General features: G+C 43.5%; 2 long non-coding RNA genes across 2 annotated transcripts; both read left to right on the top strand.

Annotated features, from left to right (window-relative positions):
* The first annotated feature begins 10,414 nt into the window (after positions 1-10,414).
* LOC109266063 (uncharacterized) lies at positions 10,415-41,243 on the top strand. The gene is made up of 4 exons (XR_008421284.1): positions 10,415-10,716; positions 34,276-34,432; positions 38,374-38,467; positions 41,191-41,243. It is a non-coding gene; the product is annotated as an uncharacterized LOC109266063 (long non-coding RNA).
* A 6,725-nt stretch (positions 41,244-47,968) lies between these two features.
* On the top strand, positions 47,969-49,930 carry LOC128776213 (uncharacterized). Its single transcript, XR_008421285.1, has 2 exons — positions 47,969-49,571; positions 49,829-49,930. It is a non-coding gene; the product is annotated as an uncharacterized LOC128776213 (long non-coding RNA).
* The last annotated feature ends 19,293 nt before the right edge of the window (positions 49,931-69,223 follow it).

Below are 69,223 nucleotides of genomic sequence, written 5' to 3'. Positions count from 1 at the left end.
TAATATAGTTTTACATAAACAATATACAATACAACCATAATACCTTAGAGAAGCTTTTAGGGAAGGCAGGTGCCTGAGAACCTGATCCTCTTAAAAGACTATAATTTGTGCTGCCAAAATCTGGAGTCCTCTCCTGGATGGCTCTTGGTGTGTGGTCAACTGAATGAGTTTTCAGATTTATAAGGAAAGATCTGGAGAGAGACATAGACAGGGAAAAGACTCTTCATGATAAAGTGGGAGAGTCAATTTTTTCTGCCAGACGGAGGACAAGCCGGGAAGAGGGACTCTGGGGAGTGACATCCAGAGTGGGCCACAAGATGCAGATAAAGCCACCTCATACAAGTGACAGGAGCAGGTGCAATGATGGAGGGAGAGGATTCAGCAGGTGCTGAAATGTAGAACCAAAGAAACGTATTAGGTGAAACAGAAGCTTGGGGAATAAAGGGAATCAAGGCCATTTTTATTTAAGTATTACAAAATAAACATGACTTCCCAACACTGGCAATGTCATGGTCACCTAGGTAGTCGGGCTTTGTCCATGTCTCTTTTCTCCGCATATGGGAAGTGAGTCCCTTGGCTCATCTGAGGACATCACATCCAACACAGTATGGGACTTGGTTGTTGAAATAATCAATGAACAAGACATGAATAAGGATGGAAGAGATTGGGGAGGGAATTAAGAGGCTGGGAGTGCTGGGGCAGGCCAAACAGGGTTGAGTGATCAAGGAAGAGGATTAGATAAGGACCCGACAAGAAAAAATTCCGTGGGACTCAGATTTCTAGCAGCCATGTTCCCTGAGAGGAGAAGTGGGCCCAAGGACTGAAGAACCAACCAGGTGGGCTGTGAGGCAGACAAGGGGCCCTTTCCCTGGCTGGGGACTCTACTGTCAGATGTTTTTTCTTTTTTTTTTAATTTATTTTTTTTCTTTTCTTTTCTTTTCTTTTTTTTTTTTTTGTGAAATTTATTGTCAAATTGGTTTCCATACAACACCCAGTGCTCATCCCAAAAGGTGCCCTCCTCAATACCCATCACCCACCCTCCCCTCCCTCCCACCCCCCATCAACCCTCAGTTTGTCCTCAGTTTTTAACAGTCTCTTATGCTTTGGCTCTCTCCCATTCTAACCTCTTTTTTTTTCCTTCCCCTCCCCCATGGGTTTCTGTTAAGTTTCTCAGGATCCACATAAGAGTGAAAACATATGGTATCTGTCTTTCTCTGTATGGCTTATTTCACTTAGCATCACACTCTCCAGTTCCATCCACGTTGCTACAAAAGGCCATATTTCATTCTTTCTCATTGCCACGTAGTACTCCATTGTGTATAGAAACCACAATTTCTTTAGTCAGATGTTTTTTCTAAGTGCAGCCACTGACTATTTACTTTTATAAGAAGTGTGGCTTCAGGCGCCTGGGTGGCTCAGTCTTTCAGGCATCCGGACTCTTGATTTTGGCTCAGGTCATGATCTCACGGTTCATGAAATTGAGCCCTGTGTTGGGCTGTGCGTTGACAGTGTGAAGCCTGCTTGGGTTTTTCTCTCTCCCTCTCTCTCTGTCCCTCCCCTGCTCACACGCTTTTTCTCTTTTTCTCTCTCTCAAAATAAATAAATAAATAAACATTAAAACATTAAAAAAAAAAAAAAAAGAAGTGTTCCTTGAGTGACTTTGCTACGTTTGGATAATACTAAGTAAAGCAATGATTTATGGGCAACTGTTGAGAGCAGCCTTAAACCCCAGCCCTGGGCTGGCAAGATAATATTGCTATATTCTCTGGAAGATCTCCTCTTCAGAGTTTATTACCCTTCTCGAGGCTGTAGTCAAATAAAGTTATGTTTGCTTAAACCGGATGTGCTTATCTGAGTTGTCTTCCTTTTAGGAAAAAAAGAATGGATACAGTGACATAAATCTGCAGGGCACCACGGAGATGAAACTGATGGGGCCACATGCCGCGGGAGGGAGTGGGTGATACCCTGGGGGATGGACACACTGGGAGAAAAAGTGAAAGCAAACAGTCACGTTTGTACAGCCCCAGTCCTGGAAGTGGATTTTGATTCCTGTCACACGCAGCTCCAAGGTGCCCCAACAGCCGAGACCCTTCTGTGTTTGCTTATTTGTTTAGCAAAGGGAAATGTCCCCAGTCTAGCAGACTTCACGAACTGTTTGCCTGAAGGGAATCACAATGAGGGAGCGAAACCGGAAGGCAGGAAATAAGGCTCGAACATAGGCTATTCTTTTTGAAAGGGCATTTGTACAATGACCGTATAATGTTCTGTCTGACCAAACAAACCATAGTTTTAAGAAATTATCTGTTTTGTCACTCATATTTCCTCAGTGTCACATAGTAGGCACTCAGTAAATATTGCCTTGATGCATTTGGTTTGTTTTCAGTTCTTGTCTTTCCAAGCGATGCTGCCTGTGAACACGGCTACCTACGGGCTCTGCGTGTCTCTGATCACGTCCTCCGGATAAATTCTTAGGAATGAAATCACTGGTTTAGAGCCATGCTTCTCAAGGTGCACACGAATCATCTGGGGGTCTTGTTACAATGCAGGATCCGATTCTATGTGTCTGGGGTGGAACCTGAGAGCCTGCATTTTTAAGAAGCTTCGGGTCCTGCTGACGCTGCTGGTTCAGGGACCACACTTTGTCACTTGAAGCCCTAGATAAGCAGGTGGGGCCGCTCACTTCCAGGGGGTGGGTTTGAGTGGACCAGGCCCTGGGTATCGGGAGAAAAGAGGCAACTAACCCTAGGTCTCTAAAGTCAGTCCCTAGACTGTCCAGGTGAATGTGTGCCCTTCCCTCATGAAATATGAGAACGAGTAAAGAAGTATCGGTGGTGAGTTTTGTGAACTGTTGGGAATCAAGTAGACACTCTGAGAACCCAGAAAATCACTAACGAGCTAATAAATAGGCAGCTGGCAACCTGCCAATTCTTAGGAGCATCCATCCAGGCCCCACGCAGGAACAGGTGATTGCGGGGTCAGCTCAGGCTAGCTTTGCTGGGGACAGTCACACTGCCATCTGCCGAACCCTGCCTCGGGCTGAGAGCAAACTGCTCCCTCCTCCTTGCCTCCCCTGTGGGGTCTTGAGGGACAACTTGCCGCAATTCAGCCCTCGGTCAGCAGGAACCCTTTCCCCCGAAGAAACTTGCCCCAAGATACCCATCGTCCTTCTGTCTGGGTTTACTCCTTCTTATGTTTATTTCCGGGACTGTTCTCTTCAAAGTGGCGCTCAGGGGGCCAGCCAGAGAAGGGCGGGAAGTGCGGTGGGTAGTGTGACCCCAAGAACTTCCACCGCAGATTTACAAACGGAGTGTGAGCTCCGGCTTGTGATGTGGTCGACCTCCAGGGATAGTTCGGAAAAGCTGCCATGGTTTTATCAGTTCTTATTAACGGTTTCATTTGGAGAGATTTGCCCCTGAGGTGATTTTGTGAGATGCAATCTAAAACCGAAACAAAGAAATGATTCACCAAAAGCATCATTTAGCCTGCAAGGGGAGAGGAATCATTCCTTCCATAAAGGCCTTTGCTAAGAACTAAACGCCGTGAAAACCCTGAAAACATATTTCAAATACTGCAGTTATTCTCAGGCAATCTGCTATGTCCTGTGTTTCTGCTAGTTCGATCACATGAGAGGAAATTTCTTTTCCAGCTGGGAGTTTCAGAGAACCTGACCAGTGCCAGGACACCACCTGGGCCCCAAAAGAGTGCTGGAAAGGTCTCGCAAACATGGGACCTGCTTTCACTCGGCCAAGGAGACAAACCAGAGGCATACAGAATGTCCTGGTACCCAAGCCCTGAAAGTGCGCATCACAAGACCGAGTGAACGTAGACTAGCCTGATATGTACAGATGTCCGATTTCCCAGCGGAAGCGGCCTCCCCCTGTCTGTAGTTCTGGGACCCTTGTCTCTCGTGTGGATCACTCTCATGACTCTGTTGCTTCTGATCTTACAAAAAGTTTTTTGTGAACTTGTCTTAACTCCCTATCTCATAAGCTTCTTGGAGAATGTTAGGTCTGGCTTGACTTGGTAGCCTTCGTGCATAATAGACTCTCTGTCTTTTTTTTTTTTAATGTTTATTTTTGAGAGAGATAGAGCATGAGCAGGGGAGGGACAGAGAGAGAGGGAGACACTTAATCTGAAGCAGGTTCCAGGCTCCTAGCTTTCAGCACAGAGCCTGATGTGGGGCTCAAACCCACGAACCGGGAGCTCATGACCTGAGCCAAAGTCAGATGCTTAACCAACTGAGCCACCCAGACGCCCCTAGACTCTCAGTCTCTTATGAACGAATGATGAGTAGAGGATCAGGTAGAGACAAATCAAGAAGGTTTCCTGGAGGAAATGACTTTCCTCCTTGTTTCTGAAGAAAGTGGTTTTGCTGAAAATATCTCCTTGATTTTCCTTTTCTCTGTTTTGTAGGCTTTCTATACCCTGTTCTTATTTTATTTTTTCATTTCATTTTTTTAAGTTTATTTATTTTTGACAGAAAGAAAGCAAGCAGGGCAGGGGCAGAGAGAGAGGAAGAGACAGAATCCCAAGCAAGCTCCATGCTGCCAGCACAGAGCCTGATGTGGGGCTTGAACCCACAAACCACGAGATCATGACCTGAGCCGAAATCAAGAGTCAACCCTTGACCAGTTGAGTCACCCAGGCGCCCCCTGTTCTTATTTTATTTTTATTTATTTATTTTTTTTAATTAAAAAAAATTTTTTTTAATGTTTATTTATTTTTGAGACAGAGAGAGACAGAGCATGAACGGGGGAGGGTCAGAGAGAGAGGGAGACACAGAATCCGAAGCAGGTTCCAGGCTCTGAGCTGTCAGCACAGAGCCCGACGTGGGGCTCGAACCCACGGACCGTGAGATCATGACCTGAGCCGAAGTCGGACGCTTAACCGACTGAGCCACCAAGGTGCCCCCCCCCCCTGTTCTTATTTTAAATGTGACTGATTCTCCAGGTCCTGCCATGTGTGTCTCTGTATGAGTATCATCCATCTATATCTATATTCTTTTCTTTCATCACCGTAACTCTCATCTACATTTATATGGTGGCTCCCTTCCTCCCAAACTCCCATCAGACCTCCCTGTGGAGCGTGGTTATTCCCGTTCACGTAACTGTGCTCGTGGACAAAGACGCCTGCAGATTCCTCCCATTTCCCTTTGTCACTTGGGATCTCAGGATATGATTTCACTGACAGCCTGACTCTTTCTGTAATTCCTTTGCTGAACTGTCGATTCACAATTTCCTCACAGCCTTTTGCTGAGTGTAACTCAAATCATCTGTGACGTTGACCCAATGACAGGAAGCTCACACCTCAGGGGCATATGTCCCCTGGCATCAGAGTGGGCAGACGGTGTCCATCCTCCTTGTTTGTGAGAACATTTCAGAGCCCAATTCAAGCGCTGTCACCTTTGCCTGGATCTGACTCATGAACTAATTAGTCACATTTGCGGCTAAAGAAGAACTAGCTGTGGGAACAACTTGATTTATTTTCTCTTTCAACAATCTTTTGAACCTGACCGTGTATGGCGCAAGAGGTCTGCTCCTGTATCAGCAGCTTGACTGAAATATTTATTGAGCACTTCCCACAGACAGAGGAGTATGAGGGCTAAGAATTACAACGAAGGGAAAAGAGGCAGGGGCTTTAAACTTACTTCCCGGGCTTGACAGGCAGGTCTCTGGGGAGCAGGAGACACCTGTTAACTTCTGATCCCAGGATGGGGCCAGGTCAGCCCTGCTCTCTTCTATGCTTCTGGCTATTTCTGGACAGACTAGAGCTCAATGGGGTCTCTGGGGACAGAACCAGAGGCAGGAGCAGAAGCCCAAGCCTTCTAGACAATCCTACGATAAAGGAACCGGCAGGGAAACAGAAGGAGAAGAGCAGATTTTATGGTTGTATTTAGCTCACATTTTATCATGCAAATAACAGTGTGACCATTAGGTGAGGGCAGTGGTCAAGGATCAGCCCAGTACCTGGCCCTGCCCAATAGTACTTGGAGAGAAACACCAAGCACTAAGCAAAAAGCACTCAGGGTCCCACCGTCCCAACTCAATAGCCAGATGAGGCTTTCAATACTGTTCCTCCTTATGAGGGAGCAACCTTCTTTTTTCTTTTCTCTCTGCATCTTCTCTTCACCACGAAGCCATCTCAATTCGAGGGCTCTCTGGTGCTGGGGCAGGAGCCTGGGGCGTGTCCGTGTGCAATGTGTGCATAGTGTGATCGTTGCCTAACTTCAAGGGCTCTGTCGACAAATGATTTGCTTCTCAACAGTGCCTCTTACACCTACTTAAAAAAAAAGCTTCTGGAAATACAAATGAGAGCAGAGACCTCTGAAAGTTCCCTTGTCTAACTTCCTTCCATTTAAGAGACTAGTTGTGTGTGTGTGTGTGTGCACACATGCACATGTGCGTGAGTGTGTGCACGTGAGGGAGAGATGAACACTGAGTTGGTCTTTTGGGATGTTTATGACTTGATTGTCACCAAAACTAATGGTCAAGCTAAGCGCCCCAAGAGGGGCCTCTATCCTTGCAAACCAAAGCCAGAGCATTTATCATGTTTCCTCCCCCTGTCCAGCTCCCACCCTCTGCCCCCACCACCTCTCTCACCACAGCAGAGAGGCTCCTGCTGAAGGAGGCAGATGCCGGCAGAGCTAGGACACAACTGAGACGGCTGTACCAGCTTCTCTCCCCATGTGTGAACATCTCTTCAACAACGGGGTTCTAACTCATCGTGCTCTTTGAAAACTGCCGGGTGCCTGCAGGATCTCGCTGTGAGCGGAGTCCCGGAGTCTCGAACTACTGGGATCTAAAGAGGAAGCAGCAGGGGAGCGGAGAGCCCAGGGAAGATGGGTTTTCAGATGCCCGTGGAGGCTGGCTGGGACTCGGAGATCTGTGTGCGACAGGGCTGTGCACCCTGATGCCGGGGCCGTGCTGCCTGCCCTCGGGGTTCAGGAAGGTCTGGCAGGAAAGTCGAAAAGCTAAGTCTATAGTGTCGCTCTTCAACTCAACTCATGGAGTAACGTTTGGTAGGCAGGGGAAGCAGGAAAGCAGGAGCAATTCCTTCCCAGACATTTTCTAATCAATAAAGCAGGTGAATCTAAGTCCTATAAATATGTACTTCCCACCAAGGGAGAAAAAATACAGCCCTTCAATATTTTGGTTTTCCTTGAATTAGCCTTTATGCAAAGCAGTTGCTCCCCTCTGCCATGAGAACCTATTCACCCCAGAGTCTGCTTTCTAATGAACCTTCCAGAGGCCCTAGATTTGAATTTCAAAGAGCTTTCTGAAGGGTCCAGAGCTGTATCATTACATGTAGAAACATTCAGAAAAGAAAAGAGCATGGGGATAATTATTTTTCTCATCATCTCTACAAAAAAGTCCTTTTCTCAGCCTTATTGAGATATAATTGACAAATAAAAATTGTATACTTTAAGCTGTACTGTGTGATGTTTTGATACACACATACTTGTGAAATGTTTACCACATTCAAACTAATACATCCATCACCTCCCATAGTTACCTTTGTGTGTGTGTGTGTGTGTGTGTGTGTGTGTGTGTGAAACATTTAAGATCTACTAGCTTAGTAAACGTCAAGCATATAATATAGTATTGTTAACTGTCTGTGCAAATAACTTCTAAAATCTCCTGTGGTTCAGGGTCACGGCCAAGGTTGGATAGGGAATGAGTAGGAATGAAGGCTTAGATTACCTCATAAGAGCACCGTGCTCATTAAACTCCTGCTTTCAGAGTCAAAGAAGGAAGGTGTGGGGGTGGGGAGGCCGTCTGGGACTCAGAAGGAAGGGGGAGGAGAAAGTCAGTGACTCACGCATTTACCTACACCTTCATGGTCAGACCTTATAACTGGGCTGCTTGAATGAGCCCGGGGGATGTGCCGGGCTCCATGAGGTTTAAAGGTGCGGAGACTCAGTCTTTTCCACCTGATCTCAGAATCTGGCCGAGGAGCAGAGTGAGGACACCAACTCTTGGAATACACGGAATGCTGTGTTATAATGGAAGTTTCTAAAGTGCTCTGGGAAACCAGAGGAAGACGAGAGCAACAGTATCTGGGGCCAGTGGGAAGGTTTCATGGAGGAAGCAGCAGCAGGAGGAAGAGGCACAGCCAGGAGGAAGGCGGGTTTTTGCAGGAGGTGGTCACCCAAGCCTGCTCTCTCCTCTGAGAGGGTGAACTCAGGGATGCCAAGAGGCACAGAACTCTTCTGGAATTTACCAGAGGCCTGAAATAAACTCAGGATACTACTGGCATTTGGAGACTGCCATGAACTATAAATAGAGAGTAGAGAAGATGTTCCGAATATTTTCTGAATGTGGAGGAAACTCATAGATGTTCCCAGAATTGAGGCTGTCCCACGAGAGCTGGGGCAGGGTAGGATCCATTGAATGACAGCCTTCCTTTCACAGGGAGCCTAAGGAGCTTGAGAGCCCCAGAAGACTTGCTCAGAGCTTAGCGCTCAATGCTCTGCATCCACGTGACTGTGGGGCGAACAGAGACCACACTGGGGGCAGAAGCCGCTCTGGGATGCCAATCAGCCGGTGCAGCTCACTGGCTTCTCAACAGCTTAAAAATAATGCTTCATTATGACTTATACTCTTTGTATAGGAAAACCCAAAGAAAACAATTTTGGGGGGCTTTCTGCATTTTCCAGAAAAAGAAATCTTAGGGTGAAAGAAGCAGATGAGGTTTCTGACCCTATTTTCTCCCTGGCCTCAGTTTCCTCATCCATACCAGGAGGAGGCGGGGCCGGTGGAGCACAAACTCTCTTTCCTGCTGAGACATTTTCTTAGTCTGAGCGATAAGCAGACCAGCAGCTGTTTGCAATTACTCAGCCAGGCAGTCAGAGGATGTTCTCTCCCCACCATGTTTCTGCATCTGCCAAACTGAATTCTTTTTTGGGCAACATCTGTTCTTATTTCCCATGTGATGTTGTCCCAGTTGACCACAAAAATAATTACATACTTATTCTGAAGTAATCAGTTCATTGAAATCCCTTTCAACAAGATAGCAGATTTCACTGGGAGAAGTGACATGTCAGGAACAGAGTTCCATCTGGGGGCCGCAAATCAGGGACCTTACCGGTGCCCTTGTCTTTGGGGATGGTGGGGAGAGGCAGAGATGACTGCCGTTTGGAGTCGTGTTAGACCTAAAATATCAGCCTCTTTTCCCTCTCTTGGAGCTGAGCTGTGGGAGGGCTGCTCACAGACGGTGAGCCAACTCTTATATAAAGTTCATGGCAACATAGGTAAAGGAGCAGAGGACTTTCTTACAGCCAAGAGTAACACAATTACATATATTCTATTTCCTTTGATATCTACCTAAAAGGTCTCAAGTAAGCCAGTAGTAAAAAAATAAAAATAAAATAAAATAAAATGAAATGTGCCTGAGACAAACTCATCTCTTGATCCCTTGAACATAGTATGAATAAAGGTTTTGGGTCAAAGGGTGATAATAGGAAAATAAGATTCACAGTCATTTTAAGGAAGTGAGTGAAGGTTTGTAGAGCAGAAAATAACACTGGAAAGGCAGACCAGGTGTTAGATCTTTGACGACCTTATGTGACACGTTGAGCCTCTGTACTACATTTTATGGAAAATCATTGGAAGGATCTGAACATTTGGTTTAATTGGATTTCACATCTTCCTTATCTCAGCCTGCCCCCCTTTGAGGGGACGGAACACAATGTATCATCTATCCCTGGCATATATTGTTCTGAGCTCTACATACTTCCCTTTCCTTCCTCAAATGATGGGTCTTGCATGAATGTTTTCCAGGAAACTGAAAGTTTTCTGGGTTTTGGGGGGGGGGGACTGCTAAACCTTTTAAAGTCAGTAATTATGGAACTTGTCTGTATTCATTTATTCAGTGAACTATATATTAAACACCTGCTATATGTCAGATGATATTCTAGTTTGTAGTGACACAATGAGTAAATCATAGTTCCAGACCTCAAGGATCTTAACTGTGGAGGGAGATGCTAAAAGGTATATTTCTTATAATGTAGTAAATGAGACAGAAATAAGCACCAGGAACGGGGCACCTGGGCGGGTCAATTTGTTAAGTATCCGACTTCAACTCAGGTCATGATCTCATGGTTTACCAGGTGGAGCCCCACTTCAGGCTCTATGCTGACAGCTCAGAGCCTGGAGCCTGCTTCCTATTCTGTGTCTTCCTCTCTGTCTCTGCCCCTTCCCTTCCCTGCTCCTACTCTCTCTTTCTCTCAAAAATAAATAAAAAACATTAAAAAAAAAAAAAAAGAGAGAAAGAAGCATCAGGATCTGTGGGATTATAGAGGTTCAAGGGAAAGGCTTCTTAGAGAAGATGAAACAGGCCTGTGGGTTAATGGATAGCCAAGAGTTAAGTAAACAGGTCAAGAGGGGTGCAGGAGCATTTCAGGTAGAGGGATCAGTTTGGTGTGTACAGTTTGGTGTTATGAGAACAGAATGCTCCAGAGAGAGGGGAGCAAAAGTCAAACTGCTATAGCTGGGAACTGAGGAACCAGAGGAAATGGAGGCAGAGAGGGAATAGCTTATTTTAATGACCATGCTGCTTCTAGAAAGACATAAAACAGGATAATCTCCAATCCTTCTGCAAATATCCAGAAATTCTGGACAAAATACACCAAAGATTCTTCTGAATGACTGAGGAGCTTTGAGAAAAAGAGAGGACATTCTCTGGTTCTAGAAACAGAAGGAACTGAAAATCAGACTGGTAAGCTCTTGCTTTAGTCCTTGGGTTAGGGAAGAGCACAGAACAGGTGGGCAGTCTGTGTAGTCTAGGAACTTGTATTTTAAGGCCCACAAGGCAACAGGCCATGTGACCATAAGCTGATAAAGAAAGACCTGGAGCTGAACCAACCCTCTCCTATAATCCACATGCTCAAGAGGCTATCTACCTCAGTGAAAGGGGACTAGGAAAATTTGTGCTCTGACACAGAAAGATAACAGATAGCTTGTTTGTCTTTGGTTGGAAAAAAGAGATCCCCTTCCCCCTTCCTCCAAATTCATAATCGCAGGGCTGTGCTTCATCAGAGTTTTGGGTAGTAAGTTGATACTACTCATATGGTCCAGCAGAAGCCAAACCAAACATTTTTCATAAAAATGGTTTCCAGGTTAAGGATACAGTGAGGACTCTTTGCAGGAATGAATGCAAAATTCTTCTGAAGGGGACATGTTCTCCCACACAGGACATAAAGGTTTGTATAGCAGAGACAACAAAAATCAGGTTAGACCCCTACGAGCTTTCTTTAGATAATTGAATGACAATATATTAAGGATAATATAAAATAAATGTATTTAAGTGATTAAATACAAAGTGATTAAATACAAAGAAGAGTTTAAAGTCATAACGACAATATGTGAAAATATTGGCAGATTTGAAAGACTCACAAAGAACTTTTAGAAAAAAAAGTCATTGGAAAAATTTAGCGAGTAAATAGCAATAGTATTCAACACCACTGAACAGAGAAAGAGTCAAGTGGAAGATACACCTGAAGAGATTTCCAAGGATGCAGCACAGAGATAAAGAGAGAAATATGTAAGCGATGTTAAGAATCATGGAGGATATGGGGCGCCTGGGTGGCTCAGTCGGTTAAGCGTCCGACTTCAGCTCAGGTCACGATCTTGCGGTCCGCGAGTTCGAGCCCCGCGTCGGGCTCTGGGCTGATCGCTCAGAGCCTGGAGCCTGCTTCCGATTCTGTGTCTCCCTCTCTCTCTGCCCCTCCCCCGTTCATGTCTGTCTCTCTCTGTCTCAAAAATAAATAAACATTAAAAAAAAAAAAAAAAAATTAAAAAAAAAAAAAAAAAGAATCATGGAGGATAGAATGAGAACATACAAACTATGTCTATCAAGAGTTGTCACAGGAAAAATAGAGTAAAAGGATAAGCAATATTAGAAGAGCTAATGACTTTGAAGTTCCTTGAACTGACAAAAGATACAGGTTCAAGGAGCACAATCATTCCTGAAGGAAAAGACATACAATGCCACTTCTGGACAAATGATTTTTGAAGATTTAGGATTTCAAAGACAAGAAAAGATTCAAAGAAACCAGAGAAAAAGACAGATTTCTTAAAAAGCAATAAAATTGGAATTTTCATAGACTTCACAACAATATAAACCAAAAGATAATGGAATGATATTTTCAAAATCTGAGAGTATCAGCCTAGAATTCTCTTTCTAATTAAATTCTCCTTTAAGAGTGAGGATGAAATAGAGACATTTTTAAGTTCAAAAGTTGGAGGACTTACTACTTTTAGGGAATGAAATGCTGAAGAATGTACTTTAAGAAGGCAATGCATTTAAGTTGTATGTAAGTGATGAATCATGGGAATCTACCCCCAAAACCGAGAGCACACTATATACCCTGTATGTTAGCCAACTTGACAATAAATTATGTTAAAAAATAAAAATTAAAAAAAAAAAGAGAAGACAATGCAACCCAAAAGAAAACAGTAAAATCATGAAGTAATTGTGAGCGCAGAACCTGGTAACATGCAGGTAAATTTAAACGAGTATTGACGAATGAAAGTGACAAATTCAGGTGCTAAAAACAAAAACAAAAAACTACCAATTATGTCAGCATGGAAGATGAGAACAGAGTAATTAGAGTTAAACTGTTTTAAAGTGTTCATATTTTGGAGAGAAAGGAAGAGAGGTTGATTATTTTAAACTTCGTTAGGTCAGCTGCGTGTATTAAAAATTTAAGAGTTACTACTGAAAGAATGTGAATAGAATGTTTAAGTTTCAAACTGGTAGAGAGAGAAAAAACAATATAAGGAAAATATAGTTAATCAAATAGAAGGCAGGAAAGAAGAAGAAATAAGCCATGAAAGAGCAGGGTATATAGAACATAAATTAAGGTGATAGAAATAAATCAAATATATGTGATCTGAACTGTTGTGCATGAATTAAAAAAGATAGATTATTAGGAGAGTGAGGGGTAAAATCCAGCTATAGCCTAATTCTGTGACACACATCTAAAACATAATTAATTACACAGAGCAAAAATGAAGAGATGGGAAATAGCTGTCAAGCAAATGCAAGAGAAAAGAATATATGGCCATATAAATATTGGATGAAACCAAGTTAAAGGCAAAAACTTCACTGTTAATAACAAATAAGTTACAGCATAATGCTAAAGTAACAGTTCAGTGGGAAGATATACAAATTCTTAAATGGGTACAAAAAATGGTGTGAAAAGATACCATCTACACCAGCGTTTATTTATATGGTCTCAAAATACAGAAAGCAAAAATGGACAGAATTATAAGGAGAAATCCACAACCATGGTGAAATATATCATAGTAAACTTTTCTCGGTAACTTATCAAGTAGACCGCAGATGCAATATTTTAACAACATAATTAGCAAGATTGATATAACACACATATACGGAACTCTGTGTACCCAGCATTTAAGAGCCAATGAGAATTCAGCTTTACCCATTCTGAAGAGAACAAAGCCTCAGAGAGCGTGTACAGTGGAGAGAACTTAGAGCAGGAGTGAAGAGGACAACTCTTTCGCCAGTGTGGCCCCGAACCTCAGGACTGACATGTGAGAGAAGACTGCTTTATTCTTTAAGCCACCGTATTCTTTGGGGTGTCTATTACAACAGTTTGGCATTCTACCCTAATCAACGAAAGTTCTATCAGATATTCTTTTTTAATTTTAAAATAATTTTAGATTTATAGAGAAGGTAAATAACAGCACCAAGTTTCCACATGCCCTTCGCTCAGGTTCTCCTAATATTAACGGTTTTACATATCTGTAATACAATTATGGAAACTAGGAAATTAACATTGGTACAATACTATAAATGAATCTGGAGACCTTATAAGAAATTCTCCCATTTGTCCCCTAATATCCTTTTTCTGCTCCAGATTCAATCCCAGATTGCATTAACTGTCTTCTTTTTTTTCAAATTTTAATTCCAGCATAGTTAACATTCAGTGTTAAATTAGTTTCCCATGTACAGTATAGTGACTTAACACTTTATGTTACTAGGCACTCATCATCTCATCATGATAAGTGTACTCTTAATTCCCCTTCATGTATTTCGCCCATTCAATTCATCCCCTTCACCCACACCCCAACTCAGTTAGCATTATATTGTGACATATTTGTTATTAACAATGAGGTTTTGGCCTTTAACTTGGCTTCATCTAGTCTTTAAATGGCCATGTATTCTTTTCTCTTGCATTTGCTTGGCACCTATTTCTCATCTCTTCACTTTTGTGCTGTGTAATTAATTATGTTTTAGATGTGTGTCATGGAGTTAGGCTTTAGCTGGATTTTACCCCACACTCCCCTAATAATCTTTCTTCTCCACATTTTAGGTATATGGTGTCATACTATATATACTTTTATTTTGTGAATCCCTTCATCGGGTTTTAATTTTACTGCTTTTGTGCTTCCTATTTTTCTTACTCCTATTTATGGTCTTTCCTTTCTACTCATACTCCCCTTGACCATTTCTTGTAGGGTTGGCTTTGTGGCCATGGATTCCTTTAACTTTTGTTTGTGTGGGAAACTCTTTATCTCTCCTATTCTGAATGATAGTCCTGCTGGATAAAGTATTGTTGGCTGCGGGTTTTTTTCTTTTAGTCCTTTGAATATATCATGTCACTCCCTTCTAGCCTGCAAAGTTTCTGCTAAAAAACCGGCTGCTAGCCTTATGGGGGTTTCCTGTGTGTGTAACTATTTTCTTTCCTCTTTCTACTTTTAAAATTCTCTCTTTATCACTGCTTTTTGCCATTTTAATTACTATGTGTCTTGGTGTGGACCTCCTGGTGTTGATTTTTTGGGGGACTCTCTGTGCCTCCTGGACCTGAATTTCTGTTTCCTTTCCCAGTTTTGGGAAGTTTTCCACTATTATTTCTTCAAATAATATTTCTGTCTTTTCTATTTCTGGGATCCCTATAATGCAAGTGTTATTATGCTTGATGGTATTACTGAGTTCCCTAAGTTTTTGTTTTTTTGTTTTTTCTCTTCTTTCTCCTGTTCAGCTTGATTGCTTTCTCTACTCTGTCCTCCAGGTCACTGATCTGTTCTTCAGCTTCTTCTGGTCTACTATTGATTTCATCTAGTATATTTTTAATTTCAGTTATTGAGTTCTTCATCTGTGATTGGTTATTTTTTTATGTTTTTTAATCTCTTTGTTGAGGGTCCCACTGAGGTCCCCCAGTCTTTTCTAAAGTCCAGTGAATCTTTATGACCATTAATTTAAATTATCTATCATTACTTTCAATTCTTACCTCTATTTTGTTTAGCTCTCTTGCTGTGATTTTGTCCTAGTCTTTCATTTTGGACACACTACTCTGTCTCCTCATTTTGTCTAACTCTCTATACCTGTTTCTATATGTTAGGAAAGTCAGCTATGTCTCCTACTCCTGAAAGCAGTGGCCTTACGAAGAAGAGTTTCTGTAGTGCCCTGCAAAGCAGTGTCTGTCCCCTGTTCACTGGAACCTGGCACTTCAGGGGTGTCTCTTATGTGTGTTGTGTGTGCTCTGCTGTTGTGGCTGAGTCACTTTTGCCTTTGGTCCAATCATCTGCAATGGCTCTTTTGCCTGTTGTAGGCAAGGTTTGGTCCCTGTGTTGTTAGTGGGCCAGCTGGGGACCACTTTGGGCTTGAGTTGAGTCATATCGGGCCTTTGCCAGAGATGCGGTAGCACCAAACTGTGGGGCACGTTCCCTGCGTTGTCCCCAGAGAAGCTTTTGTTGGTGGGCAAGGCCTGCAGTCAGACCAGATGTCCGCTCCCAGTCCCCTGCTGGAACTACAGTACTACTGGTGTGTGTAGTTACCTTCCACTCTCCCTGGACAGTCACTGAGGAGTGGTGTTGGCCTCTCTCAGGGCTTCTTATACACTGTCAGGTTTGTAGCATCGTTTTGGATGAGGTCTGGAGGGGACAGGTGCACAGGAGAATGGGGGGCAGGACACTTGGTACTAGCAAGGTCCTGCAGCTGCCTGGGAAAACTCTTGCCCGAGGTTAGGCAGGTTGGAGGGGGGTGATCTGCAGAAGCGCGTTGGAGGCGGGGCTGTGGTATAAGCAAGTTGGGTAGAGAGTGTTGGTGCTGGTTCCCACAGTGTCTGTGTGTCTACACTTGGGGGTGAGAGGGGGGTAATGGCACCCACCAGCTCCTTTGATCTTGGAGAAGTCTCCCAGTGATCCCTGCCTCTCCAGCACATGCTCTGAGATTAGTAAACAAATCTCTGTCTCTAATAGCCTAGATGTTTTTCAAGCTCCTTCTTCTATGCTGTATCTCAGAAGGGTTGTTTATTGTGCTGTCTGTTTAAGGTTGGGGACCTAGTTAACTCTTACCTTCCACCTCTCCCAGAGCTGAGCCTGATGGTTTTTAAAGTTCCAGGTGTTAAGTCCTGAAGATTTGTAAGAACTCATGAGGTTAAACCCCTCTGGCTTTCAAAGCCAAATGTTACGGGGATTCATTTTCCCCCTGTGGGTTTTCCATGGCTAGAGTGCCTACTCCTCTCCCCTCTCCACACCCGCCATGTCCCTCCCTCCCATGGATAATCCAGAGGGGCCATTTAGCTCCCAACCATGGCTCTACCCCTCCTGCCCTCCATGATGTGGCCTCCTCTTTACATTCAGCTGTGGAGAGTCCACTCTGCCGGTTGTTTTCTGGGTTGTTTACACTGATGTGGGTGTTATCTAGTTGTATTTGTGGGATGAGATGAGATTAGGGTGCTCCTCCTTTCCCATCTTACCTGGAAGTCTTTTGTCTTTTCCTATTTTTGACAATTTCTCAGCCTTCCTTTGTCTTTCATGACCTTGACTCTTTTGAAGAATACTGGCCAATTTTTTAGAATGCTCTTCAATTTGAAATTTTTACATCTTCCTCATGACTAGATTGAGTTTATGATTTTTTGACAAGAATACTACAGAAATGATACTGTATCATTTCTTAATGCATCATATCAGGAGGCGCACATTGTTGACAAGTCTTTTTCCTGTTGATGTTGACTTAGTCACTTGTTTAAGGTCACATCTGCCAAATTTCCCACTGCCAGGTCACTATTTTCCTCTTGTGATGAATAAATATCTTATGGGGAGATGCATTAAGACCATGTAAATATACTGTTTCTCATCATACTTTTAGCCAGAAATTTTAGCATCTGTAGATAATTTTTGTTTTTACAGGAGGGGTCTTCTTTTGGGCTGGCATCTACACAGGGTGAACCCATGTTCCTCAGCCAAAGGGTGAAGGAACTAGCTGCTCCTCCTGGTGGGCTGGGCAAGTGGCCAGAGCAGGCAGCACAGACTCTCAGACTGCAGGACCTGACATGAGTAAGAGGCCATGGTCTGGGTGGCCAAAACACGAGGGGAAGTATGGCCAGTGAGGAGTGATAAGCTGCTTGAGGACCAAGTTTGTCCCCTTCATCATGGTTGTAACCCAGGCTTAACACGATGGCTGGACATGGTAATGCTTGTTATGGGCTGAATTGTATCCTCCCTTCAAATTCAAATGTTGAAGCCTTAATCTCAAGAATGGGGCCTGGCATTTTGCACATCTGACAAGCTCCCAAGAGAAGCAGCAGGTCCAAGGACCACCCTGGGTAGCAAAACTTTGGAATGCCTTAGAGTCCGAGAGTCCTGAGGCTTGCTTTTAAATTGAAAGATCTTTAGTAATTTCAGAGGAAGATGGGGAAACTTATTCGAGTTCAATTCAGCAACTACTTTGAGCACTTTGTAGATGCGAAGCCTGTGGAGTAGCCCCAGGAGGGCCAGTGACAGCTCCTCAAGGAGGAAGGGAGACCATGCAAGACAGTCTGTCCTGACTGCCAGGCCCCCTATAGTCTGAGGAAAGCCAGTTTTATTCCACTGCAGGTATAAAAGATGAGGCTTGCCCATCAGTCATGTAGGGCCGCTAGGGAGACAACTTTTTCATCAAAGCTTAAGAAAAATAAGATTAGTTTTTGAAAAGAGTGGGAGGCAGCTGAGAGTTATTTGTTGATGTCAGTGGCCTTGGAAATTCTAAATGAGATTCTCTTTCATTTTGCTGCCCTTGGGTCGGGCTCCTTCTGTGGAGGCATCATCTTCTTCCTGCGACCTGCCTGTGAAGGCACCTGACTCAGGCTCTCTAGCGGTGGTCAAAGTCAAGCGTGCCTCCCCAGGCCCCAACCCCGTGTCATTTTAATATACTTTTCCCTCCACCCAACAATCAAGCCTCCTTCAGGAGCTGCGGTAAGGGACAATTTCTGCGCTCACAAAAATCAGTAACCTAGTTTTTACATGGCTCTTCGTCCAAAGCTCTAGGAAAACACTTTGCGATGGAAATTTGGCTGCGAGTCATTGTTGAGAATTACAAAATGGTGGGATTACTATTATTATTTATTAATCAACCTATAAATAGCCTCAAAAAAAAAAAAATCCAGGTGACTCAGCCTGAGAGGAATGAAACTGAGCTCCGTTTGCCTTCTTTAGTGAAACCTACCCCCAGACCAGGAGGCTGGAATGGTGTGGGCCAAACCTGGGAGAGGGTCTGTTGGACATCCTGTGGGGCAGAGGGCCTTGTGGGAGGTGGTGGGGAAGCTAGGATTTCTGTAAGGAATTATTTACAGAGGGTGTTGGGCCCATTGAGTTTTTCTTTGCTTCTTTTGATAGGAAGAACCCACACCCATGACTTTTTACCTTTCTCCTGTTTTCCCCATGGCAGGATGTCATTTTCACAGGAGTAGAGCAAGTAGAAGGGTGGTTTCTCATCTCACTCATGCCAGAAGCCCCCACAGGGGTCCTAGCACTGGAAATCCGAATGTTTGCCATCCGCCTCTGCCCCGTGGCTCTTTTAAAAAGCAGTTCCGAAACAGTCCGTTGGTCCTGGGCGTGTGCCAGGCTGCTCTCCCTCGGAAGCTGAGGGCCTCTAGGAGGGCCCCGCTGGCACCTCAGGGCATGGAGCAGAGAAGCGTTTACTGTTTCTGCTCTATTTTGTTCTCCAGCTTTATTGGGATACAACTGGCGTGGAACGTTATGTAAATTTAAGGCATATAGTTTGTTGATTTGATAGGCTTATATATTATTGCAAAATGATTAATTACCACCCTAGCATTAGCTAACACCTCCATCACTTTACATAATTACCACTTCTTTTTTGTGGTGAGAACATTTAAAATCCATTCTCTTAGTAACTTCAATTATATAATACAGTTTTATTAGCTATAATCCCCATGTTGTATTTTAGATCCCCAGAACTTGTTAATCTTATAACTGCAAGTCTGTACCCTTTGACCAACATCTCCCCATTTCCTCCATCCTCCAGCCCCAGTATAACCACCGTTATACTCTGTTTCTCTCTGGGTTTGGCTTTTTTAGATTCCACATATAGGTGATATCATATAGTATTTGTCTTTCTCTGTCTGACTTGCTTCACTTAGCACAATGCCTTTTGGTTCACCCAAGTTGTCACAAATGGCAGGGTTTCCTTCTTTCTCATGGCCGAATAATATTTCTCTGTGTATATATTTTGGAATATTAGTCAGCCATAAGAAGGAAGGCAACTCTGCCCTTTGTGACAACTTGGATGAACCTGAGGGCGTTGTATATATTATATATAGAGAGAGAATCTTTAAAAAAAAATTTTTTTAATGTTTATTTATCTTTGAGAGACAGAGAGCAAGTGGGGGAGGGGAAGAGAGGGAGACACAGAATCCGAAGCAGGCTCCAAGCTGTCAGCACAGAGCCTGATGCGGCGCTTGAACTCATGAATTTTGAGATCATTGCCTAAGCCAATGTCAGATGCTTAACCGACTGAGCCACCCAGGGACACCGAGCATCTTTTTTATCCACTCATCTGTTGAGGATTAATGGTTGTTTCCATATCTTGGCTGTTGTGAATAGTGCTGCAATGAACATAAATGTGCAGATACTTCTTGGAGATCCTGTTTTCATTTCCTTTGGGTATATACCCAAAGTGGGATTGCTGGATCATATGCTAGTTCTGTTTTTAATTTTTTGAAGAACCTTCATATTATGTTTCCTAGTGGCTATACCAGATTGCATTTCCACCACAGTGCACGAGGGTTCCCTTTTCTCCACATGCTCCTCAGCACTTATCAATCTTGCCTTTTTTTTTTTTTTAACTCTTTCTTTTTGATGGTAGCCATTCTAATAGGAGTGAGGTGGTATCTCATTGTGGTTTTGATTTGCATTTCCCTGATGATTAGGAATGTAGAGTATCTTTTCATGTGTTTAGTGGCCATCTGTGTAACTCCTTTGGAAAAATGTTCAGATCCTCTGCCCACTTTTTTTTTTTTTACGTTTATTTATTTTTGAGACAGAGAGAGACAGAGCATGAACAGGGGAGGGTCAGAGAGAGAGGAAGACACAGAATCTGAAACAGGCTCCAGGCTCTGAGCTGTCAGCACAGAGCCCGACGCGGGGCTTGAACTCACGAACCATGAGATCATGACCTGAGCCGAAGTCGGACGCTTAACCGACTGAGCCACCCAGGCGCCCCGCTCTGCTCACTTTTTAATTGGATTATTTTTTGGTGTTAAGTTGTAGGAGTTCTTTATATATTTTGGATATTACCCCCTATCAGATATATCATTTGCAAAATCTTCTCCCATTCAGTAGGTAGCCTGTTTGTTTTGCTGATAGTTTCTCTCACTGTGCAAAAGTTTTTTAGTTTGATGTAGCCCCAATTTAATTTGCAATGTACACATGCTTTTAACTCTAGTTTTTGAAAAAATTATAGACGTTTTTTCTTTCTACAATACACCAAACCATTCATGACAAAGTAAATTGATAATGGTGAGGGCAGACTAACTATAAGTTATAATTATAAATCAAGAATGGTAGGGGTGCCTGGGTGGCGCAGTCAGTGGGGCATCTGACTGTTGATTTCGGCTCAGGTCATGATCCAGGGTCATGGGATCAGCCCTGCATTGGGCTCTGGACTGAGCATGGAGCCTGCTTAGGATTCTCTCTTTCTCTACTCACTCTCTCACTCTCTCTCTGTCTGTCTCCCTCTGTCCCTCTCCCCCACTCACATGCTTTCTCTCTCTCTAAAAAAAAATTAAATTAAAAAAGGAATAGTAGCAACGCTAACCAACTGAAGACAACCCTCACCATACACTAATAGTAGAGAATTCATTTAGAAAATTTTGGAAATTACAAATATTTACCCATGCACTTTTGTTGCCACACACTGGGTGGCTGCCAGACTTCCTAGGAGAATATTGAATGAATGGCCCCAGTAAATTCTGATCACATGTTAATTTTGGTTTATGAATTCCATTTTTCAGTTTCTATCCATAACTCATTTAATAGATGACTACTGAGTAGCCCTAATTACTACTGAGCCACCTAATTTTGTGGTTGAGTGATAGTCTGAGGGACAGCCTATGAAGTATGGAGGATAGGGTTTTCATGTTTGGAGCCCATTAAGACTCACCAGGTGGTTTATAAGGGGATGCGCTGGAAAAAAAAAATATTGCTCTGGGGAAAGAAATGGGATGGTGGAGAGAGGTCATATCAGAGTATCCAGGAGGCACGTGTAGTTTGGAAACAAAGGTGTGTTTTATTTCATTGCTTTGCTTTGCTTTTAGTCATGATATTTAATTTCTTTTGAATTTAAAATGATATATTAAAGTAGTGTATGAGATTGTGTATCCAAATGGGAAATGTATTAGAAAGCTGTCAGATCACTGAGCATGTAAAATTGGTGTAAGTAGAGTAGCAAATTCTTCCCCAAATTTATTTATTGATAGAGTCTGGTTAAATGGCAATGGATGCCTTTACTCAAGTCTCTTGCCTCAGATCCATTGCCGGAGACTACCAAGCCCCCTACCTCTCCTTGCCCTCCAGTGACCCCTCGAGCCTCTATCCTACCACTCTTCTTGTTACCCTCTCCCCTCTGGCCATACTGGCATTCTGATTGCTCCTCAATCAACAAGACAGGCTCCTGCCTTAGGGCCTTTACACTGGCTGCTCTCTCAGCCTGCAATGTTCTTCCCTCAGATACCATCACTGCTCACGCCCTGATTTAAGCTCTAGTCCTTTTGCCAAACTCATTTTCACAAGGAGGTCTATCATGACCATTCTCTTTGCTCTGCAAACTTCCCTGTACTCCTTTCCTCTAACTCCTGAATGCCCTTATCCTGTTCTGTTCTTTTTGTTTTTTCTTTTTAATAGCACTTATTTCCTTCTGACACATTGTGTAACTTATGTAATTATTGGTTTGTGATATTTATTAAGTCATGAATCTATTGAGTGAGATTTGGAAACCCAGGTCTCTAATATTTGGAAGGTCTATTTTGTCACTGTTTTGCAATCCGAGGAAGACAATTTTGAACAGTTGTAGACTTTTCTGATTGGACATGAGTAACATGCCCTCATTATTTTTTGAACTGCTTACCAAACATAACTTTTAAAGACTTCTCCATTAGCATTGTTTATGGTCAGTTCTAATCCAGTTGGCTTTTAAGCTTGCACACTTGCTTACTCTTATCACTTGTCCTGGTCTGTAGAGGATGCTGTTTACCACCCACATGCCCCCTTCAGGGTCGAGACCCCCATTCTCCTAGCTTCTGGGAGTGTCACCTGCTGATGGCTCTCTGGGACTTGCCTTCAATGTAAAGGGAGCATCTCACCCAAAGTTATACCTCTCTCTGAACATCCCACATCCACTGACTGGTTGGGGTGGGGTACGAAGGCCTAACCTCCTTGACTCAGTTCTGAAGGGCCAGAGCTGAGGCTTTCATCACAACTGCATCAAGTGCCTAATCTGACTTTCCTTTCAGTTGTTCTTCCAACATTCTCCACTAAACTTCCTGCACGAAAATCCTCATCTCAGAGTCATTTCATAAGCAACTCAACCCAAGACAATTAGAACTAGAAGTGAGACTTTACAGCTGGATTACCTACAGGGTGGCTGGCAGTGAGGGGCCCATCACTGGTGTTAAAGCGTTTGGAGAGTTCCTGGCAGGTTGTCAAGGGAGAATTGTTGAAACTTTCACTTGCAAATTGGGATAGGATACCGGAATGTTGATAGAAGGGAATGCACTGGTGGGAGCAGCATCGTGGGCATTTGAGAGGTCCTGGGGAAGTAGTGACTATAAGGCCAATGAAATTGGGTAACTTTTATTAGGTGCTATCAATTAAAGAAAGACAAAGGCTGAGGGAAACTAATCACTGGTTTAATGTGTTGTGGCAAAGCTAGACAGCTTTCTTACAGCAGATAGAGATACTCTTATCTCCTGCAACTGGAAGGTAGAAAAAGCTATATATCAGGCCCAGGCATTAATTATAAGGGTTTTGGAACTTTATATAAAGTTGAATTTGGAATCTGGAAATTCTGGCACATCAGGGTCAAGGTCCAGGTTAGGAATGAGTGAGACCCTCAAACTTGGAAGAGGACATCTGGGTTGATGCCCTTCAGATTCTTCAACCCCTAGATATCTCTGAACCTACTGGTCCTACAGAAGTACTCCACTCCTCTCTGTTAAAGACTATAATCCCACCCCCCAGCTTTTATTTAAAGAAAATGAAAAGGCCTCTGTCTTACGATACAACATGTACCTCCCTTGGGATCTATTCCTACCCCTCTACCAGGCCAAATACTCAGTTGCATCCTAATCTGGCTGCACAACTATTGGTTCTGTTTAGGGAGGAAAGGTACTGATGGAAGGAGCTGTAGGTCTTAGCTAACATGCACTGGCAGAAGCCAAGGGATTCTATCTGAGGGTAATGGATCAAGGGTGGCAGACCAAAACTTGGGAATGAAGAATTTATTGATGGGCATGATAAAGTTGGAACAGTATGCAAGAGGGTAGAAAGCTTACCAGCCCACTGTAGTCCACAGGAATGCATAGAGGACACCCAAAGAGGTAAGGAACACACTGGGGACAGCTGCCAGCCAGGCTGATGGGTGATTCTGTTAGAAACCTGGGATCTTTGATAGCAATGGGGATTATAAAATCTTGAATAATAGACTCCAGGTGGCGCAATGTTCTTTATGAGCAAAAGAGTGAAATCTCTGCCTTGGGGTTATGGTGCGTAGAGAGCCATGAAATGAGTAATGGAACATGGTGTCCTGGAGCAAGATAGGTGGGCTTCCAACAAGAGTATTGTTCCGTTGAAGCAAGTAAAAGAAATCAAGTATACGTTATCAGGAGGCTGAAGTCACCTGCCTTAATAAAAAGTCATAATTCTTTGCCCCATTTCCTCATCTGAACCAGTTTTCAGGACGATGACCCATTCACAAAGGAGAGGCAGATCCTCAGGAGGAAGAGTCCTGCAACACTACAGTAAATGTATATGGTAATGAGTTTCCCAGTCCTTCCCCATAGGAACCTCTGGCCATTTACTTGGGTAATTATACACCGGGATAAGGGGAATAACTGGGCATTTCAAGGACTGTTGGATGTAGGGTCCCAGTAATTGTAATCCAGTAATCTAGCAACTGAAGCATCATCATGGCCACCTTGTTAGAGCAGGGACATATGGAGGCCAAATAGTAAATGGAGTCCTGGCCAGGATTTATTTCACAGTAGTTCCACTAGGCCCAAGGACCTACCTTGTGGTCATTTTTCTGATTCTTGAATACATATTTGAACTGGACATACTTGGTAGTTGGAACAATTCCCACATCTGAGTTTAGGAGCATGTGGAAACCTCTGAATATGCATCCTTGCCTCAAAGGTAGTAAAACAAAAATCATATTGTATCCTGGGGAAAATGGTATAGATCAGTGACATTCTTAAAGATTTATGGATGCATGGGTTGTTGTGCCTTTCACATGCACATTTAGTTCTCTAGTTTGCCTCCTATAGAACCACATGGATCCTAGGAGTGGATTCGTATCAATTCAGTGACGGAGAAGATCTAATTGCAGCTGCCCTGCTGGTATCATTACTAGAGTAGATTAATATGGCCTCTGGCTCATGGCATATGGCCATTCGCCTGGCAAATGTGTTGTTTTCTATTCCTATTAGGAAAGAGTGCTAGAAGCAGTCTGGGTTCATGTGGGACAAACAACAGTATACATTTAGTATTTCTCTAGCTTTTATGTTAACTCATGGCCTCTGCCTTATTATAGTCAAAGAGGCCCCAGACCATCTGGAAATTCTGTAAAACATTATTTTGTTCTACTAGACTGATGACATTATGTTAATTGAACTGATGACCAAGAAGTGGCAAGTATGTTGGAGGCCTTGTTAGGACACATGCCCTCCAGATGGTGAGAGATAAACCCAATCGGAGGGCCACCTTGCCAATGTAGCTTTAAAGGCTGTGTGGCCTGAGGCCTGTTGGGATCTCTTTCCAAAATAAAGAACACATTATCTCTGTTTGTTCCCTCTCCTAGTAAAAATGTAGCACAGTGTTGGATTGGCCTTTTGGGTTTTTGGAGACAGCACATTCCATACTTGGACATAATGCTTGGGCCCATTTGCTGAAGGACATGGAAAGTTTTCAGCTTTGAGTGGGGTCCGGAGCAGAAAGGACTCTACAGCAGGTCCAAACGGAGCTATAGGCTTGGCAGACCTTGCCCAATTTTGATAGTAAGTGAATGAAGGCAGCTGCCATTACCTGAGAAGGCTTGGTGATCAGGGATTCAGACAGGTTCTGGTTCACTCCATCAGGTAAGTCATAAGAAGAGCAGACATACTAGTATCCAGTGAGGGAAATGTAGCATGATTGGTAGAAGAAGGAGAAGATGAATATCATTTGGAGCCCGAGATCAGCTGCAGCAGCCGGGGCAATAGTTTGTGCTATTACATTCAGACTCCTAAAGGAGATATACCTGGAAGGGGTAAACTGACTACACAAATCAAATGTACCCAAGCAGTGCAAGGATTGGACAAAAGTGGATGCTGTGGAGTGTGTCCCAGAACTTCCTTCAGGACAGAAGAAGGGGTCAACTTTATAGCTGCTAGGCATGATGGCTGATAGCTAAGCCCCTCCTTGGGAAAAGTGCACATTTAATGACTGGTCCAAGTGCTGGGTCAAAAGCTAGGCCACCTGGCCTTAATTTGAGATATCTATGAAAGGCTATCCCAGCTTCAGAGCCCTCCACAGCATCAGATGGGGTCTCTTGCAACTGAATTACTGTCTAACTTCTTCCCCTACCCAAGTCTGCATCCTCATTCCCAATGGGTATTGTCTCCACAATAACTCCCTGATATGCTTTTTATACACACGTATATTTCTCAGGTTCCATTTTCTACGTAATATAACTCACAACACTAGGAGATCCAATCTGTCATTATATTAGGTGTTAGATTTGAGGCATTTGGAGATCTGGTGATAAATGGAGTCCTGGTCCAAGTCCATGTCTAGCTGGTCTAGAGTTCACTGCCTAACTGGTCATTTCTCTGGTTCCTGAGTCTTCTAAATGGTTATATTAGCAAACAGAGCCTTCAAATTTCTCTCTTATCTGTGGTTCTCTGACCCATAGGAAAGGCCAAGTGTAGAAGTCTGAGATTGCCACACCTTCCCAATTTGCCCATCTGCAGCCCAGATAATGACTCAGAAGCAAAATCTCATCCTGCTGACTTGGCAGAAATTAGTGCCATCCTTAGAGATGTATAGGGATGGTTGTCCAGATCATCTCTTTGTTTAATTCATCTCTCTCTGACAATGGACTGCAGTAAATTTAATCAAGTGGTATCTCCAATCATAGTTGTTGTGTGTATATTGTATCTTTACTTGAAAAAAACCAGTGCAGCTTCTGGCACTTAGTATGTAGCTACTGGTATGGGAAATGCATGTTTTTCAATTCATAGCAAGAGGAGATGCTGAAGCAGTTTGCATTTACTTGGAATAGATAACAATGTACATTCATGGTCATGCCGCTGACCTGTATCTTACATTCTTTATTATAATACAGTCCAAAGGTGCCTTGATTATCTAAACATTCTTCAGAGCATCAGATCGGTCCACTATTTTGCCAATATTATGTTGATTTAGATCTGGAAGAGTAGATGGCAAATACTTTGGGTGTTCTGTTAGGACACATGTGCATCATAAGGTGGGAAATAAACCCCCAAAAATTCCAAGACCCTGGAATACTGGTAAAATTTGTGAGCTCCAGTTGTCTGGAAACATATATGATGCTTTATAGTGTTGTTATGGTAGACCAGAATGTTCTACAGTGTTTCTGGCAAGCTCTGATAAGAGAGTTGAAGAACAGAATCCTTGGCTTCTAAAGTGAGACCATGCCATCTGCAGCAGAGAGCTATTCACTATTTGAAAAGTAGCTCTTGGTATGCTACTGGGCCTTGGTAGGGCCTGAACATTTAACATGGGAAAGGACAGCAAGTGATTGGAGGTTTCCATCATGTCCTGGGTATTTTTGGACTTGCCAAATCAGGCTTGATTCAATTCATCATACATGGGAATATTACATGTGGGATCTGAGTACATCTGGAAAACACAAATAAGTTTTCAGAATGAATGGTCCAGTTTCTTGTGCACCTATCTCTCTTGCACCAATGCCTCCCCTACGGATTTACTGATGCTTCCCTATGACCAGATGATCAACAGAGAAAAATCTTGGGTCTTGTTCATAAATGGGTCAGCTCGATATGTGGTTACTTTTGATATGCTGCTGTATTACAGCTCCACTCACAGATGCCTCTGAAAGACAGTGGCAGGGGAATGGGGAAATCTTCCCAGTGAGCAGAGCTTAGAACATCACACCTGGCATTCAACTTTATAAGGGGGGGGGGGTGCAGTAGTCTGAGGTAAATACATACTTGGATCAATGAGCAGTGGTGAATGATTTAGCTTTTTGGTTAGGGGCTTAGGATAAGAACGATTGGAAGCTCAGAGACAAGGAGATCTAGAGAAGTGTGGATACTTCTAAGGGAGGGTGAGGATCTTTGTGTTCACCTCAATGACCAATTCAAGAAGCATCCTCCATACAGGAAGCCCAGAACAGCTGAGTGCATAGGATGATTCATCCAGTGGAAATAAACCAGCATCTCTCCTTGGTCACCTCCATTCTTGCATTATGGTGCTGTGAACATAGTATTCATGGGGGTGAAAACTGAGTTTATGCATAGGTCCAAGAGCATGGACATCATCACAAGGCTGATCCCCCTACTGTCACTGCTGAATGACAGAGCTGTCAGCAGCTGAGGCTGATATGGAATCACCTACAAGGAGACCAACCAGCCAACAACTGCAGGTTCATTGCATTAGAACTCTTCCATCCTGGAAGGAATACTGAGACATCCCTACTGGAATTATTACATATTCCAGGTATGTGTTTTCCTTTCTTGCCTTTAGTGCTACTGCCAGAACCACTGGTTCTCAGTCTTTCTGATTTATTCTATCACTTCGGACCAGTGAAGGAAAGTGAAAATGGGCACATGGCCTTGAGATCCACTGGTTCTATTGTGCTTCACACCATTCAGTAGTGACTGGCCTAACAGAACACTGGGAGGGTCTCTTAAATGTACAGATCAGTTGCTAGCTTGGAGTTGGCACCAGAGAGGTTGATACACTGTCCTTCAAGATAGAATAAAAACATTAAGCTAATGACTGTGATATTTTTCTCATACTTAGACGAGATGGGTCTAAGAACACAGTGGTTAAGTAGGAATGGCCCTTTTCACCATTACTTTCAGCAACCTACTTGGGGGAATTTGTGCTTCCAGCCCCTGTAACCATAGGCTCAGGTGGATTAGAGGTCCTGGTCCAAGGGGAGGGATGTTCTTCCAGTGGATGCAATAAGGGGTCTACTAAATCTAAGGTTATGGCTGCTACTTGTTCACTTCGGGTTCCTCATGTAAATAGACCAGTAGGCAAAGAAAGAAATTGCTATATTGACAGGGGTAGTGACCCTGCTTATCTTGAAGACAGTTGCTGCTCCATAACAGGAGCAGGAAAGATATGTCTGGAAATCCCTGGGTTGTTTTTTGGTGTTTTCATTGCCAAATAATAATTATAAATAGGCAATTGAAGCAGCCATAGCCTGATAAGAGCATGATGGCCAAGGACTTAGATATACTAGAAAGAAAGAGCTGGGTTACCTTGTTAGGTAAACAACGTAACTGGGCACACTGGCTGGGTGAGCAACTTAGACCAGTGAGCTGCCTGAAGATGAGGAGAATCTAGAATGGATTGTAGACATGGAGATGATTAAATATCAATTGCAGCCTTGGAACCAACAGTAGCAGAAGGGGCTATCGCTTCCTGTTGTAAGCTGTTTAGGAAGTTGTGGCCAGTCACCACCTTGAAGAAACATAGACCAGACAGCGTGAACTTAAGAAGCAGTACGACTGGATCTCAGTGGTGCAAGGCCAAGTGGTACCACAGACTGTCAGAGCCTTGCTCACATATCTGGACCTTGCCATTTCAGTAGTGTTCTGCAGGATGACTTTTAACTCTCAGTATCTGCTTGACACCACAGAGCTTTTTATTTTTTATTTTATTTTATTCTATTATTTTATTTTATTTATTTTTACTTTTTTACAATCTTTTTTTTAAATATGAAATTTATTGTCAAATTGGTTTCCATACAACACCCAGTGCTCATCCCAAAAGGTGCCCTCCTCAATACCCATCACCCACCCTCCCCTCCCTCCCACCCCCCATCAACCCTCAGTTTATTCTCAGTTTTTAAGAGTCTCTTATGTTTTGGCTCCCTCCCTCTCTAACCTCTTTTTTTTTTTTCCTTCCCCTCCCCCATGGTCTTCTGTTAAGTTTCTCAGGATCCACATAAGAGTGAAAACATATGGTATCTGTCTTTCTCTGAATGACTTATTTCACTTAGCATAACACTCTCCAGTTCCATCCACGTTGCTACAAAAGGCCATATTTCATTCTTTCTCACTGCCACGTAGTATTCCATTATGTATATAAGCCACAATTTCTTTATCCATTCATCAGTTGATGGACATTTAGGCTCTTTCCATAATTTGGCTGTTGTTGAGAGTGTGGCTATAAACATTGGGGTTCAAGTGCCCCTATGCATCAGTACTCCTGTATCCCTTGGGTAAATTCCTAGCAGTGCTATTGCTGGGTCATAGGGTAGATCTATTTTTAATTTTCTGAGGAACCTCCACACTGTTTTCCAGAGAGGCTGCACCAGTTTGCATTCCCACCAACAGTGCAAGAGGGTTCCCGTTTCTCCACGTCCTCATCAGCATCTATAATCTCCTGATTTGTTCATTTCAGCCACTCTGGCCGGCATGAGGTGATATCTGAGTGAAGTTTTGATTTGCATTTCCCTGATGAGGAGCGACGTTGAGCATCTTTTCATGTGCCTGTTGGTCATCTGGATGTCTTCTTTAGAGAAGTGTCTATTCATGTTTTCTGCCCATTTCTTCACTGGATTATTTGTTTTTTGGGTGTATTTTATTTTTCAAGTGCAGAAGGCTGCCTGCTTGCCCAGCAAACCAAAGGCCTGGAGAATTATCAGCCCCCACCCTGGGAGCTGCCTTCAGCAATGACAGACAGGAGTTGGTGTATAACAGCTTTGAGACAACTATTTTGCAGTTTCTTAGCCTTTTTGTGTGGGATAAACTGGCTGCCCACTGTTTCAGGTGGTTCAATATGCACACTTTATAAGCAACTTTCTCTGCCTCACTTCCCTACTTCTCTGTGATTGCTTGTAACTTCTACATAAACTACTTCTGCTCAAATCCTGTGGCAGGGTCTGCCTCTGGGAGAATTCAAGCTAAGATGGCTTCAGTTACTGTTTCTACCTTTACTTTCCTTTTGCACGGATCTCTTATACCTCTCATTTGGGCTCCTGTGTCTCCATTTGGACTGTTTCCAGGGGCAACTCATCGGCAGATCTTTCCTAACTGAAGGCAATCCAGTCCATGTCGTCTTTAGGCTCTAGGGCAAGTGGGCAAACATCATCCGGGGATAACTAAGAAGACAAACCTCAAGCAACTAAGGCAGCTTCACCAAAGCCGTGTGGCATTAGTAGTAGAACTGGGAATAGAACGGTTTTCTAAATAAGTTGTGTCTTATCACAGAGAAGAGGGCTGATGAAAGTCTCGCCAGCCTGGGAGCACATATGTTAATCTTCGGCCTTCATCTTGCCAGCAGGAACTTCACATCCCTAAAGAATGTGCCAATGATTTCTGAGTGCTCCAAGCTGGCATTCCAGAATGTGCTCAGAAATCACCTCTCAGGTTCTTTTTCTCCCTCTCAGGCTCCTGAGGTCACTGTCCACAGCCCTGGACAATGTGTTCCTGATGAGAATGCCAATGTCTTTGCCCAGGGCGTTGTCTCGCAATGCTCTGGCTTCCCTGGTTGATGCATACAGCTCAGGAATCTTCCACAACTCTTGGCCAGCCATCGCGATGATGTCCCTGGTCAGCATATCCATGTCTTCCCCAAAGGGCTGTCTCTGAGGCCCTCAGAGCTGCCATTCCCAGGATGCAGGACCGGTCAGACCCAAATACGGAGCACAGAGCCTCTTCCAGGCCTCCGGAGCTGCGTTGTTGGCACCTGGGGTTTTCATCTTCTCTCTCTTGAGAGCATCTCCTCCAGCTTCTGACCCTCGTGCCCAGATTCCCTGACAACCTTGATCCAACAAAAACAGACACATCCTCCCATGAACAAACAGCAGTTTTCCTGCACAAAGACGCCTCCATCCATTCTTAAAAGGTAAAAATGAAACAAAATCTCTCCAAAGGCAACTAAATACATAGAATAGAAAGTGTACTTCACATACAGACAATACTTTTCATGATCACACAGAGCATTCCAGACACAGCAGTGTCTCGAAAGCCTCTTGATTCTCCAATTATGGTCCCAGTTTCATGTTTACATGCCCAATGGTCCTTTGAATGGGTTTCCTGGAACAAACGAGCTTCCGAAGGTATACCCAAGTCTTCCTCTCTTTACACCCCAAATTCCTTTGAATTGACAGCCCTCCTCACCCCACATGGGCTTCCTTCATTCCTGTCATGTTTTCAGAGGTCTTAGGACCAAGTTCATGGGACCAGTGGTATCTTCAAAGTCTTCCCTTTAGTGGTGACAGTGGAAAGTCCTGTAGCCTTCCTGGACATACATGAGCACGAATGCTGACCCACCAGAGCCACGGGTCTGAAGCCCTTTTTATCACACTCATGCCAACTCATAGTCAGTTTTTAAGCTCAGTCTCAGGTTAGCCTCTGGGCGCAGACTACTGACAAATGGTCTTTCTGGCTCCAAGTGCAAGACTGTTGCCTGGTGCCCCTTAGAAAGGAGGGTGAGATTTTGAGAATGGCAGGGCCACTCCTTGGGGGGCCCCGTGGAGGCTGGCTCCGGATAGCTCTCGCCAACCATTCAATGGGAAAACGACCGTCACAAACTCTCCTGTTGCCAGACTTGATGCCCCCTAGAAAGTGGCTGGACCATGTGAGGACAGCTAGGTGAAAGTCCTCACTTTCAAAGTGAGTTTGAAAGCCTTTCTGGAGTCCCTCTCTCAATCCAGACCCAGCTGATAGAAGCGAGTCTTGGGAAAGCTGACTCATCCTGCTTTGCTCAATTTGCTCTGCTCAACTTTGCTCTGCCTCCTACTCAGTCATAAATTGCTGCACAGGCTGTGCTGGATAAATTGACATTAAGAGTTATTAAAGGAACGAGTCGAGAGTTTAGAAAATATGCATCCACGGCAGGCGTCGGCGGTCTTCTGGAAGAGCCAGGGCAGGGCAGAGTGACTTAGTGAGCCATGGAGCCAGGGCCTCGAAGCTCCAACAGTGGGAAGAAATTCCAGGGCTCCGGGAGGCCCAGCACAGCCCCTCAGGGAGGCAGCCATAAAGGAACCCAGTGATGAATCAATGTAGCCTTGTCTATGATACCGGGTTTTATGGTCTGTGGGTTTATGTAATTATTTGGGTTTTGCACAGAGATTTGTGTATTTAAGCCTTGCTTTAAAAATCATTGTTTTTATTTTTGGCAGTCTGATGGTAATGAATCTCAGTGGGAGCAGGGTCCCTCCTATCTGTGCGTGGGCCGTTGTAACTCCCCGTCTGTGGTGTTCCCCTGGATCTCCCCCACACCAGAAGGGGCTGGTGAAATTGGATCACACCCAGCCTGGTGCTTCTCTTGCACACGATTCTCAAACTCTTGTGTTGCCACCGAAGTGTTTGTGCTTGGCTCGTCTCCCCTACCAGACGGTGAGCTCCTGGTGTAGGTCTGGCCTTCCCACCATGCTGTGGAGACAGTAGGTGCACACTGTTCGCACGAGTGACCGTGGAGCTGCCTCAAGGGCCGACCGCCGGCATCGGGAGGAAGACGCTTACTTGTGCCTTGTCATTTCCTGTACAAGGGAGCAGATAGGTTTGTTAGAATTTAGCGTAAAATCGGCTGAGACCCGTCTGTGACTTAAGCGGCCAGGCCATAGCGCCCCGGTTCTGCAGAAGGCTTACTTGGGTGTTATCCCAGAAAACTGTGGTTGCCAGAGGAGTGACCTCTGGATAGCAGCAGTTAACGTTTAATTACATGTTTGCTGTATGCCGCAGAATGTTCTGCAGGCTGTATGTACATTAACTCATCTAATCCTTACAGCAACTGGTTGAGCTAAGGTCTCTTATTATGCCTGTATTACGGATGAGGAAACTGCGACACATAATAGGCCTTAAGTACCTAACCAAGTACTTAAGCTAGCAAGTTATGAAGCTGGGATTTAAACTCAGACATTCTGGCTCCAGGCACTGTGCTCTCAGGCAGGACGCTACGGGACTGTTTAGCAACTTTTGAACACGTACCCCCATCCCCACGCGCCACAACAACTCCCACACCCTTCCACCCCTTCGCCTACTCTCTCACACATGCACCCACACACCCACTCACCCATCCGTCAAAAATTTAAGTCCCCTTTGGAATAAACAGCTTATATATAATGGCTATGTTTTTAAGAAATCTGTTAAATCTGCTCTGCCCCTCTTCCCAAGCCCCTGTTTTTGCTGTCAGGCTTGGTAGAAGAAACCCACAGTGAATAAAACCTCTGTCTGGGATTTTAAAAGCAATAGTGAACAATAGAAATGACGACAGTAATTTGGAGTCCACGGAGTTTATTCTGGAAAAATCAAGATAGGGACTCACCGAAAATTACATGATTTGCGATATGTATTAAAAATTCTCAGTTGCTTTGTTATGTGGCATTCATATCGGGCAATATTCAGGGAAATTTCCATGTTTTCATTATGTTCCAAATGTTGATTTGTATCTTTATGTTCGATTCCTCCAAAAGCTCTAAAGGAGGTTATTGTCCGTTAGTGTTTAAGAGAGTATCTGCCTCTCCTACTCGTGAAGCTGTCTGAGTGATTTGAATATGTGCTTTTGATCTAACTGTTATCATCACTAGCTGACTGGTGTGGGAAAAGGGACGGCCTGGATCCAGATCTGGTAACACTGGACGACTACTGACCTCTTTGGGACTCAGTTTTCTCCTCTGTACAGTGAAGGGAATGAATGATAGGACTGCCAAAATCTGCCTCAGTTCTAATAGCCCATGATTGTGAGTATTTTAAGCCACATTTCTGGATGGCTAACCTTTATGCACATTTTTCTTACATGTGTAACAAAACTTCATCCTTGGCACTGGGTTTTTGGCACAACAGCACCTTCAGACAAGCCTTCTTATCTTGGAAAATAACATTCAGAGAAAGAAGCGATTTTTTACTTTAGACAAGTTAAAAAATGCTTTTTTTCTCATCCTCCAAATCATTTTCTCTTCATACCTTTTCCTAACTATTGAGTGGGCAGGGTGTCTGGTCGCCAAATAACCTTTAAACGGAGAGGACCAACTCCTGGCTACCCCCAGAGGCTCATCACAGCAATCACTTTGTAGATTAGCAGGTCTTTTAACAGGGATAAAATGCTGGTTCTGCCTGCTGGTCCGTTGGCAGACGTCCTGGAATTCACTAATGTTGCATTCATATTCTGAATCTGGGTCTTTTGTCCCCCATTACCTCAACACCTTTTTGCTTTTAAAAAAAGAATCCATGTCAGGGAAAGACAAAAACAACTAGGGGTGAAAACAGTAACAGATTAGCGACTCGGAGCAGCAAATGAAAATTGTAGTTTCCTGGTGTATAATACGAAAGCTATGTTTACACTATACTGTAGTCTATTATGTGTGCAATAACATTATGTCTAAAAAACCCCACAATATACGTACCTTAATTAAAACATACTTTATTGCTAAGAAATGCTAACCATCATCTGAGTTTTCAGTGAGTCATAATCTTTGTGCTGCAGGAGGGTCTTGCCTTGACACTGGTCTGCTGACTGATCAGGGTGTCACAGGTGGCTGTGGCAATTTCTTAAAATAAGACAACAATGAAGTCTGCCCCATCAATTGACTCTTCCTTTCACCTGAACACTTTGCAGCTATTGTGGGGTTATTTATTGGCCTCATATCAACATTGTTATGTTTTAGGGTATAAGAAGGCCTGAGGAGATGGAGAGAAATGGAGGAGTGGCTTGTTGGTGGAGCAGTCAGAACATATACAACATTTATCAGTTAAGTTTGCCATCTGATACGGCGGTAGGTCATGGCACCCCAAAATAGTTACCGTAGTAACATCGATGATCACCGATCTTGATCACAGGAAACACAGCTCACCATAACAAATGTAATGACAACGTATCGTGAGAATTACCAAAATGTGACACAGAGACAGGAAGTGAGCAAATGCTGTCGGACAAATGGCACCGATAGACTTTCTCGAGGCAGGGTTGTCACGAACCTTTGATTTATAAAAAACTCCTCTCTGTGAAGTGGAGCACAATAAAACAAGGTATGCCTGGAACATGTGCCAACATCTGTTGAAGACTCTGTGGTTCCAGCTCCTGCCATACTCTCATCTGGAAGTCTGTGACGCGTGCACGCAGTGAGCGCAATTTGCACTTGAACAAGTGGTTAATCTGAAAGGTGACTAGCACCAACCGTTTCCTGATGCAATCTAACTAGCAGCTCTCTTTCAAGGACAGCACACCGGCTGTTTGTCCATAAAACAAAGTTTGCTCGGATACAGTTGGCCAGGGACATCTAGCTCTGTCCAGTTGCAGATGGAGGCGGGACCTTCATTCAGTGCTGCTGTCCTCATGGGGCACTTGTTGTACTGGGCACTTGCACAGTTCTGTGGCCTGCAAGACGCACGAAGCCACCAGATGGTCAGTCAGCATGGCCATTGGGAAGCGTGGGAAATTATGGGATAGGTTTACAAAAACGTATGTGGGAAGAAGAGGTTGAGCTGTCTTGCGGCGGGGAACGTAGGAAGTAGGCTGACTGCTCTTGCATTGTCATTTACTCCGTGGTTACGTGGCAACAACTACTTCTTTATTTTTGCTAAGCACTCCTGCTAGCAAAAGTCTTAAAAAATGGCAGTCTGTGTTTAATGGAAAACGAAGTAATGAAATTCTGCTTCTTAAGTAAGTTGATGGTGAATGTATAACTTGCCCTAAAATGTTTGGCAATATTCCCCACCCACCACCAGGCCCACCGTGATATTACTGACCATGTGAAAACCAGAAGATACAAACCTCATGAAGAAGCATCAGCATCTGCTTCACAAAGGAGTCGTTATTTTAAGAAGACCGTGCTTAAGGATGACAATTGAATACCCGCAGTGGCAGAAGGTGCTTTGACACATCACTCTGGCAATGATGACTTTTCGTTTAGATCAAAAAATGGTTGTTCTAGGTTAATTTTGCTCATTTTGAATCCCCAATTTTTTTGCTCACATACGAAAAGACATTTGCTAATGTCTTCATGCCATTACCAGAGGAACTTCATCGACAGTGAAGGCTGATTTGTGTTAATGGCACGAGAGCCTTCCAATAGAAGACATTTAATTCCAACAATGTGTGCGTTTTTTCCAAACGCTTCATAGGATCAAAATGAAGCTTGCAGCAGTTCGTTCTGTTGAAGGGAACATTATTGTAAATCCTATTATAAATTCAGAAATAAGGTTAACGTTAGAGATAAAATTTTGATTTTTACGATGGTGGGACCAAGTATTGTAAAAACAAGGCTTTTTAGTGAGTTAGGAAGCTTAAGGAACATAAACGTACTTGTGGTTGATTGTGATGCACATATAATTTATAATTCTGTCCAACCAAGCTGCAATATTTTACTGCTCAAAACAGAAACTGTAATTGTCAAAATTTACAAATATTTACACATTATCACAGTTGTTATAACTGAGTGACAAAATTTTTGTGATGAAGTATTTTTTTGTATTTATCAAAACATAATGAATTTGATGAATACGAAGCATATTTTAGATGGTAGAACATGCTTTCTCTCCTTGCTGCCAACTATGAGCTGTAGTTTAGGTACGCACGTGCCTTTGAAGAAGGACTTTGTAAATCAACGTAGGGCATTGAACTTTCTATAAAAGATTCTGACAAATTTTGGTTGTATTTTGTTCAAAATCAGTTGGGATTTTTTTTTAAATTAGTACATTCAAAGGAGGAAACGTCAAAACTTCAGATTTGAAGCTTTTGGTGAATTTTAATAATTGAGAAAAGAGCTTGTGAAGAGGAAAACATTAAAATTATCTCTATAAAAGGCGAGGGAAAAGCAGAACAAGTTAAACAATATTAGAACAAACTAAATTTAAATTTTAATTTTGAATTATTATAATTGCACCTCGGAGTACATTAAATTGCAGGAAGAATTTCTTGATAGAACTTTTACTTTATTAAAAACTTATATTCTGTATTGGAACGGAATGAATTCAGAAGGTCTGATGTTGGAACACCTTCATTTGGCAAAGCCTTGAAAATAATAATAGAGACGATGCATTTGGGGGCATTTTGTATTGTAGCAATAATTGTTAAAAAAATAGAGGCAAAAGGCAATTCTTTTAAAAATACTTGGGCTACAGTATTTATACCTTTCAAGATAAAGAACATTAGAGAACGGATGAAGTGCTCTGCCTACCTAAAAGTGGGGTGTTAGTGGAAGTGCTGAGCAAGGGGGAGTCAAATCCATGCGCTTTATGCGTGTCTCTTTGTGTGAGGACATATGCTAGCCCTCTACGGCACTGACTGGTTACTCTAGGCGATGACACCGTACCGCGGGCTCAGTGTTTGGCATCTGCTTTTAGCAAGTTTGGTGCCCAGGGTTTGTGGTAGCTAGGTAAGACTTGTGGAAAGGAACACTGTGTTATGTAGCTTCTATGGAGCAAGCCCTGGGGCAGCTGACTGACCTGCAGAGAATTGGCACTCTTTTTCACCTTTCTAGAATGTCCTCTGCCACGATGTCTCTGGAAGACATGTCCATGGGCCGTAAACATCTTCATGCCCTATAATCACTCTGTAAGATCCATCCACACATCTCTACCCCAGACTTGTCACCGACTCTCCAAGTCTCTGAGCAAGCAACCACACCACTAGCCATTGCTTATGAATCATTGTAGATTTGTCTCCCAGGCCATTTCTCCTTCCACAGGAAGTGACCAGATGTTCCACTTGAAGTTCTGCCTCCCAGGATCATTTCCTTCACGACTGCCTTTCAGGACCATCCCTGAGTGTGATGTGGTAAGGTAGGCATCCACTTCTGGCTGGTGCCAGCATATCACACTGACTCATCTGTAGACAAGGTCTGTGCTTTACCTTCTTCTGATAACTGGACATAATAAACTCACTCAGAGGCCATGGGTGTGGGTTCAGGAAGAGGTGGTAAAGCAGTGGGAACAGGAGCCACGGGAACCAGAGCCAGCTGTTGGTAGTTTGCCTGAACTCTCCAGACCTGCTTGGTCTTGCTCTCATGTATGCCACTTCCAATGTGTAATGGAATGTTGCCATGCATGTCCAATTTGGTAGTTTGGCGGGTTCAATTCATGATGGATACTCAATACATGATGAACAGTCGGCTTGCACAGTCAACTTGGTATCCTTTGGTGATGTGTAAAGCCTCTACCAGAGGCCAGGAGCCAGCCACGGTCTGCTTTTAAGAATGGAGCATAGCTGTCAGCTGAGGAGTGCACTGAGGTTTGCCAGCCACGCTGATGGGCTCCATTAACACTTTCGTCCTTTCGGTCTGTTGATAATGAGAGCTAAGTGGCAGGGACAGCTTGCACCACAGCCTGAACACGCTGAAGAACCCTGTCTTATTTTCTGTTCCACTCAAAACTAGAAGCCTATGAGATCCTTGGTAAGTGAACTATAGCAGAAGTTCATCCAGCAGAAGCAGGATGGTATATATTACTTCAAAGGCAAAAGAGGGCCACCAAGTACCATGTTTCTTTCTTTGTGGTACATGATACAAGGGGAAGTGACTTGGTTCTCACTTTAAAGGGAAATCCCCACACACTCCACTCTACTCCGCTGAATCCCTGGAAACTTCAGTATCGCAGGTCCACATAAACTTTCATGGGACTGTCTCCAACCTCTGGCATGTGGGTGCCTTAATTAGACATAAAGCGTGTTTGATATGACCTGCTCAGAAGACCAATTAGCAAATTATCATCAGTATAACGGATCAGCATGATGTTTTGTGAGCTATTGAGATTATCATGACCCCTCCAGACTACATACATGCATGCATATTAGATAGGTGACAGATGATAGATAATAGATAGATAAATAGATAGATAGATAGATAGATAGAGTCCAGGGACTAAGGGGTGGGCTAAAGGTAAGTATTGGCCCTGACAGCAAAGATACAAAGTGGACCTAAGATGTGTTTGTCATCACCTCATCTGAAGTTTGCCATAATGTATAGTAATTCTTCATGACCCATCTGACCTTTGCTGTAGCCAAAAGTGTGAGTACTTAGGGATGTGGTAAGAATCACCATCCCTTTGTCTCTCACGTCTTTGATGGTAACACTGGCCTTTGTCATCCCCTGGAGATGCTTTGCTTCTGCTTTACTCTCTTGACTGAGAGAGAATCTTAGGGGGGAGAGGATAATTCCTGGGGTTTCTATTTGGTTCTTCCTACCAAAACAGACTTCACTATACAGATTAGGAAGCTAGTGGACGGCTTTTGCTACTTTCTCTGCGTACCTATGTCCATTGTACAGTACATCTTGAATTAGAGATACAGCTGCCAAATGGGTCCACAGTTCCTTTGGCCCTACTGTTGGGTGGGTCCAACTCCTTCTAACTCTGACCTCTATAAGGCCCTACTTGAACTGGTGGTCCACAGTGGAATTTTGGGTTTCTGTATGGTCAGTGGATGTGTAGCTGGGAAACCTGAATGAAGCTTATGGATTGTACCAACATCAGTTTCTTGACTTCAATACTGTGAAGTTGTGTAATATGTTAACAATGGGCAAGGGGGGAGGGTATTTGGAACTTCCCTGTACATTTCTCTGTACCTCCTGTGAACCGACAATTATTTCAAAGCAAAAATTTTTAAATATAGTTGTAGTTGCTTGCTTTGCTGGGCCGTTGAGAGGATCAGAGTAAAAGGCATCTAGTGCAATGTTTAGCACAGGGAGGGTTTTTAATCCATTATATCCACACAGACACAAACATATATACATACCTACATTTATGACATTCCTAGTCTCCTATGAGTGAAATATGGGCACTGAGTTGTTTATCTATCAAATATAATATGTATGCCTCACTTTGTACTCTTATTTCCCTGTTGGCCCAGGGCAACAGGGCCAACCATAGCCTTGGTCCCCAACCAAAGGTGCTATCCGGTCCCCACCCCACAGAACCTGGAACATGTGCGTTACGGTGAGGCAGTGGTGAGGCACCACCTCAGTGGTGGTAGAAGGCAGTGATGGTGGTGTTTAACAGTGGAAAGAGCAGAACTGAGGAACAGAGGGGTCTGACATGAGGATGCTGGGAAGACTCAGGGGGGTGACTGGAGACTTCACCTTTGATTACATGTCAAAGAGCTGTGGCTCTGGCCCACCATGGACAGGTGTGCCATGAAAGATGAGACTGATGTTCATCCTGCTACTAATGCTTGTTTAAGAACCTGGGCACGATGTCTAAGTACATAACTAAAGTTGATCTTGCCGTCATTACCTGATTCATTACAGTGATTTTCTGGTTGTTTTTTTGGATCATTGTAAAACTAGTTTTGAATGAAATATGTATCCTTACTTTTCCCATCTTAATTTTTAAGAACGCGTGTATCCTTCAGTTGCTAGGTAACGTGCCTATAAAGTGTTATCACAGAGGTTCTATCTGAATAATTTCTGTAATCACTTAGGAGATTGCTTTAATAGTATATCATCCTAAATGGTAAGAAATGACTAATTCTAGGCTGTTTGGAGAAAACTGACTGAAGTATTTCCTCAAAGGCAGGAGGTTCATCAGCCAAGGAGCATAAGACGGAGCGCTTGGTATGCGCCTCCCCGTCACAAGTTTATCACTGCGTTTCGTGCCTCCAGATGGAGCACGCGCTCACCAGGAACTTTCTAAAGTTCCAAAGAGCCAAAGGATCCAAAAAGAAAGATTTTTAAAAAGAAGTATTTTGCGCTAGTGGATTGAAAAATCGCTTCTATCACAACCATAGACGAAGCACGATTCAGAAGGAAGGCAGCATTGCTCCAGTTCTCTCAGGGCAGAAACACAAGCAGAGCTGAAGCATGGAAATCTCCTAACCATCCTGAGCAAGGGGAACGCTTGACGAGAGACCCATCAGCGTGGCTGCAGGGGGTCTCCTGTGTTATGTCATCTTCTGCTTTTTACACAAGGGTGCTGGAACAGGTGGCCAGGAGCTCAGACACATGCTCGTCTGACCTGGGGACCAACAAGACAGAATTTGTGATTCTGAACCCCCAAACACAGGCCAGGTTTGTGCGGTTCCCAGGGGCAGACTCTACCCCAGTCCTGACCATCTTCCAGAAGCCACAGTCCAGGGCTGTGTGTATGAGCACCACAGCGCACATTCAGGTGTCCCTTACTTTGAAGAAATTGTGTTCCTTAACATTTCCTTCCCTTCTGTTGACTGATTTCCCTCCTCTATCACCAGACGTTTAGAAAGACTGGTGCTGCTCGCACTGGCTACGCTGTCTGGCCCCACATTTTCTCTTCTTCTCATTGCAATCTGCATCCTTGCTCTCCTCCCCAAGTAATCACCAAGCTGCTCTTCCCGAGGTCTATTGTGACTTCCTAAATGCCAGATCCTTGTCCTATTTTCGGCCGTCCACCTGAAGGACATCCCTGCTGTGTTGGACATGGGACACTGTCTCCCCCTTGCAGCTTGCTCTTCCAAAGGCCTTGGTCCCTGGCTCCTCTCTCTTGGTCTGTCTGTCATCCCATGTCCTCATCCTCCTGTTCCTCTCCCCATTTCTTCTTGGTCCCCTTCGATGACCCTTCTCTTTCCGCCCTGTGACTGTTGGCATCCTAGAGGATTAACCTTTTAGCAATTCGCTCTTTTACTCCTTCCACCTGTCCCCAAATCCTGAGCCGTCTTGTGCATCCTACTTGGTGCCAGGCACTAAGCTAGGGCAGGAAATACAGAGATGAATGAGATCCAATCTTCAACCTCACTGTGCACACTAAATTCTAGAGGCAGCAACAGTGTGTACTGTGGTATAAGTTTGGACCAGAAGAGGTGGGGGAAAAATCAATTCTGCCTGATGGGAAGGAACATGTAGTATAATACACTGGAGTATTTACCATGTTGCCTAATCGTTAGAAGTGAAGGTCTGTCAGGCCTAAGCCAGGGCTTTCCAGAAGAAAGTGTGTGTGTGTGTGTGTGTGTGTGAGATGTTACATGCATGTGCGCCTGGAAGCCTCGAGCAGTTGAGGAGCTGTTCCACTCTAAGAAGGGGACCTTATCTTACTCAGGAAGTGCTTCAAATGTAACTTACTGGAAGATTAGCTGGGGGAGGCTAGCTTTGCCCCAACTTGCAGATGAGTCAGTGTTCCCCCTTTGAACTCTATACTCCAAATTATTTTTGTGTCTCCAAGGGTGATTTCAAAAATACTTAACAAAGACACCAACACAGATCAATCTGGATGAATGACTGAGCATGATTCCAGAAGTGCTTTTTTGTGCCATAAGGGAAATCTTTTAGATCATGGCGGGGGGGGGGGGGGGTGTGATTATGTGTGTGCATGTGTGTGTATGTGTGTGTGCATGCATGTGTAGGGTGTCTGGAGGGAGAGGCTTAGCAGCTGAGTTAGAAAGGAAGGGGACAGAACAATTTCACAACTATCTGAAGGTACTTCAGTATGTTAACATCCTGTATGGTCATACAGAGGCAATCCTGCCTTCCTCCTGAGACTGAAAATTCTCTAAGAACAGATTACACAATCTTATTTTAAGGTCAGCTGACTAGCAACCTTAATTTTCCCTTTGACATGTAACCCAACATATTCACAAGTTCTGGGAATAGGATGTAGATGTTATTAGGGGGTGTGTATTATTTTGCCTACTATATGCACCTATGAGACAAACAAAACAAAACAAAACACACAACGCTCCTAACAGTGTGAATGGCTAGTTAAAATTTGGGAGACATTACCTGCAAAATACTATAAAGTAAATATTATCTGTTTGGAAAATTCTCTTATATGACTTGAAAGTAATCTGGTAGATGCTAACCCTGATGATCAAGACAAAAAAGTTTGAATAAAGTTGTTCTATGAAGAAGAGGTTAGAAAAAGCAGTATCTTAAAAAGTATGTGTATAAGTAATGCACTTAATATTTTAAACAGACATTTGACTATTTTTGCTATATCCTTAAAGGTTATGTGCTTGAGTTGGCCAAAACACTTTTTAAAGATATTTTTCTTAGAAAACAAGATCGTCTGATATTGTGATCACCTTATATTTGAGAATATAGGATAAACATTTCTTTATTAAAGATTTAATATATCCTCATAATAAAAATTTAAATGGTTAGGAAAGTAGATGGTAAAAAATAAAGGGGTGTGTGTCCTGACCGACCCCAGTCCTACCCTCCAGAACTAACTACTATGAATAGTTTCTTGAATATCTTTCCAGAAATGCTCTGCCTTTAGGCCTACATGATCTAGCTCCTGTTTACTTCTTGTAATACTCTTCCCTTTCTCTCTATGCTCCAGCCACTCGGCCTGCTTTTTGTTTTTCCAAAACATCTGGATCATCCCTGAAGCCTCAGGACCTTTGCGCTTTCCATTTATCTTCTTGGAATGTCTTCTCTCATATCTCTGCATGCCCAGCTGTGTCTCATCTTCCAGAGACCAGCTCAAAATCCCTTCCTCAGTGGAGCTTTTCCTGTCCTCACGTACCCTGCTACCACATAATATGGTTTCTCTTGGTCAGTTTGGGTGGTCATAATAAAAATACTATAGACTGAGTGACTTAATATTTTCTTACTCTTCTGGAGGCTGGAAAGTCCAAGATTAAGGTGTTGACCAACTCAGTTCCCCCAGTGAAGTCTCTTTTCCTGGCTTGTAGAACTTTTCATTGTGTCCTGGCCACCTGGCTGGGGGTGGGAAGGTGGAGAAGGAGAAAAAGAAAAGCAAGCACTCTGGGGACTCTTCTTATAATCCCATCGTGAAGGCTCCACCTCATGACTCATTTAAACCTATCACTTTCCAGGCGCACCTGGGTTGCTAGGTTGGTTGAGCATCCAACTTCGGCTCAGGACATAATCTTAAATGATCTCGTGGGTTCGAGCCCCACATCAGGCTCTGTGCTGACAACTGGGAGCCTGGACCCTGCTTTGGATTCTGTGTCTCCCTCTCTCTCTGCCCCTTTCCCCCACTCGCACTCTGTCTCTCCCTCTCAAAAAGTAAAAAAATAAACATCAAAAAAATTTAAACCTATAACTTTCCAAAGCCCCCACCTCCACATACCATCTGCTGGGGATTAAGATGTCAACATAGGAATTTTGGAGAGACACAATTCAGTTCATAGCACCATGCTGGTTTTCAGAGCACACAGAATGCTACGAGCTGAACTTAGCATCTCGTGTTTTGCTGTTCATGGCGCAAGCCCATCTAAAGAACACAAAGCTCCCCCTGAGGACCCTGTCAGTCTTTCTCAATGCTTCCCTCTTTTGAGCCTCCATGAGATGTCCCACAATAGTGCCAGCTTTGAGAAGAAACTAGTGACAGATTTTACTGACGTGTTTGCCAACAAGATTATTTCAGAATCTCTTGACTACGCATAGACTTTGTCTTGCTTTCTCCACAAAAGAATAAAAGGAATTCTGATAAGTACAAGTAGGTGTCGAGAGCTCCTGATTTTGGAGGCACTAAAGCACAGCACTGCTCTTCAGAGCTGTGTTAAACTCCACAGAGTGAAGGCTTTTGCGTGGTTGACATCCTAAGACACTGCTCACCTGCCCAACCATGTGAAAAATGAGTGTTGAGGACTTTTTCCTTGATTGGAAATGCACATGATAATGAAGAGACAGAGGCTCATAGAGGGTAAGTGACCTATTCAAGGTCTCACCACCTGTCACAGAAGGAGCTGGGCTTAGCATCCAGGTCTGGTCCCCATGGAAAGCTTCTTCAGGACAGACTCACTGTCTCTTCTCCCTTTACTCAAATAGCCAGCCAACCTCCATTCAGATGCAGTGCCAGGCAATTGGCATCAGAGGCCACCCCTTGACTCCAAAAGGAAGTGGGACAGAAAAAATTCCAGATGGTTCCCCAGGGTATACATCCACCTGCCGCTGAGTTGCTGGTTGGAGGCAAGCCTGTGTTTGGGGCTTGTGACCAGGTCCCGAAGGACCTTGTTCCCTTGGGTAGCTGTGGACACAAGGTTATGTTAAGAAAAGCTGATCATAATGAAGAGGAAAGGAGTGACTTGAACTAGGCTGGTCAAGCCAGCTGATGGGTGGGGCCCACCGGGAATTCAGGATCTTGCACCTGAGATGCCAAATGAAGCATGAGGCCCTCTCTCAGGGTCTGCCTCAGTGAATTTTCACCATGTCCGCTGAAAACACAGACACGCACAACTAATGTATTCATTAGAAAACAAGCCTTTGTAAATTCACAAGTAAACAAGTGGCAGGCAGCTTGCATTCCGTTATCAGTTTGTTTTTAGGAGAGTAAAACCCGCAAAACGAGCAACAGACATCTTTCTCCTGAGCGTTCTTCTCAGCTCAAGTGCACAGTGAGAAAGGAATGGAGGGTGAGCGTAATCCAAAGCTTCCGGAATGCCTCTCAGCCCTGGGACGGCAGCCTAAGTGCCTTAAGATAAACAGGACTAGGTTTTGAAAAGCCTCCAGTGGCCCTTTGCCGTTAGTACAGTCACATGAAATTCCCGAGACCTCTGGCAGGTTCTATTGTGCCCACACCAGAAAAACCAGAGCAGTTCCAAGTCTGGAGTGAACTGAGCACTGAGGTGACCCTTGTCCTCTGCACATGTGAGGAGGCTGACCCCAGTGCTGCTGGAGCCTCCGATGTAAGTCTGGTATAACACTCTGCTAACTGCTGATTGTACCCCACACCCATCTCCTTTCCGCCGAGGATTTCCACTCTCACCCCGTTGTGAACAATGGGGTGAAAATGTCAACAGAGGTGGTGGGGAGCGTGCTAGTCCCTTTATGCTCTGACATAATTACCCCCCCCCCAAGGGGCGTGCTATATACAACATTTATTTATTCCTCACAGTTCTAGAGGCTGTGAAGTCCAAGTTCACAGAGCTGCCAGATTCAGTGTCTGGTGAGAATGCACTTCCTGTGTCTGTCTTCTGGCTGAGTCCTCACATGGCCGAAGGGATGAAAGAACGCTGTGGGGTCTTTTTATAAGGGCGCTAATCCCATTAGGGCTCTACCCTCATGACCTCTCCAAGGCCCCACCTCCAAATACTATCACATCAGGGATTAGCTTTCAACATAGGAAACATGTTGAAACACGCATTCAATCTATTGCAGAAAGGGGCACAGAAGGAAGCATAAGGGAAGTGAGTGGGTTTTGGGGAGGGGAGCGAATGAAAAGGGCTTTGGCACATGGTGTGGGTTGCTTGTTGAGTTAGGTTGCATAATTCACCCCAACACTTTGCTTTTCCTTGTACCCACACTCTGTGCCTGGTGTCCTTGCGTCTCTTCCCACTAATATATTTCATCATCTCTGACTTTGGGTTTGGCCCAATGACTAGCTTCGGATAATAGAATGGGGCCGAAGTGAAGTGACAATGTCCCCGTTCCCAGCCTCAACCTTAGGAGGCTCTGCGTGACTCCGCTTGCATTCTTCCGCCTCAGCATTGCCATGAGAAGAATTTTCCTCAGTGGCCTGTTGGTCCTAGGAGGAGAGGCATGTGGGGCACAGCCTGGATCAATCCAGCTGTGGCAGAGATCCAGTCATGTGAGCACATTCAGCGGAGATCATCAGAACTATCGGGTGGGTCAGCTCACCTCCAAACACACGAGAAACAGCAAAATATTGCTGTTTTAAGCCCCTGAGTTTTAGAGGAGGACTCGGCAACCAAAAAGAATGACATCTTGCCATTTGCAACAATGTGGATGGAACTAGAGTGTATTACGCTAAGGGAAATAAGTCAGTAAGAGAAAGACAAATATCACATGACTTCACTCATATGTGAAATTTAAGATACAAAACAGATGAACATAAAGGAAGGGAGGCAAAAATAATAGAAAAACAGGGAGGGAGACAAATCAAAAGAGACTCTTAGATACAGAGAACAAACTGAGGGTTGCTTGTGGGGTGTTGGGTGGGGGGAATGGGCTAAAGGGGTGAGGGGTATTAAGGAGGACACTTGTTGGGATGAGCCCTAGGTGTTATGTATAAGGGATGAATCACTAAATTCTATTCCTGAAATCTTTATTACGCTGTATGTTAACTAACTTGGATGTAATTTAAAAAAATAATTTAAAAAAAGTGAACTAATATACCTACCTAGCAACCACAATCCCTTTCTTCTTTGGTGTTGTAGAGTCCCGATTTTGTTAAAGATTATAATGTGCCATTATTGGTTTAAGGCAATCATGTCACTTCTGTTACTGTTTGCTAGATAACTTTCCTTCCCAGACTTCCTTGCAGCTGGTGGTGACCAAGGTGACCTAGTTCTGGCCAAGGAGACATAAAGGGAAATCTTACTTTGGGGGAAGATTTTCCTCTTGATAAAAACAAAGCTCTTTTCTGTCTATCCCTTTCTTTCCTATTTGTGTGATATCTGGAACTGTGGAAGCCATCTTGTCACCATGAAGTCACATGTTCAAGGATGAGAGGTCCACACACTGCAGATGCCCAAACAGGGTGAGAAAAGCCTGGGCTTTTGACTGCATTGTTAAGCTTCAGAACAAACCCTGGGACCATCTACCTCCAGCCTCTCACCAAGAAAACAGTGATCATCATTATGGTTCAAACCACTGTCGGCCAGGTCTTCTGTAATGGCAGCCCAGTGCATTGTTGGGTGGTAAGGGTACGGTGAAGGTGGAGGAGAGGGGTGTGGGTGACAAATTAAGGAGGTGTGTGTCATAGTGCTGTGAGAAGCACACTGAGAATTGAAGAACTTTTCCTAATTAGCTGCGTAACCTTGAGTAACTCACTCACCTCTCGGGGCTGCAATTTCCTCTCTGGAGAGAAGGCATTTAACTAGATGATGTCTAAGGTTTTCACAGCTCGAACACTGACTCTGAACACACAGTCAAGTCTCTGAGTACCACAGCTGGGCAAATATTCACAGAGGATTTTGGAGAATTATTAATTATGCCCAAAGAAAAGACCAGGGATAGTTGTTCTATAGCAAATGCTTAGCTCTGGGCTTGTAAATAATGAGTTTCTTCTTCGTTTCTGAGCTCGTGTCTAATGTAAGTCTTACCTGCTCTAGGGGACTTTCATCAAATGCTCATTAGATGCCTTGTTTATAAAAAATGATTTGCATGCAAGGAGCAAATGCTTCCTTTTCAGGAGCAGGTGTTGTGGGATGAGGAGAAACATGCTGGCTAATGCCTTGTCATCCAAATTCACAGAAATTTCTGGTATCCTGGGCAGGTTTGACACCATTCTGGGAAGAGAACTAAGAGACACATCTTCTGAATAAATTAGTCTATTTATTCAGTTTCTAGTTCTGTAGGGTAGAGCTTTGGCAGGATCCCAGAGAAGAAGCATCAGCTGGGGAAAAAATCACTTTATTTTCTGCTTTCGCCAACAGCATTTTCCTGCCCGGACTCTGCAAAAACGGACTTGCTTAGCTTTGCAGCCTCCCCCAGCTGCCACTGTTTCTCTGTGGCCTTCTGCTAACACATGCCCCCGGCTCGGTCAGATTTCTTCAGCTCTCGTATTCCCCCCCCCCCCCCCCCAAAACGATTTTTCTTTAATCTGTCCCTGATTTTCTCTGCAGTAATATGCACAAGCTTACCTTTTCCCCCCTGTTTCCTTCCAACTTCCATTATCTCCCTTGCTCGCCCTCTCCTCCTTTCTCCATCTACTGCCACGTTCTGAAAGGTTTCTTTGACTTTTGTGAAGTGATGTCCCTAAAATCTAATCAGAACTCTGGGTGTCATGATTATCTGATATCATCATGCAGACGTGTTTTGCCAGCTACTATTTGCTCTGCAGAGAGAATTGCACACTTAGGGTCTTGCTCTGTTGGGCAGAGCACTGAAGACCAGCTGAGCACGTGGATGTCATTCATTTACATACACATTTTACAAACCTTTATTGAAGATGACCATGGAATTCGAAAGCACTGAGCTAAGGACTATAAGGAGAAACAAATTACTTTCTGCACGAACATGTCCTGTCTGGAGCTTCCAAAGAGGAGGAGCAGGTGAGAATTTTAAAAGGAAAAATTTTCCCTCCTAGCGACACATACCTTAGGAGATACCAAGATTAAATGTATTTTATCATAACTGATTCGACCCAGCTGACGTGGACCCCAAACCAACCCCCTATTGGACCCAACTAAAGATTCTTTCCTGAGCAATGAACAGTTGGATCTGTTTGAACCCACCAGATACAGACCTGTAGACTGATTTCCGAGGTGCTGTTTTTCAACCTTTAATCACCGTGAACCCCTCTTTCCAGGTGACACAACCTGACTTTCCTCCCTCAGCTATTCAGCGAATTTCTTCACTCACGTGTGTTTCCTTGCCAGGCAAGTCAATAAACTTGGCTTTGTGGATTTTATTTATTTCATAACTCTGGTCGTCCTCATTTTATTTGTTTTCAGAATATAGGCTGTAGGGGAGCCAACTAATGTTTAACATCTGGCAGCAGCACAGAAGAAATTCTGAACATTGAAAACGACTAAAAGAAAAACAACCTAACCCAACCAAAAAACAAGCCAATAACAGCCACAGTAACATCATAACAGCAAATCTCACTCAGGAGACAAGGCCCTGCTAGGAAATGAGACCCACGATAACTTCCCAGCTCAGGTCATTTCTGACCAGGAGCTGGTTTCAACTGGATGAAGCCAATTTCAACAGCGGTCTGATCCAGATCTGAATATTGTTTTCCATGTTGGTGTGGCTTCTTTGTTCTGTTTAACATTCCAAGTTTAGCAGGCTGGTAAGGAACAAAGGCCGTAATTTTAACAAAAATTACCTGCCTTTTACTTTTCTAGTTATTTACCGGGTACTGCTGCAGCCTTTGGTTCGTTTAGGTAGGAATTAATGCACCTTTGGCTCTTATATTGTGATATCTGGATTTTCTCAGAAGAATCCTTCCAGAACTTGAGTTCGTTTTGCTTTGTGATCTTATTAAAGAAAGTCAGGAGATTTTTAGTTCCGAGCAGGGTTTCTGCAGCACATGTTTCAAACTCTGGGAATTATTGGAGGCCTGTACATCATTCCTCACTGAAGGAAACATCCGGCATTTTCCCCATACGTGTACTTTCCTCCTACATCAAGATGCTATTATGATTTGTTTTCCCCCTTATGGCAGATTACTAATATACCACATATTTGTGAAGGGAATTTGTTGAAAATATAGCAGAATACTTTTAATGTACTCCTTGTAGCTTTAAAGTAATACAGCCCAATCACGTTTCTGCCTCTGGCTGTTCCTATATTTTAGGGATTTTGGTCTGCAATATAAAGTACACAATGCTTCGCTTGTCTTAAGTCAGATGCGACTCAGTGTCTTTAATGGTGACCTTCCCTGTTCCCCGCTTGTTGTCATCTTTAAGTAAATGTTTATTCAGTGCCTACCACCCAGGGCTTTACCTTGGGCATATACAAAATGGTGTTTGAATGTATTCCCTCTGCCCTCTGAGAGCTCAAGTTAAGCCATCTTCCTCCCTCCCTCCCTTAAACGTTTGTTAGTGGGCAGAAGAGTGAACATAAGAGGAATCCTTTGATAATTCAAGAGACAAGCCAGAGCAAAGGCCCCACTCAGGAGTGAATGTTTAATGGCACTTTTCCAGAATGTAGAGAGGAGGATAGTGCAAATCAGTAGAGGCAGTATATCAAAGGAAGGAGGGAAAATAATGGTTATTTCTCTTCCTTTTGTAGAAATCTTCTTATGAGACATGGTTTCTTGAAGCTATCAGCTATCAATTGTTGCATAACAAATGACCCCCAAATTCAATGGCTTTATTAAAACAGCAATGGTTTATTATTTCCCGTGATTGTTAGGGTTGAAAATCTAGGCAGTTCTGTCGCTTGTCTGGCAATAAGAGTTGTAAGAGTTTGGGGCTGGACAGTCTATAATGGCCTCACTCGTTATCAGGAATTGATGCTGGCCATTGGCTGGGGTGTGTCTGTTCTCCTTGACGTGACCTCTTATCTTCCACTACACTAGAGTGGGCTTTTTCACAGCAGAGTCGTCTCACGGTCTTGAAGTCTGGGCTCTGGAACTTGTACGGTGCTACTTTTGCCACATTCTATTGGTTCCAAGCAGGACCTAAGGACATTCAGATTCAAGAAGTGGAGAAATAGATTCCACTTTTTAATGGGAATACCAAAGGGACATAGACCCGGGCAGGTGTGATTCATTGGGGACCATTAGTCTAACAATCTATCACAGCAGAAGCGGGGTCAGAAGACTGGGAATGAACAAGGAGGGGGATAATTTAAGAACCGAACATTCAGGCTTCCCCCAGAACCTTTGTCCTTGTCTTTAATTACGGAATCCTATGTGTCAGAAAATAATAGGTTGTCCCCAATTATTTGTTTCTGGGGATACAGATGCAAAGGGATGCCTTAGTGAAGGAAAAATGAGGGATGCCTACACTCTTATTAAAGTTTGGCATTTAGGGAATACTATATAAGACAGAAAAGCAGAAAATATTTAATTGCCAAAGAGATGAGGGGAAACAGAAGATTTTATCAGGCAAATATATACACATTCCAGATTATGTATGCACATTGGAACACACATATGAGATGCTTTCTGCTGTAAGATGATTTTAATTTTATGGTTGTAGCTTTTAAAGAGCATTTTCCTCTCTGTGTAGCCCTGCACTTCAGGGAGTCTGTCACCGAGTGATGAGCACATGGCTTTAACTGCAAGCCATGTGGGTCCTTTTGTTTAAGTGTCTTAGAGTCATAACCTCAAGTTTCCTCCACATAATCAAAAACACATGTTATTCTTTATTAAAGGAATGGATTCTAAAAAACCCGTTATAACTTTTTTTTTTTTAAAGTTGAGTATTAGTAATGATTCTCGTGGGGTTTCTGGGTGGCTCGGTCATTTGGGCGACAGACTTCGGCTCAGGTCATGATCTCACTGCTCCTGGTTTGGGCCCCACATTGGGCTCTGTGTAGACAGCTAGGAGCTTGGAGCCTGCTTCGGATCCTGTCTCTGTCTCTCCACCCCTCCCACACTCAAGCTCTCTCTCTTTCAGAAAAAAAAAAAAAGAAAGAAAGAAATGATTCTCATAGCACACATTTGTACCTTTCTCATCAATCCTTAACTTTCCCTATATTTAGATTCTGAATCTAACACCAATACTCTTTCCTAGGAGTTCTTCTCTTAGCAGGTACTATTGGCTTTCCATTGGAATGTCTAAAATACTGAAAAGGTTGTTGGACTGAATTAAAGAGGTGGCTTTAGTTTGCCTTTCCAGCATATCATGATTCTGTTTTATCTGTGTGCAGACGGGAAAAAATGCAAAATAAAGGTAAGGTGCCACAGAGATCATACTTATGTTTTTATTCACTGCTAATTTACCTGTGAGTTTTACCTTGGCAGGACTAGTAAAACACAGGTAGTTTATGTTCTCTCTTTCCATTGTTACCAAAAACCACTTCCTCATACACTGCCCTAACTTCGGGCTTCTATAGAAACTTTCCTGGTAGACCTATAATTGTTAACAGTTTGAAAACTAGTCTTCAAAGGTTTGGAATAGCAACTCAAACCACCTTTATTATATAAGTGCCATCTTATTTTTGGAGCCAGGACAACTCAGGTAAACAAGAAAATAAACAAGAAAATAAAAATCACTCAGAGATGACCACTCTTTATTTTTTATTATTTTTTAAAAATGTTTATTCATTTTTGAGAGAAGAGAGAGACCGAGTGCTAGCGGAGGAGGAGCAGAGAGAGGGAGACACAGACTCCAAAGCAGGCTCTAGGCTCCAAGCTGTGAGCACAGAGCCCGATGCGGGGCTTGAACTCACAAACTGTGAGATCATGACCTGAGCTGAAGTCGGACGCCCGACCTACCGAGCCACCCAGGCACCCCCAGAGATGACCATTCTTAATTATGTCCCAACCTGAATCATCTTTTTGAGAAGTATTCCAGTGAGCCTATCTAAGCCTCTTCCCCTGACAGTCCCTTCAAATTACACAAACAACTGTCTCTTCACCGATCAACCAAAGGCAGCAAGCAGCGTGAATCCGTCCTGAGTTGCCCTGTGGCGGTTCTGCATCAGTAGGGACTTGTCTTTAGCACTCCGGGTGGGTGTTGAAGACACTTCTTATTCCCTAGCTCTCTCAAGGGAGTTTTGGGGGTAATTAGACTCAGCTGACTTTCAATATGAACAAGATCAAAACCAAAAACTTTCTCAATCTTGAGTTACTGTAGTTGGATGAAAGTGAAGCCGTTACCAAGTGCAGCATCGGGTCTTGCGGCCCAAGGCCACCAGCAGAATGTCACCGTCTCCGAAGCTTAACGATTTCAGCCTTTATGTCGCCGCTTCCATTTTCACAGCCCGAACGCAATCGATTTCCACAGTCCACCGTGGAGGTGAGGATGGCAACGCCACACATTTCTGCAACGGATGCAACATCCTGTCGTTGGCCAATTATTTGCACAAACACTCAAAGTGTGCCTGCAACTCTGGGGGAGGCAGAGACCTCCTGAAGTGTCTCCGCTCTGAGGACGCTCAGGTGCTCGGGTCCCCTGCTCCAGACTAGCAGCCGTTTCAGCTGGCCACCGGGAGGATGTTGCAGGGCCAACCGCACAGAGTGGAGGCCAGTGGCATGTGCCTATTCGGCAGAAAAAAACGACGGCTCTACAGAGCGAGCGCGCAGATGACACCCCCTGGTGTTGGTGAGGACCGAGTAACAGGCACACGCTTAAACCGCTGCCGGGGCCTCTGCGACAGCAAGTCCCTGGGACACTCCGGAAATACAGTGACAGTGTGGTTATGCGTCACTACTCTAAGTGGTTGTGGAGAGTGTCATTGCATGGATGCACCACAATTTATTTAACTGTTGCCAATTGTTTGCTATTATAAACAGTGTGTGGTCGACGTCCGTATGCGTATTTCTCTGTGAAGTTGATCCAGTAGGTCCTTGGCAAAAATCCTCACGAATGGAAATCTACAGCGCCGGTACATGGTGTCAGGTGGCCATCTAGAAAGTCGCATATAAGATTATAAGTCGATGGCCGATGTTTTCTTGCAGTTTTTAACTAGAATGTGCATTTTTACATTCAGATATTTGCTCCGTCTGAAACTTATTTTGGTGGTAAAAGCCATTTTTTTCCAAAAGACTAAGTCAGTTTTCCCTACTCACTTTTACCCTCTACCAAGTTCTCATTCATACTTGAGTCTGTTTCTGCATTTTGTGCTACTGAGCTTTGTGCTAATTATTGTTTAATGCTTCAATTTTTGTACTTGTGTGATATGTTTTAATATCTAGTAGGACAATTATTTGCTCATTATTCTGCCTGGCTATTTGTTCTTGCTTATTCTTTCAGAAGAACTTTGATATCAATTTTTTTTTTCCGTATTAAAGGGAAAAAAACTCTGAAATTTTTTTTTTTTTTTGCTTGGGACTTGCATTGATTTCAGGAGAGTCGTTACAGTTTTACAATACAAAATTTATTTTTCCATTTATTCAAAAATAGAATTTATTTTTCCGTTTATTCCAATACCTGTGTCCCTCAGGAGAATTTTGTTTTCTTCACGTAGGCCCTGAACATCTCTTGTTAAATTTGTTCCTAGGAATTTTATGTGCTTTTTTTTTTTTTTTGATTGCCATTATTAAAGGGATATCCTCCACATAGCTATCTAGCCACTCGACCAAGTAGGCTAATCCACTTAGCTCCTAATGCGCGATCGTCTGGAAGCTCCAGCTCTCGCCTGTGCACGGATATCTACAGGGAGCAGCAGAATGCAGACTGGGCCAGGCCCACTCCTACTCTCCCTCCCTTTCTGGGCCCTTCCTCCTTGGCCCCAAGATGTGGGCGTGGGCCCAGTTGTCCTAGAAAATAAGGGAGAATCAACCCACCTCATGAAACTCCCCACAAGTGGCCAGCAATGAAAATATGATCTTATTTCTAAGTGCCCAGGACCTTGTACCTGGAGTCAATTTCCACAGGCTGGGCCAGGTGCCCTATAGCTGAGGGGTCAGGAGTTTGGTAGGGGGTGGGGAGAGATGGCACGACTGTGTCTGCTTTGTTCCAGGGGCTGAGTTAGTTCAGTGGTCTGTGCAGAGCTTCTCTAAGTTATGCCAAAACTTAGCCACTAAGATCATTCAACATGGTTATCCTGGCCATGACCTTGTGACCCAGAGCCTGGAAATCAGTGTCTTGGCCCTCCCTGAGAGTACTCTTTTACCCTGGTTATGCCACGGGAAATCTACTGAGGGAGAAAGGGTGCCCTGGATTTTCAGAGGCGCTAGACAATCTCCTCAGGGCTCTAGCCTCCAGGAAGAGAAATTTCTAGAAAACAGGATGGGGCTCAATTTTTTTTGTCCTTTTTAGTTCTGATTTCTCAGTCATTAAAAAGCAAGCTTTAAAAATAAGACCCTATCCATTATGTTTTAATAATCATCACTGGGGCTTCAAGTGATTAATAATGGAAGGTTTTTGTTTAAATATTAAACATTAATGGTTTTGTTCTGCTCTTGAGAACTGGAGGCAGAGTTGGAAATGGGCTCACAACATGCTGTACCCCTGGGGTCTGGGCTGATTGCAAAGGTGACCCTCGAGAGGTGGAGCCTGTAATCAGAGGATGCTTCCATCCATGCCGTGATCTGTGACCCGGGGCTGCACACTGTCTCCCAGGCAGCATGGGACTTCACAAAAGCCTTTTGCATTTTTGTTTTCCCAAATGACCGATGGATCTGCTAGAGAGGAATTTATTGTCAATTGCTTCTTTGCTTTGATGCCACATGACTACTCCAAGGCTGAGAAAGCTAAATCCCTTAATAATAATAGCCATTATCTGGCACTGAGCTGACACTTCATATGCATTATTCTATTTAAAGTTTACAAGTACCCTGAGGGATACGAAGTATTATTCCTATTTTAAATATGAGGATATGGAGACTTCAAAATGTTAAATAACGTTCTAAGTATACCCAGCTTGTAAGTGGTAGAAGTAAGATTTGGAATCAGTTCTTATCTGATTCTGAATAACATGACTTTCCATTTCCCTGTCTCACCTAACTAAACAATAATTAAATAATTGGTGCCACTCTCTTGAGATACGACTGTCTCCTAGACCCTAGGCCAGCTCCTGTTCTTTTTTGAGTAAGTGATGTGTTAGGATGATTTCAGAGTGTGGGGAACCAGGAGTAGTGGCATAAATACAATAGAAAACAATTACACCTGAGTTTACCCTGTGCCAGATACTGTGCTAAGTACTTTGTAGGTAGTAAATCGTTGAACCCTCATAACAACTTCAGAATGTAGGTTCCATTATCGTCCCTCCATCCTACTGGTAAGTCACAGAAACACTAGGCAGCTTGTCTAATATGAGATAACCAGCAGGTAGTCAAGCCAGGATCCAGGTAGGCTGGCTCTAGGGTCCTGTGCTCTTATCATTCATATGGAGTCTCTCCAAGTAAGATGGGAAAAGCGGGGTGGAGGAGCTTTCAGGGAGGGGGTGAGGGCTGGTGTTATCAAGAGTTCTGTTTGAGCATGTTATACCTAAGTACATTATTGGGTATCCCGATGGAACAATCAAGAAGGCATGTGGATATCAACTTGGCACCATTAGCATGTAGGTGGTATGGAAAGCCCAAGATAAGAGGAAGTCACCTCTAGAAAATGTATAGGTAGAGAAGAAGAGAGGCCAATGGGTTCCTCCCACATTCTGAGAATGAGTGGAAGAGGCAGGGCTGGCAAAGGACCCAAGTGACTCCTCCCTCTCTCTCACACCCCACATCCGAAGCCTCAGCAGGACCTGTGGATTTCTACCACTCCTTACCACTGCCCAGCCTCCACTGCCTTAAAATAATCATCCACCTGGTTCACTCCTACAATCTAGAGTACCCTCTGACAGACCACTCTGGTCACCCCACCCTCCTTACTAAACTCCTGCCACACCAGCCTTCTTGTTCTTAACGTGTGGGCATGTTCCCCTCTGGGCCACTGCATTGCTAGTCCCCTCACCTGTAAATACCCTTTCCTAGAAAGTCCCAGAGCTCCAGCTGTTGCTTTGTTCAGATTCCTACTCAAATGCCATCTCCTCTTTGGGAGCTTTCCTGGCCACCCTACCCAAAGGGTGCCCTCAATTCTCTTTTTCAAGATCTGCTTTAGTTTTCTTCATAGCCCTTATTACTGTCCATATTGTATTACATGTCCATCAACCTCCTCCTCTCTATAATGGTAAACTCTGTGAGGGTGGAAGCTCTCTGTTTATTCTCTACTGCATTCTCAGTGCCCTGAAGAGCGCCTAGCCTGTGGAAGATACATGACAATTATTTGTGAATGAATGATTGTTGAAAAAGAAACTGAGAAGTAGTGGTTGGGGCAGGAGGAAAACAGGCGGTCACAGAAGCCAAGAGAAGAAGGTGTTTTAAGAAGGCAGATGTCTGTCCACGTTTAATGCTGATGATGGTTAAAGCAACCAGGATGGAATCTGGTTGCTGACGTTCATCCTGTTTCACTTTATTATTATTGGCGTGATAGAGACTCATTTGCAAGGATGTTCTTTGCAGCATTGTAGGGAACAGCAAAACATCAAAACCAACCGGAATAAATAGGCATGATTAACTTAATGGCTGAACACAGTAATACACCTATTCTATGGAATACCATGCAGTCATCTAAAAGAAGAGAAAGATCTATAGCATTTTCTAAAAAGATGTCCAGATACGTTAAGTCAGAAAGTAAGCTGGAGTCCAATTTATACTATGATTCCTTTTTTTGGTTTGTTAGAAAAGATATAGATCTACTAAAAAACATTAGCATGGATAAACAATAAATCATTTCATAAATTATCTCAGTGGAGTTGTATGGGGAGATTTTCACTTCTTATTTTGCATACTTATTCTTTAAGTGGTAGGGTTATTTTTGCTCTTGGCAGTTTCCCAATATATTGCAATTGCCAAGTAATTGAGAAAGGAAAAGAAATAAATAGGATGATATATATATACACACACATCATATATATATGATGTATATATATATACACCATACATATATATGGTGTATATATCTATTTAAATAAATAGATAAAAAAAAAATTGAGCATGGAAACTCTGGACCAATCATGAGTCAGAGAACATGAAGGAAAGCTCCAGACAAGAATGGAATGTTCTCTCCTTGTGTGCCCCTGCTCTGAGTATATGAGAGGCCTCATGTAGCTGGGGTGTTGGGTGGCAATTGTCATGAAGTCATACTCGGTTTCCCACAGAGAGAAATTTCTGCTATGTTCCAGTGGCTGAGTTAGTTCAGTGGTCTGTGGACAGCTTCTCTAAGTTATGCCAAAACTTAGCCCCTGAGATCATCATTCAACATTTGTTTTCCTCCTCAAGACACCTAGAGTCCGTGAAGTGCACTCTGGTGAGAACATGGCATGCAGGACCACTTCTCTCTTCCAGAGTCACCATTTGTCCAGACCGTTGACAACAGGGAGCTGTGGGACATACTTGGATTGCCTCCTAGAGACTTCACAGCAGAGTAACATTTACTTTTATTGGATAGGTAAGAGCTAAGGTCATCCTCTGAAACAGATTCTCTGGCAAAATGGAAATCGGTAATTTACCCACTAAATTCCATTTTTAAAGATTGAATTCTATTTCAGTAATAAGAATTGATAAAGGATGCTGATGTTACTCCCTTTTTACTCTGTTAAGGAACCAGGATTGCATCCAGCTGTGTGTGTGGGAGAGTCAGCAAAGTAACCATCCTTTTCCCACTCAAACTTCTTGAGAGAGTAGTCCATATTTGCTGTCTTTTTCTCCCTTCTAGACCTTTCTCCAGCCATCTGCATTAGGACTTTCCTCCTCCTGGCTTTCGTTGTCTTTATTTGCTCTCACTCCTTTGTCACCCACATGCTAGGAGCCTGCCTTGTGTCCTAAAGCCCCTCCTGGCCCCTTATGTGGAGAGGCCCTCCCTGCACAACATGCCTGCCCCAAGCACTCACACTGCCTTTGCTCAGGCTGTACCCTTTGCCTGGCAGGCCATTACCTCATTTTTCTGCCCAACGAACTTACCTTTCATGATTGGCTCAGCTGTCTCTTCTTTGGAGAATCTTTGCTCGTCATTCCCTCCCACTCCCAAGAAGAACTGGGTCTTTCCCAGTCTCTGTCCCCATAGCTGTGAGCAGACTGTGGGTACAGAGCTTACCTGAGAGCCGCTGTGGCTTTGTCTTCATGTGTCTCCTTGTCTTCCATTAGACTGCCTGTCTCTTCCATTAGACTTGCATCCTTAGCCCTAACACAGTATTGGGGAGAGAGTAGATGCCCAGCTCGTGTTGGCCGATTAAATGGATGCATTTATTGGTTCCCAGAGGGAAATATGAAAGCCAAAACCCACAGTTTTGCTAGGGATTCAGTGTTCTGAAGATAGGAATTCTGAAGAGCCACGTGAACACAAACCCCCACCCAGTCACCACTTTGTCCCCCGTTCTTCCAAATCTATTACGGGGCTGGCCCAAGAGTTTTAAATCCCCATTCCCAATTCTGTTTCTGACTCACTAGCCCTTTATATTACTCACTTCCTGTCTACAACAGCACTTGCTGGTTTATAAAGCAAGGTGACCCTTAGGGATAACAACCGAGAGCTTATAAACAGTCTCAGAGTCCCATGAACTGTGTAAAGGCTAAATGTTGTTATGAATCAGTAAAGTGCGTGAGTGAATGGAAACTGGATTGCTAACTACTTTATTTGTCAAATTTAAAAAGTACTAAAACCACCCCAAGGGGTGAGTTTTGATATTCACTCTTCCTCGCGACTCATTTCTTATGAAGAAGAACAAATAAGCCAGGAAGCCAGGATTTCAGTGGGGCTGGGGCGGTGGGGGGGGGGGGGGGGGAGAGGGGGGGCACCTCTCCTGCTCTAATTCCCACTTTTGGTGTATTTAAGTAAGTGTCTGCAAAGAGAATGATGCATAAATTATGAGTACCCAAAGGCAGTTCCTGTGAAAGGAAGGGAATTTATAAATGTTGCGGCACTGTTTCCCTCTGAGGGGTGCCCAGTGAATCAAAGGTCACTGTGGGTGTTTACTCCCTTATGTCCCCTGCTGGGGGAAGGAGGGTGACCCCTGCGTCATTTCTCAGCATCTCAGCAATACCTGAGGGTGTAGGAGGCCCTTCACTCTCTCCTCCAGGCAAGCCAGAGTAAGCAGGGTGCGCTGCGGACCCCTGGCCTCCCCAACAACGGGTACCTTCCAGATCAGAAATAATTAGCTGAGGCAATGCCAAGTGCCAATTAGCTTGGCATACAAACATGTGGCTTCCTAGAAGTCAGGTCTTAATATTAATACAAGGACTAAAGAGTGACAGGCAGTCTGGGGAGTAAAGTGAAGACCTTGATATGCTGGCTTGTCTCCTGGGATTTCATAAGAATGCAGTGGATGCTACCTAGTATAATGGGTTTTAGCTAAGCCTTTTGTCTTTACGATGTGAGGGAGAAAATGGCAGGGTGGGGTGGGTCACTCTGGTCCCTGTCAACTTCAAGGATGTGCATAGTGGACTCTTAGGTGTTCAGAGCTCTCCTTTGCTTACAAGGGTCCTGAGGGCCCTGCGGGGTGGAGTCTATGTGGGTGGCTGGGAAGGGTAGATCAACAGCTCATCCCACAGGGCTTTCCTGGGACAGAGGTGGGGATGGTCCCACCATGGGAAGACTGGATGGTCAGCAGCTGCAGGTTTGGGACCTGGACTGTGTGCAGTTCTTATTCAAGGGAGAGGTTTTCCTTCTCTCCCAGGAAGGGCCAATCTTTCCCTCAGGTTGGGCCAAACACCTCTTTCCGATGCTAAAAAGAAAACCAAAAAGCTGTATTCAGACATTACTAAAAACCTCAAATATTCATATGTAGCCATGTATATAAAATATGCATACATAGTGTTATAACTGCTTATAATATGTATATATGGGTGTGTTAGTATATACACGTATGTGTGTGTGTGTGTGTATAAGATGTGTGTGTGTGTGTGTGTGTGTGTGTGTGCATTCTCATATTCTCAAGATAATAACATATCTTGAGAAACCCTTTGTCTAACCACATTTTTCCTGGCCAACATCATAATCATCCCCTTAGTGCCTGCTTTCAAAGACCATCGAATAGGAGAAAAGCAATTCTTTCCAGGTTAGAGCAGCACATGTGAAATTAAAACTGGAATAGGCCACCTGAGATTTTTATTCAATGTATATTTCATTTTAAAACTTGAAAACCATCTTGAAAAAACACTTTCAGTATATTGAATTGCGAGGGCCTAATTTGGTGCTACAGACTGGTACTTTGGGATGTGTCTACTGACATAGGAAGTGGTTGGGGGCTGGGGGCAGTCATATCCTAATTAACTCCAAGAGACTCCCCAGCCTCTTCTACCCAATCCGGGGCTAGGTGCCTGTACATTAGTAGATCTCATCTTAATGACAGGTTTCAGAACACATTGAGTTAGACCGCCCCTCCCCTGACAAATATTGTACGCTTCAAGACATAACAACACTGTGAAACTCAATGAAGCACCACAGAAACATTTCGTATCTTCAGAATGTTTAGGGACCTCTGTGATTGATGGCCTCACAACATTGCCAATTTATTGAATTTTTACATTCTATGGGCATGATCCCAGAAAGCCAGTCCCAAAATGAAATCAATCCCCATATTTTAAAGGGCAATTCTTTGCTCCGACAAAATTATGGGGGCTTTTAGCTTCTTGGATATTTCATCCAAAATTAAAATGGTTTCCTTATTGATAAACTTCAGATCTGAGCTCCTCAGGTGAATATTTTACAGGGCAAGTGAGATGCCTGGACATGGCTATTATATGCATAAATACATTATACTTTGAATGACCTGTGAACAAACATGTTAGGAATTGTGCAAATGGTGGTAGTTTTGGACTCTGTCTTAAAGTCAGTGGACAAGAATATGTTGGGAATTGGCCCAACCTGAGGGTAAGACTGGTCCTTTCAGGAGAGAAGGAAAACCTCTCCCCTGAACAAGAACTGTCTATAGACTGGGCTGCAGAGCTCAGTAGAAGCCCCTGGTGATTGAATACGTTGAATGTATTTGAATATATTTTTGCAGAACCTGTTCCTGAGTGCTGATGAGTTGGCAGGGCTGTCTTTTGACAGGTCAGGCAACATCTTTTAGTGATGTGAGATAGATGTATCCTCATCCTTTAAATTTATAGTTTAATGACTTGGAAATACACAGTCACATGCACACACACACACACACACACATACATGCACATGTATGTCAGGGATGGCAAATAGATGTCGTTCTTCATCGAAATTGTTGATTGATCAGTGGAGACCACCCTGAGCACTGTCTTCAGAAGAACTGTGGAGCCGTAGAAGGAAAAACACATCGAAGCTGGTTAGACACAGCTGCTAGGGGCAGCAGGGAGTGGTCAGGGTTGAGAGTTCTCGTGGGGAGAAGCTCAGGGGCATGGAAGGATTGAATATCACATTGACTCAGGTTTCAAATCTGTCTAGTGCAATTCTATTTGATTCAACCTTGTTAAAATAACTGCAGCAGGCATTCAGTATATAGTAATAGTCACCTCCAAGCATCAAAAGTTCACCTAGAATTTGTGTAGTGAGTGTACAACAAGTGACTCGATTTAAGGCAGGAAATGGAAAAGAAAATTGGTGAGTTCATTTTAAGCCAGTTATATATGAAACAAGTAACATTAAGTTAAATTCATACATTATCCCCAAACGTACATTAGCCATGCTTCATGACTTCCTACTATTAAACATGTTTCACAAACCTTACCCTTCATAAACACAGAAAGTATACATTTTAATTGGGTAAAGATAGGGCTTATCGTAAAATAATTTTATAAGATGACCCTTATCTCTTTACATTAGATACCACAGAAGAAATCTGTGACTTGTGAAGGAAAACAGGAAAGAGTCAAATTTATATTCCTTGAGACCTTTGCCTCAATCTGATTAGTTAGCAAATAGTTTTTTTAATTGTTTAGTTCACTAGGCCATAAATTCAGCTTCCTTATCAGCACAGAGCAAGGCATTTTATAGCACAGCATCCAGAATAAACAAAAGCACTTAAGCCCAAGTGATTTGCTTCATAGTTTCCCTTTAATTAAAGCTCTCTTCTTAAATAGAGGCTCATGTTTCTGAATTCCTATTTGCCTTTTTTAGAAAAGGACTTGTATTTTTTCTTTGTCCATAGGAAAACAAATAACAAGATGCTTTCAGACAGTGATTGTATCATTTCGAAATTGCATTTGGCTGGCAGTCACAGACACCTAAATGTAGTGACTTAGGCAAATTAGGTTATTTTTCTCCGTCACAAGAGAACATGAACGTTGGCACGTGTGCGGCAGCTCTGTGCCTCATCAAGGACCCAGGCTCCTTGTGACTGCATGTTCTTCCATCTTTGGTGCGTGGCTTTCATCCTCAAACTTGCTTCATGGTGCAAGATGGAAGGAGCCTCAGCAGCCATCGCATGTCCATTCCAGGGAGCCATATTGGCTCCATTCTAGGAGGAAGAGGGTCTGCGTATCTTTAAAGAAAGCTTCTCAGAAATTATGCCCAGCAACTAACCATATTCCAGGAAACTCCATATCTTGCCTGTCTCCGTGGTCCTCAGCCACTGGATTAACTGTGCGTAGATTCACCACAGCCTGAGCTCGCCTCCTGCTTATTCGCTGTAGCTCTCCTTGCAAGGCTTTCCCATCGCCACCAGGGAGCGGGTTTCTACCTGATGCCCACGCATGCGTGATCCAGAAGGGCGGGTTACTGCCTCAACTGGTGAAACTTTTGTTAAGAGTTCATGAAAGCTGTTGGATTGGTTCTTCTTCCTTCCTGCCCGACCTCCCGCCCAGGACGGACATCCTCAGTTGCATAGTTCATTTGCCTTTAGTAATAGGCCCCATGAAATTAAAAATCAGTTGTGTTTGATGCCCAGCAATGTCCAACTTGGAAACACACCTTCATATTGGCTCTCTCTCCTTCCCTGCCGTATGTCCCTTTTTCCTCACTCCTACTTCCCTGGGAGTGCATTTCCTAATAAATTAGCGGCACATACACTTTCATTTCAGGCTCTGCTTTCTTGGGAACTGAAGCTAAGATAGGGCAGAACTTGGTGACGTGTCCATATCAGGTAGGGGGGCCCCCAGCAATGTAGTCTTTTAGCTGGTAATCTTTACTTGTCAGATCAGATCATATTTCTGTTGCTAAGGAGGGATGGGAGAAGTCTCTGCCACAGTGACCCGAAGTATAAAGGACATTAAACAGAGTGATGGCAGAGAGTGACCAGGGGCAAGGCCACATCCAGGGATTCTGTGTGCCACTGGATTGGTCCCTTCAACAGTAGGCAAAGCCAACACTGAAAAATTCCATCAGCTGCATTTGGCGACACTGGGGATTCCGGTGCCTGTGGGTCTGTGCCATGAGAACAAATCAAGGTGAGGCAAATTGCACCAGCTGAGATCTTTTTCTTCTGAGGCTAATAGAGCCAGGTTGTCTAGAGCAGCCTGCAGCTACAGTCCCCCAGGGCCTGGTGTAATTCAAGTGGAGCTGCTTCTAGAGAAGGAGGTCTTAGGAGATCTTGGCCAACCCTAACGTGAAGTGACCCTAGAAGTTGTCTTCAAAGTTCTATTGTTTTTTATCAGGACCGTGGAAGACAGGAGATAGCGGGTGCTGGCAGAAGTGAAATAAGATGGGAATCTGGATGAAAGTGGAAGTCAAGGTCCAGTGTGATCCAAAAAATGAAGAAAGATGCTACTCTTATGGGGCAGGGCTGCCAGCACCAAGAAGACAGTAGGGTAAGAAGAAAGCCAAACAGGGGTGCCTGGGTGGCTCAGTCAGTTGCGTGTGCAACTCTTGTTTTGGCTTGGGTCATGATCTCACAGTTCATGGGTTTGAGCCCCGCATCAGACTCTGCTGACTACGGGGCCTTTTGGAGAGTCTCTCTCCCTTTTTCTGCCCCTCACTTGACTGTGCTCTCTCTCTCTCAAAATAAAAAAAAAAAGAAGAAGAAATCCAAATAAAGCTGGAGTAACAAAATGGGGTTACCCAGAGGCTTTTAGAAATGGGAGATGAAAGCAAGGCATTGGGAGCTTGACCTGTGTGGAAGTTTTCCTTGGTTGTGCCTTAGGGAGCCAGAGGGGATCCCCAACTAGAATGGCTTGATTTTTTTTGGGGGGGGGTTCAGTCATTCTCCCTCCCTAATTTTGGATATTACTTTTTTTTTTTTTTTAAGATTTTATTTTTAAGTTATCTCTACACCCAGTGTGGGGCTTGAATTCCCAACCCTGAGATGAAGAGTTAGATGTATGTTCCTCTGACTGAGCCAGCCAGGTTACCCTGTATATTACTTTTAAAATAAAACAATCTCTGGAAAATAAAACACTCAGTATTATTGATCAGTTAATACCCAAACAGGGACTAGTTGATAACTGCTGAAAATAATAGAACAATGGATTATGGGGTGTGAGGACATGGGATGGGCATCTGGAGAGAGGACCCCAAAATCTTGGAGAGAAGGAAAGAAATTACTAGCAAAGGCCTGGCTCAGATTCACATGTTTGATTCCCTCCCCTAAGCAGTTTGGCAACACCCCAGAAGGTTAGAGAGACCAGAAAAAGTACAAACTGTGTCAATTATACTACAAACCATTAGTCCAGAATCCCTGTGCAGCCCAGGTGGGTTCAACAATGAACAAAGCCAGGCTAGACTGTCTAAAGCATAATTTTGTTAGGTGCTTCTCAAAGTACAGAGATAAAGGACAAAACCAGATAGGGTGCGTTTGGCTGCAAATAACAGAAAAATCTAGATTCACTGCTCTTAAATAATATGGCTACTTTCAAGGCTGGTTATTCAGATACTCAAGAACATCTTCAGGATCCCACTGTTTTCTTTCCATCCTTCTGCGCTGCTCTGCCATTTTCAGTCTGCCAAGATGACTGCCATGGATCCAGACATGGAGTGGAGACATAGAAATGTCTGGTGGAAGAAAAAGTGTTTCTTTTCAAGTTCTGCTTGTGTCAGTAAGGAAACTCATTTCTGGAGGCCCTTTGGTTGATTTCATCTCATGTCTCATTGACAGAATTGCTCCTGCCTAAGCCACATACTGGGGGAGGCAAGGAGGTAGCAGCAATGGCTTACACTGATCATGAAGACACTCTGTAGGGCCTACCTCCCATGGCGATTAGCCATGTGGGGGAGCCTGGATACCTAAGGAAACATACCCTGTCTGAGCCTCAGTTCATCTGTAAAACTTTACAAATTGTTTGCAATGAATAAATAAAACCACATACATGATGTGTGAGCCACACAGCAAACCCTCAGTGATTACGGGTGTTTTCCATTCCCTACCTTCAGTTCCGGAATGTGAATCCCTCTTGCCACGCACCAAAGACTTTACTAGGTGGAGAATCACAGAGAGAGCCATAGTGTCCCTGGCTTTTAGAGAAGATGTTCTTTCTGTTTTCAGTGCTGAAGCTCTAGCTTTGGCTCTTGTGTTGGAGCTGTAGTCTATTATCTCCCTTCAAGAACTCAGGGACATTTCAAGATGCTGGCATTATAATTCTCTTGTCAACTTCTCCACAACAGATGACACATAGGCTGCAGAATTTGTCCAGGAAATTAATGGAGGATTAAGCATATATATTCCCTGTGTACTGCCCAAAGGAAAAGCAATATTCTCTGGGGTCTCAATCACTGTGACTGAAGGTTTCAGTGAGCTGGCCTGGCAGATAAAGACCCTTCAGGGGTATATTCAGGGTATGCCCTTGGCCACTGGCCTGCTGCTACCCAGTGATTGTTCTGTTGCCACCTCTGGCTTCCCTAAATCAGGGCAGATAGTGGTCTGACTAATGGAGCAGGGGCTTTGGAGTCAGACAGACCAATCTGTATGTAAATAGCTATGTGACCATGCGGAAGTCAGTGAACTTGCCTACAGCTCAGCTTATTTATTTTTTCATCTGGAAAGTAGGTGCTATGGACTGAATGCTTGTATTCGTCCTAAAATTCATATGTTGAAATGGTAATCCCCAATAGGATATTTGGAGGTGGGACATTGAGAAGAATGCAAGGTCATGAGGGGCAGACCCTCAGGAAGGGCATTCATGGTCTTATAAAAGAGACTGCAGAGAGACTTTCCTTCCCCTTCCCTGACTTGAGGACACAGTAAGAAGATTGCTATTTGTGAACCAGGAAGCCGATCCTCACCAGATACAAATCTGCGGGTGCTTGATTTTGGGCTTCCCAGCTTCTGGAACTATGAGAAATACATGTCTATCATTTATAAGCCACCTAGTCCATGACATTCTGTTATAGCAGTCAGAATGGATTAAGATCGGGGTTTTGGAGGTAGTTAGGTCATGAGAGTGAAGACCTTCTGATGGGATTAATGTCTTTATAAGGAAAGGAAGATACCAGAGCATGAGAAAATGGCCATATATGAATCAGGAAGAGGTCCTCACCTGACACAGAATCTGTGGCACCTGGATCTTGGACCTCCCAGCCTCCAGAACTAAGAAATAAATGTTGGTTGTTTAAGCCACCATGTTGATGGTATTTTGACATAGCAGCCTGAGAAAAAAAGACAGTAGGTTTAATATCTAGTTGACAAAGTTGTAAGTTTACAGATAATGCATGTAAAAAGTACCTATCACAGAACATACATTCAATAGATAATAACCACTATTTTTAGTAAATGAGTGAGTTCATCTTTGTGTATATGTATATGTGTATATATATTACGTATGTGTATATATGTATATATATAAGTGTATATATGTGTAATACACACACACACACACACACACATAGGTTTATTGAGGTTTAATGTATGTATAGTAAAATTCATTCATTTTAAGTGTATGGTTTGGGGAGTTGTGGCAAACATATATCCATATAATCATCACCATAATCAAGATCTAGAATATTTCTGTTACCACTCCCAGAACTTTCTTTGTGCTTCTTTAGAATCAATTTTCGACCCCCACCCCACTCCAACCTTCTATCCCTGGCCTCAGGCAATCACTAATTTACTTCCTGCCATTAATGTTTTGTCTTTTCTAGAATTACATAAAAATAGAATCATACACTATAATCTTTTGTATCTGGCTTATATATCTTCACATAACGTTTTTGAGATTTATCCATATTGTGTGTATGTTCGTAGTTAGTCTTATTCTTTTGCCGACTAGAATTCCATATTCCAGTTGATGGACATTTGGATATTTCCAATTTGGAGCTATAATTAATAATGCTGCTATGAACATTCATATCCAATGTGTGCACATATGCCTTAATTTCTCTTGGGTAAATATTTAGGACTTGAACTGATAGATCATATGGTATATTTAATTTGATAAGAAAGTACCAACTCTATTCTAAAATGGCTGTAGCATTTTGTATTTTCACTAACAATGCAGAGATTTATAGTTGCTTTTACTCCTCACCAGTACTTGGTATTGTCATTTCTTTTCATTTTAGCTGTCCTAGTGTGTGGATGGAGACACCTTATTGTGGTTTTAATTTTTCACTTCTTTCATAACTCATATGCTGAGCATCTTTTCATGTACTCATTGGTCATTAGTGTATCTTCTTTCATGAAGGGTCCAATCTTTTGTCCATTTTAAAACTAGGTGGTTTGTCTTCTTATTTTCGTGCTATAGAGTTCTTAGATATTCTGGATTCAA

Source organism: Panthera pardus, unplaced genomic scaffold (assembly GCF_024362965.1).
Source record: "Panthera pardus isolate Hobbes unplaced genomic scaffold, ASM2436296v1 HiC_scaffold_1, whole genome shotgun sequence".
Taxonomy (NCBI): Eukaryota; Metazoa; Chordata; class Mammalia; order Carnivora; family Felidae; genus Panthera; species Panthera pardus.
This window is presented reverse-complemented; position numbering and strand designations above follow the sequence as displayed.